Genomic DNA, 72,089 nt, shown 5'->3' with positions numbered 1-72,089 from the left:
AGCCTATGTTGCATCTCTGTGGCATGTGAATGTTCTTTTTGAGAGTGAGTGAATTTTGTCCATCTAAGTTTCTACTTGTTCTTAATATTATTAGTTGTGGAACTACTCTCTTGTGTGATGTGAGGGCATGAGATTCACGAAGGAATGGTAAGTCTTGACTTCTGTATAGAGTAATTTGAGTAAGTACGAATATTGCACGGCACGTGAGAATCGATTTTTGAGGTAAGGATTGTTCACTACTAGATATAATTTTGGTGATTTGTTCGTGGTATGATATGTTAGGGGAAGAGGTTAGTGAAGGAACCTTTATGGAGTATGTTGATACCCAATTTTTTTCTATATATTTTTAATATGCAAAATACTTTCGAAATAGCATATCTATGCATATATAAGTATGTCCAAATGTTTTATTATTTTTTCTAATTTTTAAAGATTTTTTAAATTAATTTATTGCCCTATTTTATCCATAAAAACCCAACAATTATTCCCCAAATTATCATTTTTGGTGATTCATTTATAGGACTCTCCTATTTATGCCAAAATATATCTAATGTGATTTTTGCATATTTTTACAAATTTATTTAGTATTTTTAAAGCTAAACTGCATATAATTGCAATATTAGCCTCTTTTAGATTTAATTGCGCTTATGTCTATAAAAACTAGGTCCAATATTTTTAATTTGATAATTATATGCTATTAATCATTTTAGTACCTTTAATTTATTTTCAAAAATTATTTTTACTATTTTTGTAAATCAAATAGGGAAAAATAGCTATTTAAATGTTAGCCCATTTTTCATTTCAGTTTTAGCCGGATTTGGCTCCCCAATTGGACCCAATTTTAAACCCAACTACCATGACCCAATCCCTGTCTGAACCAACCCACGACCCAATTAAATAACCCGCTCGGATTCCCTTTTAATCCCAACCGTTGATCGCCTAGATCAACAGCTCACATCTGCCCCTTCCTTTTTTAACCTGAACTAACCCTTAACCCTAATCATTTCTCACCTGTAGCCACCTTTTAATTCCCCCCTCTCCTAATTCTCTCTCAAACTCCCTCTCAAACTCTAGTCGCCGCCCTCAATTACCACCTGAAAATTTCCCAAATCTATGCCTCCGAAGCTATTGAAGGCCTGTATCTACCTCTCTTGGCTCCTACATGCCCGATTGTTATGTTTTCAAGGCCAGACCTCGAAGACATTTGGTCCAGACCTTGGTGATTTAAGTTCTATGGCTGTCTTCGGTCACCTTTGACCTTACTCTGGCCAGCCATGGCCATTGAAGCCTGACTCTCGACTTTTCTGCTTAAGATCGATGATTTTCCAAGCCTTTATCACCATCTGGGGTTCTTCCGAAACCCTAGACTTTGAGGTTCTTCCGATTTCTTTAGATCTGTTCTAGATCTGTGTTTACTCTAAACTTCTAAACGCCTTTCTCAAGGTTTCTTTCAAAACTCTGCCTCCAAAACCCCTTGTCTTTTTCGATTTAGGTTTTGTTAAAGTTGTTTTGAAGCTTTCTCTAATTTTTAACATGTTCTACTATGTTTCTTTATGTTGTTCTTCTACTAGAGTTTGCATGTTAAAAGTCTTAGTTTCTTTTGAGGTTTCTGAATCTACTTTTATTAGTATTTGTCTGATTTACTCGTTTTCATCTCTAGAACTCAATTGATGGTGAAAACCCTAAAATTTGGGGTTCAGTCGAGTTCTGAGGCTATTTGCTATGTGATTTACTTGGTCGTCATGCTCTGAATTTGATTGATTTCAAAACCCTAACTTCTTTAGACCTATTCGAGCTTCTGAAGCTGCCTCATCTGTTGCTCGACTAGATTCGAAATCTTTTTGTTTCATCCTCTGTTTCTTTATGTGATTTTGACTTCCTTGAAACTAGGCTACAGTTTTCAAAAAAGTCTCTTTACTTGACCCCTTTGCATGCTATTTGATACTCTCTCCTTTCTCTATTACTGAGTTACTAAGATTGACCTATGTGACTACCATGTTTCGATAGTCCACTACTTACTGACTTCGTGATTGCATGACGCTTCTCTTTGTCCTAAATTCAGCCTTGCATGCCTAATACTTATGCACTCTTTTATATGCTGAATTTCCCTCTGAATTGACCTTCAATTTTGGACTGATTTCAAACCTCCTTGTGTAATTTTTATTGCATTCATGTGTTAAGTGATTGCTCTTTCCTTGTTTCGCCTTACTGATTCCCCTGTTTCTTGGGTTGATTTGAAAACTTTCCTTAGAGTTTCAATTCTCCCATTTCTGACTTGGTTTATTTGTTTATTCATGGGAACCCATGTCACTCTCCTTAAATCAGTGATTTTGAAATCCTTGACTCCTTGATTTGCTATGTACTGATTTTCGATTGTGTCCATAGGCTGCAACTTTACTTTGTTTTCTTACCTTATTTGGCTAACCGAGTATTTCAAATATTCTTCCCTTAATTAAACCTCTATGCACTTACCCCTAATTATCTACTCTGCACATGATGCTTAAGTGATTTCCTTCCTTAAATATTTTCTGCCCATTACTGTTTGATTTCAACTCCTTAATTAAAGGAAGTCCATATACTGATTTGATATTAATTGGTATATAGTTCCATAATTACTACTAAGCTATGATTCTTGCCTTATGTTCTACTTGTTTCAAACTATAAATACCCTACTCTTTCATTAACACAGACACACACAAACACTCTGAGTTCTAAAATCACTTACACTCAAAAAACACTCTCTTCTGCTTTACTACTTGTACTGTGGCCTGTTTTCAAAGTTCTGCTACCTGCCTTTACTATATTTTGCTTCTCTGAACTGGTATGTTCTGATTAAGATTTCAGCGTCACAACAATATGTTTACTTAATCCTTTTACCTGTTTGTCTGCCTACTGCTTGTGTTTAATTCAGTACTTATTTTAGCAATTCTGCTTGTTCTGAATTTATGATGTATCCTAAACCCCTACCCCAATGTGTTTGGTACTGATGGCTTGTTTGAGGCATGACAGTATTGAGTATTGTTTTCTATGACTCAAACCTCTATGTTACCACTATATGTTGTGTATTTTGGTTGATTTTGTAAGCATAATAGTACACCATATTGCTGTGCATGCCCAGAATTAACTAGTGCCTAAGTACATAGGCTCTTTGCAAGCTCCCAATCCCTGAACCCCTTTTATGTGAAGTTATCAATTTTGTAACTGTTTCCCAGCACCTCTTTCCTCTCATTTACTTCCTTAGTTCTTAAAATTCTGTTTCTGCACTTCCACTCTCTCTTAGACTTAAGTTTTGCCCTCCTCTTGTGAGCCTTGCCTTGGGACCCATGAGCTCCCTCTGAACTTGAGCACTTGAGGGATGGCACTTCCACACTGCACTTGTGCCTATTCTGGTAATACAATTTGGGTGTGAGCACTGCCCGGAGTCCCATTGAGTCTCTTAGGGAACTCTGACACACTCAAATTGGAGAAAGGCTTTGGATCAATGGTCTTTGAGTTGGTTTATCTCGTAACTCAGAGAGGAAGTCAAGAATCAGCCCTCCTCTGGTTGTACTTTCTTTGTATTTTTCTGTTATGATGTAGTTTGTTATTCTGGTTTGTAATAAGTTGTAATAAACACTTGGGGCTAGCTAGTGAAAAGGGTGGTTAACTATGCATGCAAGGGTATAAAACATGCCTATATGGTGTTTTAACTCCTGCATATTCGAACTTCACCTAGAAATCATGCCTACAGGATACTTTTTCAACTTCACGTAGAAAACTTGCCTATATGGTACTTTTAATTCTGCATATTCAACTTCATGTAGAAAACCTACCTATCGGGTACTTTTAATTCTGCATATTCAAACTTCATTTAGATGCCATACCTATAAGGTTTAAAACGAGTAATGCATAGAAATTATACCTTTAGGGGTTTCTTAAATCAATCTGATTCCCTTTCATTTGCAGTCAATGTTAGATAACATGCTCCTAGGAATTAAAGTTGGTAACAGTAGATACTACCACCTACAGAACCTGTAGCCAGTTCAGTATTTTTTTTGTTCATTCTACTTCTCGTAATAACCTAATTCCCTCGCTTAACAAGGTTTAACAAGCATGCTTATAAGATTTCGAATAATTTTTTTCAAGCTTCTACTATCTTATCACCTTTTAAATTCGGCAGATATCATGCCTATAGGACCCCGTCTAAACACTTAGGAAACCCTTAGAATAATAACTGTAAAACTGAATCTGTTAATCACTACAACCAGCAGGCAGGCCTGATTCGGACTTCTTATCTGAGTTATGCAATAAACTAAAACTGCTTCAGCAATCTCATCTGCCTCGTCTTTAATGCTTTTCAATCATACCTAAGCAGTATGTGTAAGACATGCTACTTTATGTGTTTGTTCGAGGAGGTATACTTGAGCCTATATGCTTATGTGTCCCCTTTTATATGCAATATGTGTTTTTGTATGCCGCCATAGAATTTTTACCTTTGAAACTCCAAATAAGCCCAGCATCCCTCCCTTTTAGGATTAGTAGTCTTAAGTGCCTCCGGGATTGATAGGAATGGGACGAGTAATAGCATGCAATAAGTAATCGAGACCAATTCGCGCTTTAATACCTTAACGGGGTGGGAACGATAGATATGGATATGATGACCACGCGATAATGTCACGAGCAGCCCCTCATTGAGGAGTGATTACCGGACATTGTGTGGGGTGATCCATATTTTCAATAAACCTAGGATCCCCTTTCCTTTATTCTTTATTCTTTTAGCAATTTAACTCCTTATTCTAAAAAATCAGCTTTTCTAATTGTTCTTTCAAAACTTGTTTACTTTCAAACCATTATGTGTTGAAATTCCCTATTATTTGAGCCTTATTTGCTTATACGTTAATTGCACCTCAATTCACAATAATTTTCTGGCCGGGAACCACACTTGTGGATTCTTAGGGGTGCCTAACACCTTCCCCTTAGAATAATTTCAAGCCCTTACCCTATCTCTGGTTATTCAAATCGAACTCTTTTGGTGTCCTAATGCACCCTAATCATTAGGTGGCGACTCTCCAAATTCAAACCCAGTTCCCAAAAGGAATGAGTTGTCTCTCCAAATGTCATAAACCCGATTTCCGCTTAGGAAAAAAAGGGGCGCGACAGCATGGCGACTCTGCTGGGGATCTTTAGGCTCTTACCATTTCAGATTCTTATTGTGGATTTATACCTCTTTATGTGCAATTACTTGTTTAATTCTTTTAAGCATTCAATTCCCTTTTCAACTTCAAAACTGACTTGTCTTCTTTGTTTCTTTCCTTACTACTGCTTTAAATTATGAAACTGCTGTATTTACCTCTTTCTTAACGTAAAAATATGTGCCAACATGCTTTAATTATTGCATAATCATGATCAACATCATATTCCACTCATGCCAAACAAATACCATAGCAATGCTTATAATGAGTGGTTGCGCTCTTCCGATATTATCACCCCCTAAATATGGAAAAGGCATATTTGCGGTAAAACCAGTCGATCAACGGTGTAGTCGACGATTCTGTACCTTTCCCCCTTGAGTTGTCCGCGCAAGGGTACCTGTCTAAAACCCCATAGAAACCTTACTCTGTTTAAACTGTGCATGCATCATGGTAAAACCTAGCCGAGTCAGTTATGTTGTCCGCGTAATGACTCTTTAAGATAGCCTTGTCCAAGTACACTACCACGTTCTGTGCATTAATTTGGAGAACTAAATGTTTTTATGCTAATTGTTGATACTAAATAGTCGAGTCCAGTGGGGGTAAGGGCCTAATCCTTTTTTATCTTGCAGAAATATGAGGCACGAAGTCCCTAGATTCGGTATGGTCACCAACATCCACCCAAAATTGCTATGCTAGTGGGAGGATCTTCACTCTAGTGATCAAACCCTTGTCCGCAAATATCTGGGCAACTTACCTTCTCTCCTGGAAATCCAACCCAACAACAAGATCATAGAAGCTGCCACTTTGTACTGGGATTGTGAGAGATCTGTGTTACGCTTTGGGGACATTGAAATGACACCCTTGCTAGAAGAAATAGGAGGATTGGCCGGTATACCATGGGAAACTCCGGGTTTGTTAATGCCCGAGAACCGTAAGGGTAGGGGTTTCCTCAAAATGATGGGTTTGAAGAAGCATCCAGAACTGACATGTCTGAAAGAGTTTTATATCCCTTTTGATTATTTGTACGAGAGGTATGGTCACAGCAAGTCCTACCGTACATATCCTGACGAATTTGCCATTACATTACTAGGGCATATTCACCGAAGGGTCTTTGTATTCATGTTTTGTTTCCTGGGGTTGATAGTGTTTCCAATGAAGAAAGCAAGGATCCATACCGGGCTGGCTACGGTAACTAAAACTATGATGGAGGGCATTGGTGGGCGACCATTCAGTATTGTGCCTATGATCATTGCGGAAATATACCGGGCCTTGGAGAAGTGTCAACGAGGAGCCAAACATTTCGAGGGCTGCAATTTGCTACTCCATCTTTGGCTCATGGAGCATTTCCAAAAGGGTGAGTACCGACAGGAGATTCAGCGAAGAGACTGGGATGATCATATCATTTTCCATCGTCCGAAGCGAATGAATTACATGCCCAACATGTTCTCCCAGCCAGAATATGCCAGAGGATGGGTAGAGTTGTTTGATAATCTAACCGAGGGTCAGGTATAATGGATGTACAATTGGTTTCTGACCGAGGAATTCATTGCATGATCCAAGGATGCACCATTTCTGATATTGATCGGTCTGAGAGGAACATACCCTTACGTCCCTCTCCGGGTTATGAGGCAAGCTGGTAGGAAGCAGGTTATACCCAGGGTTGACAAGATGAGTCATTTCCGGGCTGACTTCCAGGCTGATGATAGCCCTTATAAGTGCCAAACTCAGCATATGTGGCACTGCAATATCATCATGGGGAGAGATACCATCGAGACAGACAAATACCATGCTGGTTGTGCTCACTACTATTCAGGATAGTTGGAAGATAATCACGATAGTCTGGGCCATCCAGGGTTTGCTAAGGGCCACATGATCATAGATGAAAGGACTGAGGCACAGTCAAATACAATCAACTGCGCAAGAGGATCCGGGAGTGCGAAAGCGAGCACCGTGAGATACAAGAAGCCAACCAAAGCTGATTGAAGAGTGGAAAGACATAGCTGTCAGTGCCAACAAGCGACTGGGATACTTGGAGCGGGGCATAGTAGAGATGGAAAGGAAATTCCTCAAAAGAATCGAGGATTGCCAAAATGCTGAAGGAAACGAGGGCGGACACCTAGCTAGAGCCTATCTATTGCTGGGACTTCGCGAGCTGGGAAAGCTGTTCAATAGAGCCAAGGATGCCGAATCTGGGGAAGGTCCTTCTAGGACCAAATAGATAGGAGTTTTCTTTTGCTTTATGAAATGTAATAAGGCCAATGGCCAGTAATGACATTTTATTTCTTGTTATTTAGTGTTGATTTGGGATCCGTCTACTTTTATCAATAAAATGAGGCATTTAGCATTTTAAGTTCTCCAAATCAATTTGTCGCTAGGCTTACCTCGGGCACAAAGAGGTCCCCCAAATTAGGACACGATTTACATTCTTGCGCTATGTGTTTAAATATCGCAACATTTTCTTATAATCCCCACTAACTTGGTTACCTTTTGTTTTTATTTTTTGTTTTTATTTTTATTATTCCCCTCCCCCCTCCCCCGAATGTTAGTTCATGCACTCTGGCAACATCACCCTATTCCACGAGATCCAGGGGCCCTCCACCCACTCCTCCTCTTAGTCCTGTCAAAAACAAGAACAAAGGCAAAATGGAAGATTTGAACAACGTCAGAAGGGAGAATGCAACTGAACGGGTAGAGGCCACCAATGGTCATGGTACTCAGGTTCCTAAGGAAAATGTATCCCAACTTGAACAGAAATTGTTGAAATTCCAAGAAGAGCTCGATCAGGTTCAGAATCTGGAAAGCTTGTCATTTTCCCTTAGCACCCCGGATATCACCTTTCCCAATACTCAAAACCCTACACCACCTCAAAACATCCCAAAGCAACGAAATAATCCCGCTCCCCACACTGTTCCACCAAAGACCCAATGCAATACTTGCCATACCCTAAATAACACTCCGCTACTCATCCTAGAACTCCAAAACTAAACAAATGACCACTTTCACACCCACCATAACACTCCCATCTACGTGGGGACCATACCACACTCCACCAAACCCATCTCAAGCACACTCGAGTCTGACGATAAAAACTTGCTCATCAGGAACCTGGCTAAGGAACTTAAGAAATTGACTATCCAAATTCAAGGCATTAAAGGAAGCAAGGGAATTGAGGGGCTGAACTATGAGGATCTTTGCATATAGCCCGATGTAGAATTGCCCGAGGGGTACAAACCTCTTAAGTTCGAGATGTTTGATGGTACAGGGGATCCAAGAGTACATTTGAGAACATATTGTGACAAGCTGGTTGGAGTAGGAAAAGACGAGAGAATCCACATGAAGCTTTTCATGGGGAATCTGAAAGGAGATGCTCTATCTTGGTACATTAGCCAAGATCCGAAGAAGTGGTCAAGTTGGGTAGGCATGGCGTCCGATTTTATGGATAGGTTTAGGTTCAACACGGAGAATGCGCCGGATGTGTTCGAGTCTTCCTTTGGTAGCATGTGGATGTTGCCTCATTAAAAACCTTGCCGGTAAAACCCTTTTTGGGATAAAAACTCGTTCGAAAGAAAAGAGTGCAATACATGCTTTAAAACCTTAAGGTCTTCGGGCTGGGTTAGCGCTTTGACTGCTTCGGTCGGGCGCCTGCATAAGGGTTAGTGTGAAACAAAAATGAAAAGGGAGATGGTTATTCCTCAGTGGTGATGGCGTTTTTAAACCTTAGTATTCGCTCGGAGGACGCGGTACGGTCCTCTATTCGTATATGGCCTAGAGCGTGTCTGGTGGTTGTTATCTCACCGTTGGTTTATTTCTCAGTCCCTCTGCTAGGGGAGCCATTGGTGTTTCGGCTAGTGGCAGCTATCTCAAAAGATCATGTGGATGACATGTTGCGGCTCGTCCGCTTTGTTCTTTTTGGTTGTCTCTCTTTCTCAAAGCTGATTTTTGGCTCGGTCGTTGAGGAATTCCAGAGGTGACCAATGTCGAGTAAACGGGCCACTTCCTCCTGGAGTTGCCGGCAATCTTCGGTCCTATGTCCGTGTGTGTTGTGAAATTCGCACACTATGTTATGGTTCCTTTGTGAAGGATCCGATTGTACAAGACTGGGCCATCTGGCATCTCTGATTTTACTGATGGCGAACATGATGTTTGACATATCGACGTTGAAGTTGTATTCTGATAAGCGAGGTGCCTCCGTTGGCCCCACGTTCCTATCGAACTCGGCTCTGTTGGTGAGTCCACGAGGATTCTGTCCTTAGTCTATCCTTCGATCATTGCGAGGTGGGTTACGACTCGGGATGTTCCTTCTATCTTCGGTGTATGGCTGATACCTTTCTTTGTTTGGATTTAGCTCCTTCGCCAGGAGCCTGCTTGGGTATACTAAGCCCGAGGGGGCTCCCAGCTGGTCGTCTTTGACCCTGATTTTTGACTAGTATCGGTTGTGGACGTCCGACCAGGTCATGGCGGGATATTCAACCAGATTTTTTTCAGCTGCTTTGAAGCCACCGAGCTCGTTCATTCAGACCTTGAGTGAAGTCCTGTACCGCCCAGTCATTAGAGACCGGTGGTAATTCCATTCATTCCATTTGAAAGCGAGATACAAATTCTTGCAGTATCTCGTTCTCCCTTTGCTTAATTTTGAAGACGTCGGATTTCCTTGTGGACACCTTGATGGCCCCGGCATGGGCCTTTATGAAGGAATCTGCCAGCATTGAAAATGAGTCTATAGAATTTGGGGCCAAGTTATGATACCACATCCTTGCCCCTTTAGAAAGGGTTTCTCCGAACATTTTCAGCAAAACGGACTCGATCTCGTTGTCCTTCAAGTCGTTGCCCTTTACAGCACAAGTGTAAGCGGTAACATGCTCATTAGGGTCCGAGGTACTGTTATATTTCGGAAGATCTGGCATTCTGAAATTCTTTGGAATGGATTTTAGGGCCGCTTCTTGTGGGAACGACTTTTTCACAAACTTCTTTGAGTCCACACCTTTCAAGATTGGGGGCGCTCCTGGAATTTGGTCGACCTTGGAGTTATAAGTCTCGGCCTTCTTATCGTTGGCTTCTATCATTTTCTCTCCCAATTTGATCCTTCTAGTGAGGTCCTTGAGCATTTTTACGATGATGGGGTCGGCTATCGACCCATTATCGTTCAATCTCTCTGGTATCTGCTCGGCAGGGGGGCTGTCCCCGGTGCTACCATGCTAGGACTTTTCTAGTGACTTTGTAGCTGAGCGATAGCCAGCTGTTGTTCTTGTAACATTTTAAAAATAACATGAAGGCTAACCTCTCGTTCTTCCCTAGTTGGGGTTTTCTGAGCTTCTTGTTGATCCCTTTGGTGCACGCTCATGTTGGTGTGTGAGCTTATATTGACTTGTTGGGCGTCGCGTGAGATTGTGTCCGCTGGAATTGGTCCTGGTGCGTTCTCAAGGTTTCGTATGTCACACCAACACCTGGAGCAGCCACACCATTCTCTACGCGGTTCTCAAGATTGTTGTTTTCATCTCCATTTACTGAGCTAGGCATTTCGACCTAAAATTTAAGATCTTGGACAAGAAAAGGTGTAAAAGATAACCTGCGTTGTGTCATGAAACCAGCAAGAAAATAATCACTATTATTTTTAGCCCCACTGTGGGCGCCAAACTATTTACCGTGAAAATGGTAATAACAATAAATTTGATTATGAGACTCTAAAAATAAGTGATCTATTTTTATGCTAGTTGTTAAGCAATTGATGCTATGTGTGAGACTTAGAAACGAGATAAGAGTTAGAAATAAGGTGATAACCAAACTGGTAGGTTAATAATAGGGGTCTCTAGCTTGTCAAATCGGGGGCCTCGAGGTCGATTTCGAAACTCAGTTGGGAGCTATCGAAGGCAGTTGAAGGGCGACTAATAGTTATAATAGAATCAACAAAGGCTCTTTATAGCCAATGACAAGTAACAAATGATGAAAAATAATGAAGATAATAAATGGAAGCAATAATATCAAGAGAATATGTTAGAGATCAAAGAGAATGTTCTTGTATATTTCGTGTGGAGCAACATAAGTAACAGGGTTTACAAAATGACAAGGATCCCCTTTATATATGAGGGAAATTCCAACATAGTACAAAATGCATTAATTACAAAGATATGGAGATGGGACAGCTGGATGACGCCCTGATTCAGGTTTAGAGTAGCCCTCTAGACTTTGTTAGCCCTAGCCATGTGCCTTGGGAACTCCCCATTTCTACCCTTACCGTGATCATTGCTACCCCGAGGTCGAGCTTCGATGACCCTCGAGGAAGGAGACTCAACCGTGGCCTCGAGCCTTTGAGGTGATCTTTCGAAGTGCCTTAATGACGAGAAATTGGACCCTTTGATTTCGCCATATACACTTTATATGGTAGAAAATATAGATCACCCATTGAGTGGTTCGAGATTGGGGAAGCGAAATTGATAGGACTAGACCTCGTACATCAGGCTATAGAGAAGGTTAAGATCATTAAGGATCAGTTGGAAACTGTTCAAAGTTTTCAAAAGTCCTATTCGGATGTTCGTCGCATGGATTTGGAGTTCAAAGAGGATGATTGGGTATTCTTTAAGGTTCCCCCCATGAAGGGCATAATGCGGTTTGGTAAGAAAGGGAAGTTGAGTCCGAGGTACATTGTACCATATAGAATCATTTAGAGGATTGGTCAGGTGACTTACAAGCTTGAACTACCTCCAGAGATGTCCTTAGTGCACCTGGTGTTTCACGTATCCATGTTGAAGAAGGTGGTTAGAGATCCATCGCTTATTGTGCCAGTTGAGACTATTGAAGTTAATGAAGAACTGAATTATGGAGAAATTCCAGTTGCCATTCTTGATAGGCAAGTTTGAAAGCTAAAAAAACAAATTACCTTCGTGAAAGTACTATGGCGAAACCAACAGGTTGAAGAGGCCACTTGGGAGGTCGAGGAAGAAATGAAGAAGAAGTACCCTTATTTGTTTGAATAGCTATGAAATTGTTGCCTATGAATTATGTATCACTTGTATAGTTGATGTTAAGGGTATTCTTTTCTAGTGATATGGTTCTTATGAAGCCACAGTTGGTGTAGTTTTTGTGTTATGTTATGTCATTGGATTATGTAAATGTTGTTAGAATTTGTTTCTGGGATCCTCTGAAAGGTGGATAGGCCTAGTTACAAGGGAAACTATGCCAAATTTTTTGGGAATTCGGGGAGCTAGTAAAAAAATTGGAACTACCAGTGTGTGAAGTAACAGTTGGGTCATATTGAATGCTAATGTCAGATTTAGACCCTCATCCAAGGACGAATGATCTTAAGCGGTGAAATATGTTAGGCCTCCTGAAATTTTACCTAGAATGCGAGGTTGTTTGGAGTTTCCCCAATGCGTTGAGGAGTTGAAGGAAAAAGTTTTCGGAACATGGTTGTTCTGTAGTCCACTATGAAACTTCAGAACTAGCTTGCGGGCTACGGATCAGCCGCGGAATGAAGCAGAAAGATTTGCCAATTTTGAGAACCATTATGCGGCCCATTATGCAGCCATAGAACCATTTTGTGGGCCGCAGATCCTATCACAGAACCACCATGAGAAATTTCGAAAGAAGGTTCTGCGGTCCATTATGCAATCGCAGAATTAGAATGCGGATCATAGACCTGTCGTAGAGTAAAGCAGAAATGCCCAGTTCTGGAGGGCCATTATGCGGTCCATTTTGCGGACCACATAAGTGTTATGCAGTCGCATATGCGATCGTATATCTGCATCGGGGCTTTGTTTTTCTAATTTTATAACCCGACACCCATTTCGTTTCTCTAGCCTGAGGGTTCATTTTTGGGGTATTACCTAACATTTTAGAGAGAACAACAACAATAACAACAACAACCTAGTGAAATCCCACAAGTGGGGTCTGGGGAGGGTAGTGTGTACGCAGACCTTACCCCTACCCCGAAGGGGTAGAGAGGCTGTTTCCGAAAGACCCTCAGCTCAAGATAATAAAAAGACAAAAGGAGAGAATATTAGATTCACCACGGAGATCATAGGAAACATAGGAACATAAAATACAAAAAAGTGCAAAGTAAAAACGATGGCTAGTAAATGGATCCTGCGTCGAAAATAGAAAATAGTAACACACGACATTGCCCCTAGTTATCTTAGAAAAAAACCTACCGTACTAGGCTCACAAAGGTACAAAGTAACGCAAGACTCAACTACCTCCTAGCCTACAACCGTAATACTTGACCTCCACAACTTCCTATCAAGTGTCATGTCCTCGGAAATCTGAAGCCTCGCCATATCCTTCCTGATCACCTCTCCCCAATACTTCTTATGCTTCCCTCTACCTCTTCTCGTGCCTTCCATAACCAGCCGCTCACACCTCCTTACTGGAGCATCTAGGTTTCTCCTTTGTACATGCCCGAACCATCTAAGTCTCGCTTCCCGCATTTTGTCATCAATGGGAGCCACTTACACCTTCTCTCGAATATCATCGTTCCTAATCTTCTCCATCATAGTGTGCCCCATATCCACCTCAACATCCTCATTTCTGCTACTTTCATCTTTTGGATATGTGAGTTCTTAACAGGCCAACACTCATCCCCATACATCATGGCCGGTCTAACCACTGCTTTATAGAACTTACCTTTAAGTATCGTTGGCACTCTCTTGTCACACAAGACTCCAGATGCTAACCTCCACTTCATCCATCCTACTCTAATACGGTGTGTAACATCCTCATCGATCTCCCCTCCCCCGTGGATAATCGAACCAAGGTACTTGAAGCTGCCTCTACTTGGGATAACTTGTGACTCAAGCCTCACATCCACGTCTACTTCCCCCGGCTCAGCGCTGAACTTACACTTGAGGTATTTCGTCTTTGTTATGCTTAGCTTGAAACCCTTAGACTCAAGAGTCTATCTCCAGACTTCCAATCTCTCGTTAACACCGGTTCGTGACTCATCAATCAAAACTATGTCATCGGCGAATAGCATGCACCATAGCACCTCCCCTTGAATATGGTTTGTTATCTCATCTATCACCAGGGCGAATAAGAACTGATTAAGCACAGAGCCTTGGTATAACCCCATTTCAACCGGAAAATGCTCAGAGTCGCCTCGTACTGTCCTAACCCGAGTCTTAGCCCCATCATACATGTCATTAATTTCCATAATATAAGGAACCGACACACCTTTTGCCTCCAAGCATCTCCAAAGAACTTCTCTAGGAACCTTGTCATACGCTTTCTCTAGGTCAATAAACACCATGTGAATATCCTTCTTTCTCTCTTTGTACAGTTCCACCAACCTCCTAACAAGGTGTATAGCTTCTGTGGTGGAGCGACCCGGCATGGACCCGAACTGGTTGTCAGATATAGACACTGTCATCCTCACTCTCGCTTCAACCACCCTCTCCCATACTTTCATGGTATGACTCAATAATTTGATACCCTTATAATTATTACAACTCTGGATATCAGCTTTGTTATTATACAATGGAACCACCGTACTCCACCTCCACTCATCCGGCATCCTCTTCGCCTTAAAAATAACATTAAATAACCCAGTCAACCACTTCACACCTGCTCTTCCTACACACTTCCAAAATTCCACTGGAATCTTGTCTGGCCCGGTCGCTCTGCCCCTACTCATCTTACGCATAACTCCCACGACCTCCTCGACCTCGATACGCCTACAGTGCCTGAAGTTATGATGACTCTCGGAATGCTCCAATAATATCACGATCCTCTTTTTCATTCAGAAGTTTATGAAAGTAAGTCTATCATCTCCTCTTAATCTGGGCATCTTCCACAGTACTCTACCATCTTCGTCCTTAATGCATCTCACTTGGTCCAAATCTCGAGCCTTCCTCTCTCTTAATTTGGCCAGTCGGAATAACTTCTTCTCCCCGCCTTTTCCCCCCAGTTCCTCGTACATACGACCATAAGCCGTAGTCTTAGCCTTCGTGACCGACAGTTTAGCTTCCTTCCTAGCTACCTTATATCTCTCCATGCACGCTCGCCTTTCCTCCTCACCTATGCTCCCCAGTAACTTCAGGTATGCTGCCTTCTTCGCTTCCACTTTACCTTGAACCACTTCATTCCACCACCAGTCCTTTTTGTGCCCACTAGAGACACCGGTCGAGACCCCTAACACCTCTCTCGCAGACTCCCTTATACAGTCTGCTGTCGCTGACCACATAGTGTTTGTGTCCCCACTGCTCCTCCAAGCTCCCATAGCTGACAACCGGCACTCCAACTCTTGGGCTTTATCCTTAGTCAAGGCTCCCCACCTGATTCTTGGTTTTCCCCGAGCTATCCTTTTCCTTCTCTTTAAACTAATACCAACGTCAAGCACCAAGAGTCTATGCTGCGTCATGAGTGTCTCACTCGGAATCACCTTGCAGTCCTTGCGCAACTCGCTGTCACACCTCCTTAGGAGGAGATAGTCTATCTGAGTCTTCGCTACCGCATTTTGAAAAGTAACCAAATGCTCTTTCCTCTTCGGAAAGCTAAAGTTCGCAATCACCAACCCAAAAGCTTTAGCAAAGTCCAATAGCGAGGTACCACCTCCGTTCCTCTCCCCAAAACCAAAGCCTCCATGCACCTCGCCATAGCCACCTGTGGACGCCCCAATATGACCATTGAAATCCTCTCCTATGAGTAACTTCTCATAAGGGAGAACCTGGCGCACAATCTCATCTAACCCCTTCCAGAAGCGTCGTTTAACCTCCTCATCTAGGCCCGCATGCGGTGCATAGGCGCTAACGACGTTTAGGGTGTACTCTCTAACCACCAACTTAATAACCATCAATCTATAATTCACTCGTATAACCTCAACCACAGACTCTCTAAGTTCCCTATCCACCAAGATACCTACTTCATTCTTACCTCTCTAGGCTCCTGAGTACCAAAGTTTATACCCGTCTGCATCCTTCGCCCTCGACCCTACCCACCTAGTCTCTTGGACACATGCTATATTGACCCTCCTCTTTTGGAGAATCTTTGTCAACTCTATAGACTTACTTGTCAATGTACCTACATTCCATGACCCGATTCTTAATCTATAGACACCCCTGTTTCTTTTACCTCCCTTGCCTCCTGACCCACCCCGTAACCCCTACCCTACCTCCCGCCCCACCCCCCGCTCCCGCCGATGACATGACCTCACTCGACCTTCCCAGACCACAGCCACTACACCTACGGTAAACTACGGGAAAACCACTAACATACACAAGGCAACAGACCACGCTAGACAAAGATAGGTTGCGACTATAAATGCACAACAGTGTATATAAACTAATAGGAACTAAGATTGCAACAATTTAACTAACACAATAAAGGAGAAAAGAAAAGTAGGAGGTACCAACCCCCGCAAGTGGAACCTGGGAATTGTCTTGGCATATACGATGATGTTGCGTCCACCTAGCACGTTCGCGTCCAACTTTCGTCGCCCCTCGTTGACCCTTGTTGGGGTTGTTCCTTATGTTTGCACACGCACGTCCCGCTCACCGCTAATAGCCACAGTCCCTAACCTGAAATACGCACAAAACACCACGAAGACAAACAAATGAGGGGTTGTCACTACTACCACTCGTGAGGCCCCACCTGTAGCAAAAAAGCGTAAGAAGGTTGTAATAAAACCTTAAATTGATTTTTTTTAAATAAATAAAATAATAAATAAATAAATAAATAAAACAGTCAAAAGAAGAACCCTAAACAAAACACAATAAAGTCAGAAAAATAAATCAACAACAATGTATATAACAAATACAACAGTCAAAAGAATAACCCTAAACAAAACACAATAAAGTCAGAAAAATAAATCAACAACAACGTATATAACAAATAAAAGAATGAGCATGAGATTCAACTAAGGGAAATGGAGATGACAGATGAGACTGTTGCAGTGCATGCGCCGGTGGTGGTGGTGGAGGGTTGTAGGATTGTAAAGGAGGATCTGGAAAGCAAGTGCGTTTGGGGGGAGAACAAGAAGAAGAAGAAAACAGGAGAGAGAAAGAGAGGAAAAGAAGACAAAGGTGGGGTAGGGGTGGGGGGAGGGGGGGGAGGGGAGAGCTTACCTGGTCTGGTGAGGGGAGGGTGCTTACCTGGTCTGGTGGTTGTCGCCGGTGAAATAGACGTTAGGGAGCAGAGAGACGTTAGGGAGCAGAGAGAGACGTTCGAGAAGACAAACAATCTTCTTCAAACATTTTAGAGAGAGGAGAGAGATATTCTAGAGAGAGAAAATGGGGGACTAAGGATTTTACTCTACTTTGATCAAACCTTGGAATTTCATCAAAAGGAACTTGCTAGGGCTTCAAAAAGGTAATAATCTCTTCCCCCCAATTATTCAATTTCGGGTTTGGGTTGATTATGGGTGATGAGGGTAGATTTATCACATGCATGATCTAATAGAGACTATGGGGAAGTTGTTAAACCTTCCCCCCAATTATTCAATTTCGGGTTTGGGTTGATTATGGGTGATGAGGGTAGATTTATCACATGCATGATCTAATAGAGACTATGGGGAAGTTGTTAAACCATCTTGGGTGGTTTTGTTCTTGAATTAGTTGAAGGATGGTTGGGTCATTAGTGTAGCAGCTCTTGCCATATGAATTCCTCTAATCATGCTTGTAATTCTCCCCTCTTCTATACATTAATATCGCTAGAAGTGTCGGGACGTTATTCTTACACCAATAAAAGCTCTTTCGAGGATAAAGGCTAAACTCTTCTTCTACTATCGGAATTCCTGAATCCTTGCAAAACTCCATCATGTGTAGTCGAACTTGAAACACTCTTGAGGTGGGATGTTCAAGCTAGTAAATTGATTCTCAAATTGCATAACGTGTCTGAACCCTCATGTGTTAAAGATTTTCTATTGTGACTTAATAATGTTATACCCCTTTTGGGAATAAAACCTTGTATGAAATCAATTTGATCAAACACTTATTTTTCATATGTTGAAACCTTATGAACTTACACTTGCTAAGGCCAAATGTGCCAAACAATTGATTGGAAAAGAACTCTTTTGTACAAACTATTATCGTTTTCGGAATCCGAAGTGTGGCATTGTGAATACACCTCTACCTGCACACATTCAGGTGAGGCGGTGGGACCACTTTGTGTGAAGATTGTGATTGGGATTAAACCTCCACCTGCACACCCTGGGGTGAGGCGACGGGGCCGCTTTGTGTGGAGATTGTGATCTGGATTATACCTCCACCTACACATATTATGGTGAGGCGGCGGGGCCACTTTGTGTAGAGTTGTGGTATTGTGACTACACCTCTGCCCCCATACATTGGGGTGAGGCGGCAGGGTCGCTTTGTGTAGAGTTTATGACATTGTGATTGCACCTCCACTCGCATGCATTGGGGGGAGGCGGCAGGGCCGCTTTGTGTAAAGGTGGTTATAGAGGATCCCCGACTTAAAATTTATAAATGTTATTGAAAACTCTTAATAAATTTGCTTTGACTTTAACGGCTATCTAAGACCTTTTATTGTTACCATGATTCATCATATTCTTGTTGTATTTCCAAGTCCTTGAATAGGTGTTTTGGTTTTCATACTAGTACTATTCGATATGGACTAACGTCTCTTTTGCCGGGGGCGTTGCATCTTTACTGGATACGGGCGGTTCCATAGTGGGGGCATTGACCGGTGAGCATTGACCGGTGATAGCGGTACACTCTTTTCCCAATTGACTTGATGAGCCCCACTTCATTAAGGGGTCGTGCATCTTTTGTTCCGTGTGTATTATATTTTGAGGTATTGCCGGAGTCTTGTTGTTGGCACTATTATTATACTCCTTGTATCTATTACAGGCTTCGTAGACATAGTGTATGTTGTGTATTGGTGTTGGGAAATTCAAGCTAGTAATGGCGTATGTGTATTACATGTTCCACTCCAAACTATGAAAGTGTATGTATTCTGAGACTTAAAAATAGAGTAACTAATGGTAATGGAATTGGGGTTGTTTATGAAATCTTCTCAGTGTCTAATTAATAGAATATATCTCCTATTTATTTACGGGTGAGTTTGGGTAGAAGAAAATCTAACAGGCTTGCTCGGTCGGATTATTTCGATTGAGCACTGGTCAAGTTTCCCGAGGTCGGGGCGTAACAGTCAAATACACAATACACTATGTTGTTTTAATATGAAAAGGTTGTCAAACAATAAATTTATTCTAGTAGATACGTAATTATATAAATGCACTAACTTGATAGCATTTGATCTCTCTATTTGGAATTGAAATCTTGTAGCAATTGCATATTACTCTATTACAGCCTATATTGTTGCCGTATCTTTGCATACATGTCCTTCCATTGCCTCTTTTTGATTACGGTTCAAAATAATCAAATCTTTTTCCGACTCGAAAATCTCAATTGGTTCATCGGATTTTAACGCCGCTAGTGAGAGTGTATCACCTTTATCTACTATATGTGTACCATCTGTGTATTCAATTTATACTAGGTGAGTGTTTGGATGGGTTATAAAAGTATTTTTAAGCTACATACTTTTAAGCTAAAATACCCAAAACAAGCCAAAAACAATAAGTTGGGCAACTCCAACTTATTACTTTTTGGCTTATAAGCTCCTTATGTTTGATCAAGTGATTTACCTTACTATCCCTTCTACGTTTTCTAAACCCCAAAACTACCCTTCCCTTACTAATTAAAGTGTCAGTTCTCATCACTATTTTCCAGTTTATTGTTGCTGCTACGATTCACCAAAATTAGTAACTTTTTTGAAGTGCTAAAAGGGAAGCCAACAGTAGCTTTTTAAATAAATATTTGATATACTCTGATATTTTGTAAATATTATTCTTTAACTTCTTTTTTGTTCCATAACAATTAATTTTTTTTGTGTGGTTGAATCCGTCCTCTGTTTAATTGCTGAAACTATATTCTAAATCAAATATTTCAATGAATTTACATGTTACCCCAGAATCTGAAGCTATGAACGAAAAAAAATATTTTTTTGGTCAAATAATTAATTATTGTATATTATTAAAGAAATAATATATAGTTAGATAATTAATTGAAATTGAAAGTGATTTAATTATAAATTATTTGTATGTGCGTTAATTTAGAATAAAAAATGTAGTAACATCTTCTTTATAGTGTTAACAGTTTTGAGGATATTTAAGTCGTTTTTAACAGAAAAAATGCTTACTTGCATTTGTTTACCAAGCACTCCAACAACTTTTTTTCAGCTTCAGCACTTTTATCCAAACATGTAACTGTTTATTTATAAAACAAGCTCCAGCACTTAAAAAGTGTTTCTTTTTTTAAGCCAATCCAAACGGGCTCTAGGTCACCTTGCATACACTTCCTTCTGCTGCAGTGTGTTCCATTTCTTTCTCTGTTGTAGTTATACACAATGATACTCCCGAATTTTCTGTTCTCCTTTTTCAACTATACATACACACTGAAACCCATATTGTTATGTATTTTCATAGGCGTACAATTACCTTCTACTTTATAATTGATTTTAATAGACTTCAGACTCAATTTTATATCAAGTTGCTTTGAAATTGCAGCAACTAAATCTCTGTATGAAGCATACTCTTTTATCACGATCCTCTCTATTGTATAATCGATATAACATTTTCATTGTTCCACTTCCCAAAATGTAGAATTGACATTGTTATGCTTGTATTATTGTATTTGAATTCAGAACTGAAACAGGAGATAATTCAATGCTATTTTCGTATTTATAACTGATCAAAATACAATGAATTCATACATTCAATTACTATTTCTATTGTTAATACCTGTAACACTTTCAACGCTCACTGCAAACTAAGTAACTTGATGTATCAATGGCAGATGGAAAATAATCAAATCAAATCAGTTGGAACACAACCTCAAACACTCAAAACATCTATATGATGTATCGATGAAGCTTCGTCTGTAAATTTGAATGCGTATTTGCGAACTTCGAATTCAACTTTCACAATGTATGTGCTCTATTTTTTGAAAATTTGACAAAACTCTTCTAATTATGGAAGAATAAAGAGTCGTGTTCTAATTTTGTAGGTTGAGATCTTTCAAACGGATACACGTTGATTTATTGCATTTTTCGTTTTTAAAAAAATCTCCTCTCACGATTTTCGCATTTTTACCAACACTGTATTCATTAATACCGGCACACGAATACATAAAATACGGGACATTAGCAATGTAAGTTTAGCTACGGACAGTAAATATTGAAATTGTAGTTGTGTCGTGTTAAAGCCACTAAACTATAGTGATTTCCAAAAATTTCTCTATCAAATACTTGGCCCCTCAGCAGGAAACCGAAAGGAATTTCTCTATTATATAGCCCTCATCTAAAAAATAGTCGTGTGTATATAGATAGATAGATAGATAGATAGATAGATAAATATAATTGGCTAGCGAATATAAATATAATTGCCGGAGTGGTCACCTGTGTGACATCCCGGCGAGAAATAGCTAAATGGGGTCCAAAATTTGTTCTTTTTTTTTTCAAATCGAAAAGAATTCAAGCTTCTTTTCTGATGAGATTTATAGGTGTGTTTCAAATGCAATGGAATTCAAACATGATATTTTAATGTGATTATTTTCTATAATTATTTGTACAGAAGGAATATACTAAATAAATTATCAAACTTGATATCTTTTTTAAATAGAATAAAAAGAATGGAGAATTCATTATGTATCAAACATAGATATTTCATTGGAATCTTTCATTAGAGTTTGGTTTCAATTTTTTTGACTTTGGTTTCGTAAGAGCAAGTCAAAGAGATTGTAAAATAGAACCATTTGATTCAATTCGTTCGCAATAGCCATGAGATGATTATCGTAGAATGATCCTTTGGCCGAATGCTTTATTACACTCGTAGTCTCTAAAGGAAAAAATCAAGTAATAGTATCTTTATCGAGAATTTAAGTATTATATACGTCATTAGTCCGATTTTTGGATAAAGAACTTGAAAATGGATATGTTTATCATAAAAAGATCAGTCGTTTACGAACCTGCTTCATCTTCATTGTTATCTGAACAAGTAAAAGTTCTATCTTGACCCGAGTAGAGATACCATTTCCCTTCTGCATGTCCTAATGGCATTTGGTGTTCTCCATTTTAAGAAATCTAAACTGACGAGGTAGGGATAAGGTCTGCGTACATACTACCCTCTTAAACTCCACTTGTGGGATTATACCGGGTACGTTATTGTTTTTGTTGTTGTTGTAAATTGACGAGGTACCGTTACATTTTATAGCATGTCTAGTAAATGTAATTTTATTTTCAATTAATAAAATATAGCATGTCAATATTTGTTGCCACGAACGATGATATTGGATTCAACTAGCACGAACTTTGATTTGAACTCGTACTCCTTGAATCTTGATTTGCTCTTCGTTCTTGAGCTTGAACTTGATTGTTTGAAGCTTGAAACTTGTAGAGAAATTTGCGGCGTTTGATCCACGAGCTCTCTCTTGCTTCTTGTTGTAACTTCTGGTCCCTTTTCTGGGTTATGAAGACCCCTATTTATAATTGCGGGAGGGAAGAGTTATGATAAGAACAAACTCTTTCCGACTAATCAAATTGAAGTGTGACAATGCTGCATTTGACTGGCCAGAACATGTCATTGCACATGTGCCGCGGTTTTATTGGCCATTTAATTTGACTTGGCATATCTCGTTATTTTGACATGTGGCACAATCCTATTGGCTTTTTTGTTTGACTTGGTGTGCCATGTCATTTAACACGTCCAAACTGGGCCTCTAGAAAGATGACATCTTGGGCTTAATGAAGTGGATTCATCACTTGCAACCCAATTAAATAGGCTAGCCCAATAGATTTGGTCCTATTTATTTAACCTATATGTATTGGACTTATAAAAGTAATCCAATTATGTTAGCCCATAATATTTATTTGGCCTAATATATCTTGCATTTAAATATAGCCCAAATTATTTAATAAATTTAATTCTAACAAATTTTATATGCCTACATCTATATCTAAGAATTTATTTTAGAAAAACGTAATACATTTTTGGGGTTAATTTCACAAATAGTCATATAACTATGACATTTTTTCACTAAAGTCATATAACTTTATTTTCTCACACAAAAGTTATATAATTATGACTTTTTTTCACAAAAGTCATATAACTTTGTTTTTCACTGAAAAATCATATAACTATGGCCTTTTTTCACTAAAGTCATATAACTATAATTTGTTTTACCAAAATTATATAATTATGTTTTCTCACACAAAAATCATAAAACTTTTACTAACTCACAAAAATTATAGTGATCGGAAAATATAATTTTTCGCTAGTATTTTCTTATTTTGTAGATTTTTATTTTCTTATTTCTAGCCTAATAAATAATAATCCAATTAAAATAAGAATGAGTCAACCCGACCTGGCCCACCCTGATCCAATACTCATATATATAAATTAAAAGTTGGGTCATTCCTATTTACTAAAAGTGAATTCTTTCCCCATAAAAAATTCAATTCCGAATACATGAGATTCTTCTAAAGAAAAATAAAGAAATAAAAGGTATAATTAGAGAGCACTTGAAATAAAAATGCTATAAATTTGAATAAAAATCTCGAAAATTAAAATAAACAATAGAAGTATCATGTTTTGAAGGATTTACTATTCACTTTAGTATTATTTTAATTTATATATATGAGTATTGGGTTGGGTGGTCCAGGTCGGGTTGAGTCATTCTTATTTTAATTTGATTATTATTTATTAAGCTGAAAATAAGAAAATAAAAATCAACAAAATAAGAAAATACTATTGAAAATTTATATTTTCTGATCACTGTGATTTTTGCGAGTTAGTAAAAATTTTATGATTTTTGTGTGAAAAATATAATTATATGATTTTGGTAAAAACAAAAAATCATAGTTATATGATTTTTGTGTGAAAAGAAGTTGTATGACTTTAGTGAAAAAAAGTCATAGTTATATGATTTTTGTGTGAAAAGACAAAGTTATATGACTTCAGAGAAAAAAGTCATAGTTATATGACCTAGAGAAAAAAAGTCATAGTTATATGACTTTTGTGTGAGAAAACAAAGTTATATGACTTTAGTGAAAAACGTCATAGTTATATGAACATTTTTAAAATTAACCCTACATTTTAGCCCAGCAAAACATAAATGCTTAGGTAAATAACTGGCCATAAGCAATTCATCTCAAACTCTCCAAATTTTAAATGCTCTGATTTTAAATCAGACAAAAGAGTAGAAAAGAAGTAAAATGTTACTTTTCTTCTATTTTAACCTGAATTTTGCTAAGGAATATAAACAACGGATTCCTTTTCTATTGTTTGGAAATGAGGAAAATATGAATAAAAAGAAATGGACGTAATTACTTGGATAAATTTTGATACGCATAGATAGTTTTCTCAAATATGTTTCGCATGATGAAATCATTATTTTAGTTACCTTAACCTAACATAAATTTATATATATATATATATATATATATTAGTTAGTAGCTACAAAGATTAGAAGGGAAAAAAATGGATGTATGATATACATATATTCGGCAGAGTGGAATTTTGAAAAGGAATAGTTATTGGCAAGCATGCTGCATGCAATTTGATGAACTAAAAGAATTATACTACTAATATAGAGTACTTCTTTTGAGGCGATAATTAATGGAGCTCAAATCATTGAAAGTCTACATATTTAAAGATAAAAAATGAAGGCACAGCCGGGCCATACGGGGAATTCAGTGAATAAATTTGAAATCGTAGAAATAAGAAATTAAAAAAAAGGGTACAACTGGCCCTCCATTGTCCTTTTGAAATTGTTAAATATTTAGATAGGAGATTCAGTGAACAAATTGGAAGCCTAAGAAATAGAAAATTGGAAAAGAAGGCACAATAGAACTGGCCCTTCCCTAGTCCCTTGTTTCCTATATTTGTTGAATATTCAGCTGGGGAATTTTGGAAACAAATTTGAAATTTTGGAAATTCTGATTTGCTAAATAATGGGTCCACATTCTTGAGTTTCAACGAATATCAACAACCATGATGTTGACACAAAACATTAGTTAGTGAGAGTCAGAGATGAAACGTTGGGCACTTGGGCCAATTAAGTAACCTATAAATAATATTTTAGTCACCTATTATTTTATTAATAAATTAAAAATATTTTTTAATTAAATTGCATAAAATTGTTTTTAACAGTTTTTTTTTAATTCAAAAAGGTGTCTATTGGTTTTAAAAGGTACCTGTTATGAAGAAATGAGTCTGTTAATTCTAACAGACTCCTAGATGTATTATAAGTATACCCATATCATCTCCAAAATGAAATCATCGGAAAATTTCCATCTCTTTCTCTTTTACTTATTTTCTACAACTCACAAATATTTTGTTCTTGTGGTAAATTCGAGTTAATTGTTGAAACTCAAATTTCAGAAGCTTTGTAAAATTTTGGAGGAATTCTGCTATTATCCCTGTAGCAACAAAATGGGAAACTTAAATTTCTTTAGGACAGTAATTACACTATCGAAGCCAGATTTTTTCATCCCATTATTTTTCTAACAAAATCTTACTACAAGTTTCAACATTTTTCGTTGACGAAGTATAAAGAAGAAAGAGAAGTGATTCGAATGACAAATTCGTATTTCTTGTTCCATTGTACAATCATACATATATGAAATTAGGTTGACAATTTAATTTATTAGTAATGAAATTTGATATAAATAATTTATATTAATCCAACTAGTATAGAATTTAAACAATATATATTGTTTCATATTTTTATCTCAAGTGACATTTGTTTAATTGTTAGTGCTGCTCAAATAAAAATACAAAAAGGAAAAAAGGAAAACAATTGTTGATTCAAAAGGCCAATTAATCCCTTATTATTAGTTACTCCGGTACACAATAATGACCAATTTGCTTTTGGCACATCTATTAAGAAAATACTAAATTCTATACAAAAATACCTAGTATGACTAAACTACCCTTAATTAAATATTTAATGTGGGGAGTAAGAAAACTTTTTAGGGACACGTACATAAGGTTAATTTTGTTAAAAAAAATTGAATTCTTTCTTGATTATATAAATGGACACTTATTTTGGACCAAAATAAAAAGCAAATTGGTCACTTATTGTGGACCGGAGAGTAGTTCGTAAGCCAGTGCTCGTGGCAAAAGTTCCTTTTAAAGATTTATTTGTTTGAGTCTCCATTGGGGGATTTGCATCTATACCCACTTTTTGGGTCACGTTTTTACTTGTGCCCGCTTTGGAAAAAAATTGCAAGCGCACCCGCTTTTTCGCGTAACTTCAGCATACGAAGCTGAAGTAGCAAAGGCAATCACTCAAAACTTCAGCATTCTAGTAGACGGGCCTGAAGTAGCAAATGTGCTGAACCAAGTGTGTTGAAATTTTTGTTTGTAATTGCTGAACTTAAGCATAGTAGCTGAAGTTTTGTTCTCTATTTGTTGAAGTTTTTATTTATAATTGTTGAACTTAAGCATAGTAGCTGAAGTTTTGTTCTCTATTTGCTGAAGTTTTTGTTTGTAATTGCACTAAATAAGCTAAAGTTTTTTGTCCTTGATTCATTAGTTTTGTCATTAAGCTTTTTCAAAAACTTCAGCAGAAGATGCTGAAGTTATTTAGTTCATTAATAAAAACTTCAATACTAAATAAGCTGAAGTTTTTTTGTCCTGGATAAGCTTTTTCAAAAACTTCAGCAGAAATGCAGAAGTTATTTAGTTCATTTGTAAAATCTTCAGCTTATTTAGTGCTGAAGTTTTTATAAAAAGTGAAAGTTTTAAGACAACGCCGTCAAATTCGCCACGAGGACTATGTTCTATGTCGCATTACAAAGACTGTTAATTTGTGTGCAAGTTCTCATAATGTCCCTTTGGCCATTAGTGGGCTCCTTCCCCAGTTGATAAGTTTCAGTTTCAAGAAAACCAAGAATGTGAGTTGAGCAATTTTAGAATGGGAACGAGTGCATAAGCGTAGATAGTTTACCCACAGAAGAATCAAAAACTGCTCCATTGATCCAATTGTCTCTAATCTCTATTGAAGAAGCAGAATGTTCTGCAGCTGTGGCACAATACAGAAAGCAAAAAGAAGAAGAAAGAGAGAGCGAGAAGCTTCATAAAACCCTCATGAACTTGATATACGAGTCATCAGGATTCAACATATATATGTATTACTGTATATTCATAGCAGCACCAACAGCAGCAGAAGAAAGAAGAAGAAGAAGAAGAAGAAGAAGAAGAAGAAGAAGAAGGGGAAGAAAGGGGCTGAAATTGTTTAAAAAGTGGGTAGAAGTTAAATTTTTTTTAAAAATGGGTATAAGTTAAATGAGAGCGACCAAATAGAACACCCCGTGCAATTTTTACGTCTCCATTATTGAAACATTAATTTGTATATGTATGTCTCGTAATCATAAAAAGTTAAAAGGAAAGTCATTCAGCTTTGTTTTGGTATCTTTGAAGATTATAAATCGTTTCAACCGTCAGTCAATTAGGCAATCATTCAATTAATTGGGCAACAACAGAAGTAGAGCTTAGCTTATGATAGTAATAGGTTACTCCAGTTACTATTTTTACCAGATTACTCTATGAATGTAAATAGTGGTGAAGCCACATAGTCGTAAAGGTCAACTGACCATCCTTCGTCGAAATATTGTAATGTGTATATAGGTAAAGTATTACGTTTTAGAGATATATAACACATATTGAACACCTTTTATCGGAATTTTTTTTCACTTCTTTTAAATTTGAACACCCTTGAAAAAATTCCTAATTTCGCCACGGAAAGTAAATATTTAATTATATCATCATTAGTAAATAGGGATTGCATATGTATGTCAACAAGAAACAGTGATAGCTGTGCCAATAGTGACGAGTGGCCTTTGAACGGCCGGATAATAAGTCTTGATAAGAGGAGATATACAGATTGAAAAGTTGGCAAAGTGTGAAATTTCATTGTTTTCGAGGAATCAGGAATTTGTTGGGAATAAATTCCGAAAGTTGCATCACAAAATAGAGCAACTTTGGTTATAATTGTCATAAACAGGTTGACATACTGGATAATACTGTACACATGGGGGGTTAATTGGTGGGCAACATTGTAATTTGCACTTCTCTTCTTGTTCCTTCCTCTTCTTTTCTTCTTCTTCCTTCTTCTTTGCTTCTTCTTCCTTCTTCTTCTTTTCTTCGGCCTCTTTATTCGGAGGTTTCACTTCTTCCACGCTGACAATGCTAGCGCACCTGAATTTCCTCTTTAGGCACTTCATTAGTGCAAAAGAATCAACCCCTTCTCCTATCACAACCAAATGATTTTTTTCCTTATCTATATTTACCGATGTAACCCCTGCAATTAGTCAATCCACTCAGCTCTCATGCTTTTTTCTATACAAAATTAATTGATTCATTTAATTAGAATTTAGAGACTTATTGAATCTTCAACCTTTAAGATTTTAAGTATCGAATACCGAACACATTATTCTTTTAAAACTATGAGTATAAAAGTTACTTATATTTGTTGAATTTGGTGGTTCATAACATATAATTCAGAATTTGGTGGCTCATAACACATTATTCAGAATTTCAATGTTCATATATAGGGGGTGAAAAGCAAAAAATTTCAGACATACCTCGAATATTTACAGCAATCTGCATTGCCTTTGATCTGCTCTTATCAGTGCTCAGTGGAAGATCAATCACGATCTTTTTCTGTATGACAAATTGACATTAGATTAGCCAAGGACAGAACAAACGACAAAGAAAGCAATTCGAGATCAGTCTTGTTTCAACTTACCTTCATGCTCAAAGCTATATCTGGAACAATTTCTAGGAGTCAAATGTTACATGATAATGAAAGGAAATTGGGAGGGGCAGAGGTACGCCTATATAAAAGATGCTTATGATACAGAAAATTTAAGACATGGCTGTTTGTCTTATTTTGACCTACTCAACTCTAACTCGATTCAATACGAATACAATATACACAAATAAACTAATGTACTAATCATTAACCGAGAAGCCTATACGCTAAAACAACTACTCTCTTCGTTCCGATTTACGGTGGTCAACTGATTAATTTTCTTTATGAATTCAGATATAGGATTTCTAAATATTTAAAACAAAATTTACATATTTAGAAATTATGTAATTGTATTATAAGTCGTAATAGTTAATAATTCAAAATATTGAATAAATATTGGCAGAAAACGTGGTCAAAGAGAATCTTTTTTGACTCTCCAAACACTTCTAAAAAATAAAAATTAACGATGGATAAATTCTGTAGCTAACCAGAAAAATTTGTCACTAATTTTATTTAGCAACAGATTAGCGACATATTATCAAAAAAATCTACTAGCTACGAGCAATTTAACGACAGATTAGCAATGGAGTTCATAGTTAATTCCAAACTTTTTTGAGTGAAATAATAAATATGTCACATTCAGTGAAATGGAGAGAGTATCTCATACAACTTTTTATTAAGAGATATTTACAAGAAAGTACCAAATGAGTGTGCAGATGCAAATTTATATACTCAACATATTAATTTGTTCGCACATAAAGAAAGAGAAAAAAATTGATATGAAGCTTATCCATCTCAAATATGTACCTTATAAGATATAGTAATATATAATATCAGGGAATGATTCTTTACCAACTAACAATAAAGAGAAACCTCAACCTTCTGTTTATTTAATTAAAGACCTAGAAGTGAACTCCAAAGTCTTCTCAATTAATATTAATTTGTCGACAATGAAGTAGTTCATGTCACATACTTTACAAAGATATGACAACGCAAGTAGCATCCGGTAAGTAGGGGTGTACAAGAAAATTGACAAACCGCATCAAACTAATAATAATACAAATTAAATCGAAAAAAAAATCAAACTAGTGAATCAATTTGATTTAGTTTAGTATTAAAAATAATTTGATCATAACTAATTTGGATTGGTTTTAGTTAAATAATTAAACCGAAACTAAACTAACCCAATATAATATGTATATAATTTTAAAAATATTTTGTACATAAAAATATTTGTAATAATACAATTTATAAATATTTCTTAAACTTTTCATAATTTTTATCTTTTACGTATTATTTTAAGCTTGGAATTAGAATTTTTGAATGATCCAATAAGTTTTATAAAATGTTAGTAACTTATATAAGCCCAAATCATAACAAAATCAATACGAATGCTAAAAAAATTCAATCTAATACTAGGGATAGCAATAGTGTTGGATATCTATTTTTTTTGTGCATTGGTTTAAACAGTAAAAATACATAGCTTAATTTTATATTTTCTTTAGTGTTTAGTCATGTAATTAATATATATAGTACTTATTAGTTGTACTTATTTTAGCACGACTGATCACGCCCAACTATGCCTTATAAAAAGGACACGCGGACGTTGCAAATATAATCTGAGTATTTAGCCTAGAGTCGAACCCACAAGGAATTAACCTATCAATTACTCTTGTTAGATTCACTAAATTCTACGGAATCAACTTTCCAAACGTTTTGAATAACAATTGAGAATATTTCTATTAACTATAACTGACTGTAATTAAGTAACTAAAGACTAACTATGATTAAGTTGTAAACAATTAAGAGAAGGATCTAAGGTTGTGATTTCCCCTATTGATGGAATCTCTTCCGGTTATGTTTCATATAGATTTTCCTAACCGTCTCTATCGATCATGAGCACTCTTATTACCGTAAATCTCTCCCGAGTAATCATGACAATTTACTAGATGCACTCTCCTGAGTTACGCTAGTTGGCTTTTAATACATCTCACTTTAGATCGCACTCAAGGCTTCGTTATCCCTAATCCCACCTTTAAACCCTCGGTTATTGATCCCTCATATACTCTAGGAGTGGTGTTGTTCACCAATTACCTAAATATGCACTCTCTCCCGAGTAATACATACTAAATAGGCACAGCTAATTGAGGATCCTATCAATTAACTATAACAAAAACGTAGTTGAACAAATAGAGATTAAACTGGGCAAACTATATTAATATAACAAGAAGTTCATCCTTCAATAGGTTCCATCAAAACCTTAGACTAAATATTTAGCTACTCATACTAGTGTTCATCATAACAAAAGCCAAATTCATCACAAATGGTAAAATACAAAAGGAAGAAAGGAAGAACTCGATGTTGAATTATCCTTCTTGCCTCTCTTGCTTCTTCTTGCGTTCAACTAAGCTATAAAAACCTTGATAATGTTCCTTTGGGCAAGCTGGACCTTTTATAGGTTAAGTGGAATTACCCCCGAACTTCCAAATTTACCCCTAAATTTTATTTTTCGGAACTGGACTAGCGCGGTCGCGCTAACGGGCGCGATATTGACCGCGCATATGGCATAACATTCTGCCTCGAACTCCTGGGCTAGCCGGTCGCGCTAGTGGACGGACACGCTAGTGGGCGTGCTAGTTTGGGTCATCATTTCAGCCTTTCTTTCTCTCTTCTTCCAACGTACTCAGCTCCGAGGGGCTTCCCTTGCTTCAATTTAGATGCAATTACAGTTCTAAGTCCTCATACACGCAACTCGCTCCTGCAAAACATGAAATTCACAATTAGAGCCAATTTATCATCATTTATCTATCCTATAACAGTGAAACATAGTCAAGCTGGGGCATAAACAGTCGCCAAATTACATGAATCTAGCCTATTATCAATACCTCACACTTAAATCATTGCTAGTCCTTGAGCAATCCACCACACTCTGTCGCGCCCTTTTTTTTCCTAAGCAGAAATCAGGTTTATGATATTTGGAGAGACAACTCATTCCTTTTGGGAACTGGGTTTGAATTTGAAGAGTCACCACCTAATGATTAGGGTGCATTAGGACACCAAAAGAGTTTGATTTGAATAACCAGAAATAGGGTAAGGGCTTGAAATTATTCTAAGGGGAAAGTGTTAGGCACCCCTCAGAATTCACTAGTGTGGTTCCCAACCAGACAATTATTATGAATTAATGTGCAATTAACGTATAAGCAAATAAGGCTCAAATAATAGGGGATTTCAACACATAATGGTTTGAAAGTAAACAAGTTTTGAAAGAACAATTAGAAAAGCTGATTTTTTAGAATAAAGAGTTAAATTGCTAAAAGAATAAAGAATAAAGGAAAGGGGGTCCTAGGTTTATTGAAAATATGGATCACCCCACACAATGTCTGGTAATCACTCCTCAATGAGGGGCTACACGTGACATTATCGCGTGGTCATCATATCCATATCTATCATTCCCACCCCGTCAAGGTATTAAAACGCAGATTGGTCTCGATTACTTATTGCATGCTATTACTCGTCCCATTCCTATCAATCCCGAAGGCACTTAGGACTACTAATCCTAAAAGGGAGGTATGCATGGCTTATTTGGAGTTTCAAAGGTAAAAATTCTAAGGCGGCATGCAAAAACACATATTGCATATAAAAGGGGAAACACATAAGCATATAGACTCAAGTATACCTCCTCGAACAAACACATAAAGTAGCATGTCTTACACATACTGCTTAGGTCTAATTGAAAAGCATTAAATACAAGGGAAATGAGATTGTTGAGATAGTTTTAGTTTATTGCATAACTCAAATAAGAAGTCCGAATCAGGCCTGCCTGCTGGTTGTAGTGATTAACAGATTCAGTTTTATAGTTATTATTCTAAGGCTTGCCTCAATGTTTAGACGGGGTCCTATAGGCATGATATCTACCAAATTTAAAAGGTGATGAGATAGTAGAAGCTTGAAATAAATTATTCGAAATCCTATAAGCATGCTTGTTAAACCTTGTTAAGTGAGGGAATTAGGTTATTAAGAGAAGCAAAATGAACAAAAAAAACTAAACTGGCTACAGGTTCTGCAGGTGGTAGTATCTACTGTTATGACTTTAATTCCTAGGAGCATGTTATCTAACATTGACTATGAATGAAAGTGAATTATATTGGTTTAAGAAACCCCTATAGGCATGATTTCTATGCATTACTCGTTTTAAACCTTATAGGCATGACATCCAAATGAAGTTTGAATATGCAGAATTAAAAGTACCCTATAGGCAGGTTTTCTACATGAAGTTGAATATGCAGAATTAAAAGTACCCTATAGGCAAGTTTTTTACATGAAGTTGAAAAAGTATCCTATAGGCATGGTCTCTAGGTGAAGTTCGAATATGCAGGAGTTAAAACATCCTATAGGCGTTTTTTCTACCCTTGCATGCATAGTTACCCACCCTTTTCACTAGCTAGATCCAAGTATTTATTACAACTTATTACAAACCAGAATAACAAACTACATTAGAATAGAAAAAACAAAGAAAGTACAACCAGAGGAGGCCTGATTCTTGACTACCTCTCTGAGTTACGAGATAAACCAACTCAAAGACTATTGATCCAAAGCTTTTCTCCAATTTGAGTATGTCAGAGTTCTCTAAGAGACTCAATGGGACTCTAGGCAGTGCTCACGCCCAAATTATATTACCAGAATAGGGACAAGTGCAGTGTGGAAGTGCCAGCCCTCAAGTGTCCAAGTTTAGAGTGAGCTCATAGGTCCCAAGGCAAGGCTCACAAGAGGGGGGCAGAACTTAAGTCTAAGAGAGAGTGGAAGTGCAGAAACAGAATTTTAAGAACTAAGGAAGTAAAGGAGAGGAAAGAGGTGTTGGGAAACAGTTACAAAATTGATAACTTCACATAAAAGGGGTTCAGGGATTGGGAGCTTGCAAAGAGCCTATGTACTTATGCACTAGTTAATTCTGGGCATGCACATAAATAGGGAGTGCTGTTATGCTTAAAAAATCAACAAGAATACACAACATATAGTGGTAACATAGAGGTTTGAGTCATAGACATCAATACTCAATATTGTCATGCCTCAAACAAGCCATCAGTACCAAACACATTGGGTAGGGGTTTAGGATACATCATAAATTTAGAACAGGCAGAATTGCTAAAATAAGTACTGAATTAAACACAAACAGTAGGCAGACAAACATGTAAAAGGATTAAATAAACATATTGTTGTGACGCTGAAATCTTAATCAGAACATACCAGTTCAGAGAAGAAAAATATAGTCAAGGCAGGTAGCAGAACTTTGAAAACAGGCCACAGTACAAGTAGTAAAGCAGAAGAGAGTGTTTTTTGAGTGTAAGTGATTTTAGAACTCAGAGTGTTCGTGTTTGTCTATGTTAATGAAAGAGTAGGGTATTTATAGTTTGAAAACAAGTAGAAAATAAGGCAAGAATCATAGCTTAGTAGTAATTATGGAACTATGTACCAATTAAAATCAAATCAGTATAAGGACTTCCTTTAATTAAGGAGTTGAAATCAAACGGTAATGGGCAGAAAACATTTGAGGAAGGAAATCAAGTAAGCATCATGTGCAGAGTAGACAATTAGGGGTCAGTACATAGAGGTTTAATTAAGGGAAGAATCTTTGAAATACTCGGTTAGCCAAATAAGGTAAGAAAACAAAGTAAAGTTGCAGCATATGGACACAATCGAAAATCAGTACATAGCAAATCAAGGAGTCAAGGATTTCAAAATCACTAATTTAAGGAGAGTGACATGGGTTCCCATGAATAAACAAATAAACCAAGTCAGAAATGGGAGAATTGAAAGTCTAAGGAAAGTTTTCAAATCAACCCAAGAAACAGGGGAATCAGTAAGGTGAAACAAGGAAAGAGCCAATCACTTAACACATGAATGCAATCAAAATTACACAAGGAGGTTTGAAATCAGTTCAAAATTTCAGAGGGAAATTCAGCATATAAAAGAGTGCATAAGTATTAGGCATGCAAGGCTGAATTTAGGACAAAGAGAAGCGTCATGCAATCACGAAGTCAGTAAGTAGTAGACTATCGAAACATGGTAGTCACATAGGTCAATCTTAGTAACTCAGTATTAGAGAAAAGAGGGAGTATCAAATAGCATGCAAAGGGGTCAAGTAAAAAAACTTTTCTAAAAACTGTAGCCTAGTTTCAAGGAAGTCAAAATCACATAAAGAAACAGAGGATGAAACAAAAAGATTTCGAATCTAGTCGAGCAACAAATGAAGCAGCTTCAGAAGCTCGAATAGGTCCAAAGAAGTTAGGGTTTTGAAATCAATCGAATTCAAAGCATGACAGCCAAGCAAATCACATAGCAAGTAGCCTCAGAACTCGATTGAACCCCAAATTTTAGGGTTTTCACCATCAATCGAGTTCTAGAGATGAAAACGAGTAAATCAGACAAATACTAACAAATGTAGATTCAGAAACCTCAAAAGAAACTAAGACTTTTAACATGCAAACTCCAGTAGAAGAACAACATAAAGAAACACAGTAGAACATGTTAAAAATCAGAGAAAGCTTCAAAACAACTTTAACAAAACCTAAATCGGAAAAGACAAGGGGTTTTGGAGGCAGAGTTTTGAAAGAAACCTTGAGAAAAGCGTTTAGAAGTTTAGAGTAAACACAGATCTAGAACAGATCTAAAGAAATCGGAAGAACCTCAAAGTCTAGGGTTTTGGAAGAACCCCGGATGGTGAGAAAGGCTTGGAAAATCATCGATCTTAAGCAGAGAAGTCGAGAGTCAAGCTTCAATGGCCATGGCTAGCCGGAGTATGGTCGAAAGTGACCAGAGACAGCCATAGAACTAAAATCACCAAGGTCTGGACCAAACTTCTTCGAGGTCTGGCCTTGAAACCATAGCAATCGGGCATGTATGAGCCAAGGGAGGTAGATATAGGCCTTCAATGGCTTCGGAGGCCATAGATTTGGGAGATTTTCAGGTGGTAATTGAGGGCGGCGGCTAGGGTTTGAGAGGGAGTTTGAGAGAGAATTGGGAGAGGGGGGAATTCAAAGGCGGCTACAGGTGAGAAATGATTACGGTTAGGGGTTAGTTCAGGTTAAAAAAGGAAGGGGCAGATGTGAGCAGTTGATCTAGGCGATCAACAATTGGGATTAAAAGGGAATCCGGGCGGGTTATTTAATTGGGTTGTGGGTCGGTTCAGATAGGGATTGGGTCATGGTAATTGTGTTTTAAATTGGGTCCAATTGGGGTGTCAAATCCGGCTAAAACTGAAATGGAAAATGGGCTAACATTTAAATAGCCATTTTTCCCTATTTGATTTACAAAAATAGTAAAATAATTTCTGAAAATAAATTAAAGGTACTAAAATGATTAATAGCATATAATTATCAAATTAAAAATATTGGATCTAGGTTTTATAGACATAAACGTAATTAAATCTAAAAAGAGGCTAATATTGCAATTATATGCAAATTAGCTTTAAAAATACTAAATAAATTTGTAAAAATATGAAAAAATCACATTAGCTATATTTTGGCATAAATAGGAGAGTCATATAAATTATTCACCAAAAATGACAATTTGAGAAATAATTATTGGGTTTTTATGGATAAAATATGGCAATAAATTAATTTAAAAAATCTTTAAAAAATAGAAAAAATAATAAAATATTTGGACATACTTATATATGCATACATATGCTATTTTAAAAGTATTTTGCATATTAAAAATATATAGGGAAAAGTTGGGTATCAACAACTGCCCCTCTTTACCCGGGAAGGATGAAAGAGTTGTCGGGTAAAGACATGATGACCAATTTTGACCGAACGAAATGGTTCGAGGAGACTTAGGCCATGCTCTGGCTTCTGAGCTGCCTACATATCCCTGGTCTTACAGGAATCAGGCCATATGTAGTTCAGGATCCGTCGGCGGAGTATGCCGATGGAGACTTTTCAAGAACGAACGCAATATTAATGACGGGGTGAATGGTTGAAGTCTGATAGGGTTGTGGGAACCGGAGCGAGATCTCTCCTACCAAGACGGTTGTTGCTCGCTGGATTTCCTGCAAATAAGCAATACAAACATATATGGTGCGTAATTTAAACATGATGCAAATTCCCGTCGAACCATGAAGGTTGTCTTTGGGCGGTTAGGATGACGTCCTTAGACCATGATGTCCTGGGCCATGAGGCGTATAATAAAGGATTAGTAGGCCATGAATGACGCTCTCGGGCTATGAGAATGATGCATTTGGACCATGATGCCTTTGAATAATGATATGCAAAAGATAAAAAGGGGTCCTCATGCCACGACATGGTGTTCTCGGGCTATGAAAATGGTGCCTCCGAACAATGATGCCTTCGGATAATTTGGCAATCTTTCAGCCCATGAGATGCAGTATTTGGCGATCTTTCAGCCTATGCAATGCAGGAGGTGGTGATCTTTCAGCCATGCAAAATGTAGATTTGGAGATCTTTCAACCATGCAAATGTAGAGGCGGCGATCTTTCAGCCATGCAAATGTAGAGGTGGCGATCTTTCATCCATGCAAATGCAGATAAAGTGGCGGTCTTTTAGCCATGCAAACGTAAATAAGGCGGCGATCTTTTAGCCATGCAAATGTAAATAAAGTGGCAATCTTTCAGCCATGCAAATGCAGATGGAGGTAGAGCTTAACCTCGGAAGGCAGAATGGTATCCTTATGCAATGTAGAAATGCAGATAGAGACAACGCTTAGTCTCGGAAGGAAGAATGGTAGCCTTATGCAATGCAAGAATGCAGATGGAGGTAGAGCTTAATCTCGGAAGGCAGAATGGTAGCCTTATGCAATGCAAAAATGCAGATGGAGACAACGCTTAGTCTCGGAAGGCAGAATGGTAGCCTTATGCAATGCAAGAATGTAGATGGAGACAGAGCTTAGTCTCGGAAGGCAGAATGGTAGCCTTACGCAATGCAGAAATGCAGATGGGGATAGAGCTTAGTCTCGGAAGGCAGAATGGCAGCCTTATGCAATGCAAGAATGTAGATGGAGGTAGAGCTTAACCTCGGAAGGCAGAATAGTAGCCTTATGCAAAAATAAGATAGCAAATGGTAATAGAACTTTCTTAGCTGATAGCAGATTGCGATATTGGAAATGCTGGGGATATTGTGCCTTCTGGGGACACTGTTGTGTGCGGATAACAATTGTAAGTAAGTGCAATGGTTCTGAGAGTTGTATTCCTGAATAGTGTTTGTCTCGTGAGTGTATAGTATATACAATGATTTTGCAATTCAAGTGCATGCATCCAAAAAATTGTGAGTTTTGTAAAAAAAGGAGCGGTTAGTTCGTATCCCCTGCTGGCTCTGCTTGACCTGCTCGGCTTTGAACTGGTGATACTGTATGTATCATTGGGGTAGCATTGCTAAACAAGGAAATTTCAGTAATAGACATGCATGATTTAGTAAAAATATGACATAATAATAATAATTTTTAGATGAACCAATAAATATTACATGGTTCGGGACATTGCAACCTCTCTTGCTACAGAATTTTGAGGGACCTCCTCAATACTCTACCCCAGTTTAATGGGTTGATGTTTTTGACTGTTGCTTGCGATGATTGGCTAAAATCAATTTCGGAATTTTGAGGGTCCTCCTCAAAATTCTGCCCCAGTTTCCAATTGCGGGGGAAAATGGAAATTTTATTGAATTGTGACCGAACCCATAGGGCTGCCTACATATCCCCTCTTAAACGTGAATTAGGTCAGGCGTAGTTCAATTTACTCATATAGGAAAGTATAAGATTACACATAGCAAAGCTTGACTGCATCTGAGTTGATTGGCTTCGGCCAGACATCTCCGTCCATTTCTGCAAGTATGAGGGCTCCTCTTGTCAAAACCCAGTGAACCATGTACAGACCCTGCCAGTTGGGAGAGAACTTCTATTTTGCTTCATCTTGATGCGAGAAAATCTTATTTAACACCAGTTGCCCCGGTGTGAACTTTCTCGGCTTTACTCTTTTGTTGAAGGCTCTGGACATTCTGTTCTGATAAAGTTGACCATGACAAACTGCATTTATTCTTTTCCCATCTATAAGGGCTAGTTGCTCATAACAACTTTTCACCCACTCTGCGTCGTCGAGCTCAGCTTCGTGTATGATCCTTAAGGAAGGAATTTCTACTTCTGCGGGAATGACGACTTCTGTACCATAAACCAACATATAGGAGGTTGCCCCAGTTGATGTGCGGACTGTGGTGTGATACCCCCAATAGAGCAAATGACAACTTCTCGTGCCACTGTTTATGCTTATCTATCATTTTCCTCAATATCTTCTTGATATTCTTGTTGACGGCCTCTACGGCTCCGTTCATCTGAGGTCTGTAGGCTGTAGAATTCTTATGTCTGATCTTGAAAGTTTCACACATGGCTTTAATCAAGTCACTATTGAGGTTTGAGCCATTATCGGTAATGATTGATTCTGGAATCCCGAATTGACAAACGATGCGGTCGTGGACAAAGTCTGCCACGACTTTCTTAGTCACTGCTCTGTAAGATGCTGCTTCGACCCATTTAGTGAAATAGTCTATTGCTACTAGGATAAACCTGTGCCCATTGAAGGCGGAGGGCTCGATTGGTCCAATAACATCCATTCCCCAAGCGGAGAACGACCATAGTGAGCTTGTTGCATTAAGCTCATTTGGAGGTACCTTTATCATGTCTGCATGTATCTGGCAGTGGTGGCATTTTCGGACATACTGGATATAGTCCGTTTCCATAGTCATCCAAAAGTAACCAGCTCGGAGTATCTTCTTTACTAAGACAAAGCCATTCATATGTGGACCACAGGTCCCAGCGTGAATTTCCTCTAGTATCCTGGATGCTTCCCTTGCGTCCACACACCTTAGCAATCCCAAATCAGGAGTCCTCCTATACAGGATTCCTCCGTTGTGGAAGAAATTGTTGGACAACCTCAAGGTGCATTTCTGAGTAGGATTCGCAAGTTCTGGGTATTCTCCCCTCGCCAAATATTTCTTGATGTCATGAAACCAAGGCTTTCGGTCTGCTTCTTCTTCAACATGGGCACAATAAGCTGGCTGATCATGGATCTTTACTAGAATGGGATCAATGAAGTTCTTGTCTGGATGTTGTATCATGGATGACAAGGTAACCAATGCATCGGCGAACTCATTCTGGATTCTATGAACGTGCTGGAATTCTGTCTTTATAAACCTCTTTCTCAATTCCTGTACATGATGCAGATACGGGAGTATCTTAGAGTTCTTGGTTGCCCATTCTTTTCGTACCTGATGTATAAGAAAGTCTGAATCTCCAATCACTAGCAATTCTTGAATGTTCATGTCGATGGACATATTGAGCCCTAAGATGCAAGCTTCGTATTCAGCCATGTTGTTGGTGCACGGGAATCTGAGTTTGGTAGACACCGGGTAATGTTAACCGGTTTCCGATACTAGGACTGCTCCTATGCCAAATCCTTTGAAATTTGCTGCTCCATCGAAAAACATTCTCCAACCATCATAGGATTCTGCAATGTCTTCTCCTATGAACGATACATCTTCGTCTGGAAAATACATTTTCAGGGGTTCGTATTTTCCGTCCACGGGATTTTAAGAAAGGTGATCTGCTAGTGCCTGTCCCTTGATTGCCTTCTGAGTCACGTAGACAATGTCAAATTCACTCAATAGGATTTGCCACTTGTCTAGCTTGCCAGTGGGCATGGGCTTCTGAAAGATGTACTTCAAAGGATCCATCCTTGATATAAGATATGTAGTGTAAGCACAGAAGTAGTGCCTCAGCTTCTGAGCTACCCAAGTCAAAGCACAGCAGGTGCATTCTAATAGAGAATACCGGGCCTCGTACAAGGTGAACTTCTTACTGAGATAATAGATGGCCTGCTCCTTCCTCCCCATCTCATCATGCTGCCCCAGAACGCAACCGAAAGCTCTATCCAATACTGCAAGGTAGAGTAATAGAGGTCTACCTGGATCGGGCGGGACCAAAACTAGTGGTGTCGACAGGTATTCCTTGATTCTGTCGAAAGCTTTTTGGCACTTATCAGTCCATTTGGTAGCGGCTTTTTTCTTTAACATTTTAAAGATTAGATCACAGATAACTGTAGACTGTGCTATGAACCGGCTGATGTAATTGAGTCTCCCCAAGAAACTCATCACGTCCTTCTTGTTTTTTGGCGATGGCAATTCTTGAATAGCTTTGACCTTTGATGGATCTAGTTCTATTCCTTGGCGACTCACAATAAACCCAAGTAGCTTTCCGGCAGGAACCCCAAATGCACATCTTGCGGGATTCAGTTTCAGGTTGTACATTCGCAATCTATTGAAACACTTCCTCAAATATTCCATGTGATCAGTGGCTTTCTTGAACTTGATAGTAACATCATCTACGTACACCTCTATCTCCTTGTGTTTCATATCATAGAAAATGGTAGTCATGGCCCTCATGTAGGTGGCCTCTACATTCTTTAACCCAAACGTCATCATCCTTTAACAACACATTCCCCACGACGTAATGAAAGCCATTTTCTCAGCATCTTCTTCATCCATTCAGATTTGATGATACCTAGTGAAATAATCTACAAATGATTGCAACTCATGCTTGGCGCAATTGTCAATCAAGATATGTATGTTTGGCAAGGGGAAGTTATCTTTCGGACTGGCCCGGTTGAGATCCCGGTAGCTGACACAGACTCTGACCTTCCCATCCTTCTTTGGTACTGGCACGATGTTGGCTAACTATGTCGGGTATTCTACTACCTTGAGAACCTTAGCTTTAACCTGCTTAGTGACCTTTTCCTTGATTTTCAGACTCATATCAGGCTTGAATTTCCTGAGCTTTTGCTTTATCGGCGGACATGTCGGATCAGTTGGTAGTTTGTGAGCCATACTAGACGTACTTAACAACTTCTGTTTCGTTCAAGTTGGACTTAAGGTTTGTTCTCAAAATTCTCTACTTCTTTAACAATCTCTTCTGGTATGTCATTTTCCTCTGAATCTATGTCCGTTTGTTGCATTGTCTCGTTGCATGTCACAGTCATCGGTTCATCAAGATAAGTAATAGTAATGTTGTATAAGTAAAGTAATGAAAGAAAACGATAGTAATAAGTTTTGGTTCATAAGAAAAGTCAAAATTCTTTGATAAATTGCATAATAATTGTTTTCAACATTGGAGATCTTATTGCAGGAATTGAAAACATGCGAAAAAAAAAAATCTTTTAGTAAATCAAAACAGTGCTTGTTTTAGCCTTGCTACCCCGAGGCTCATCGAGCCTTGGTTGTTCTGATGGTCCAGTTATTGAGGCGTGCTCCTCTGCTTACAACCTATACGGAAGGGCCTTCCTCCCCCTCCTCCTCGAGAACAACACAACAATCCATGTCATTATCCCTTAAGAACAAGTTTTTCATAACTACCAGTGCTTTCTCTTCTTCTGACCCATAGATAACATCGGTCGGTTGGAAAGTCTGCTCCAAATGTGGTATTGGCTGCTCCAGTGAATAGTAAGGACCACGCCATGGTGGCGACCAGTTGTTGAATTCCTCCCAGGTGTACTCATATCCCATATCGAAAGTAGTGACATGCTTCTTGAGCTTTATGGGCTTAGCGATTCCTTGGAGGTTCTTGCCGAGCCCTTTTCCAGGTTCGTACCTACTCCAATTCAGTATACTCTCGATCTTGTTATCCCACCATTTGTCTTTGTCAACAACATTTACCCGTTCGATGTGATGGTAAGTCTCTCCTCCCAGCTTCTTTCTCCCCTCGATTGATGGAATGGTCTAGCGACTGTATATAGGATTTCTACCATCGCCATGAATGATCACTTCCTGGTGATTCCATTCAAACTTTATTGCCTGATGCAGTGTTGATGCTACGACTCTGGCAGCGTGAATCCATGGTTGTCCCAACAGTAGATTGTAAGATGCCATCACGTCTATCACCTGGAAATCAACATCGAACCAAGTTGGCCCCATGTGCAAACATAAACTAATCTCCCCAATGGTGGACCTTCGGGAACCGTCGAAAGCTTTCATGTTGATGGCTTCATCCTTGATCTCGTGTAGTCCCTTACCCAAATTCTTGAGTGTTACCAGTGGACAAATGTTGAGACTGGAACCCCCGTTGATCAGGATCCTAGTGATGAAGTAGTCCTCACATTGCACAGTGATGCGTAGTGCTTTGTTGTGTCCCAACCCTTCAGGCGGTAGCTCATCTTCATGAAAAGTAATTTTGCGACTTTTCAATACCTGTCCAACCATGTTGGCCATTTTCCCACCAGTGATGTTGCTTGGAATGTATGCTTCACTCAGCACCTTCAACAGAGCATTCTTGTGTGCCTCAGAATTTTGTAGCAAAGCAAGTATGGAGATCTGCGCCGGTGTTTTGTTCAACTGGTCGATGACTGAGTATACCTTGGCCTGTATATTTCTCTAAAGATCGTCTGGACTCGTCTCAATGATGGACGATTGATTGAAGTCCTGCTTGCTTGACTCAGCTAGGTGTTTCGGGGTATAGATCCTACCAGTTCTCGTCATACCCTGTGCGGCAACAGTTTCCTCAAACCTAACCTTGCCTTTCCTCTTTGCCTCAGCTGTATAGTCCCATGGTATAGCCTTTGTGTGGAATGGTTTCATGGTCGACATCGCCACTGGGATCGGTGTGGCTATCTTTACTCCGAATGGAGCATGGGCCTTGGGTGGAAAAACTACTACTTCGAATGGCGTAGGTGCATTTGCTGGTGACACGAATTCGACCTCAATTGGCACTGGTGTCTTTGCAGATGGCGTTATTTCAAACTCAAGTGGCACAGAAATATTTACCTCGGTGTTCCCCGAGGGTTGAATCTGGACCTCGATCGGATTAAGAGTAACTATTGGCTTCTTTGGGTCATCACCTTCTGCGATCAACCCGATAGACCCCTCGGGATCCCAATCATCCTTTATTTCAATCATGTAAACGTCTCCACCCTTATGGTCTGGCAGAGGGTTGTTGCAGACATTCAGAGCAGGTTCCTTTGCCACAATAATTTTGTTGTCAATTAGAGCCTGGATCTTGTCTTTCAGAGAACGATATTCGTCGATGGTGTGTCCTTTCATGCCGGAATGGTATGCACATGATTTGTTTGGATTAACCCACTGAGAAGGGTTCTTAGGAGTTATAGAAGAGATAGGGGTGACATAACCAGCAGCTTTGAGTCTCTCGTATAACTGGTCAATGGGTTCGGCAATGGCTGTATACTGTTTAGGAGGTCTGCGGTCAAATCTGGTCGAGATCTAGGGAAGTTTTGGCGTGTAGGAGGTGATTGATAGTGGGATGGTTGAACATTGTAGGCTTGGTAAACATGTGCGGGTTGGGAATATCTGGGTGAAGTAGGCTGATATATGGGTGGTGGAGATGATTGATAAGTGGGTGGTGGAGTTTGGTGAGGGTGAGGGTGCTTGGTAGTTTGGAGTAGGCTGATATGTGAGTGGAGGCATTGGATAGGTTTGGTATTTGATGGGAGATTTGTTTCTCTGTGCCACCGTTACGGCTCCTACGTCCCTTTTCTTGGACATACCACCAGACTGTAAGACCTTATTTGTAGCTTGCAAGGCCTCAAAGTTTGTAACCATACCGCTTTTGATGCCCTCTTCGATCCTTTTGCCCAACTTGATAATGTTGGAAAATTTGTGGCTCTCAATCATCATCTGCCTTTCATAATACTGCGGGTCCTGAGCCCGGACAATGAATTTGTTCATCTATTCCTCTTCTAAGGCAGGTCTGACCTTAGCAGTTTCAGACCTCCAGCGAGTAGCATACTCGCGAAACGTTTCTGTAGGTTTCTTCTTTAGATTCTGAATGCAACAAGTATTCAAGGCTTCTTTTGGAATCAACCTCGAACACTGGGGGGCATCCCTCCGGAAGGCCATCCACTCGGAAAAGCCAAGAAAAGCCAAATAGGGTCCCAATAGGAAAATGATGTATCAGGCCAAACGGTCGAACGAACCGTGTCCGTATAGCCGGGCCCCTGACGGCAAAAACATGTATACTTGTACCAAGTAATCGAAGAACATCTTTTATTAAAGCATCTTAAGCTCCAAAAGAAACTCGGCATCTTTGCAAAAATGACTCCTCTGTCAAAAACGTCCCGAGCACTCGGGGACTGACGTCAACAATTCAACACCTGAGCGATCCCCGGATCGGAACTCCAAACTCACTAGCCCTCAACAAGGCAAAATCACAAAACATCCCTAGAGTCAAAAGTGTCCCGAACACTCAGGCACTAGCGTCAAAACCTCAAAAAATCCATGACCTCAGAGTTAGAACCTCTGAAATCGTAAGCCCTCAATGAGGCAATACCAGGTTTACGAGTAACGACTCCCGAGCAAGAATACCCTCGATGACTCGCGGACTATTGCCAATCACCATTTATTAAAATAAACCCGAGGCCATAATACCTCAAGCGGGCAGACTCGGTCTTGTAAGACCTACATAAGGCAGCAACAGTATCTGTAAGACCTCAAGCAAGGCATGAAACATACTTGTACCAAGTATCTAGAAACTGGAAGACCTCAAAGGCATGAAAATTTTGTAAGACCTTACTAAAGGCATAAACCCGATCTAAAAGTTAAGGCTATATATCAAACTTGTAACACCCCTAAAAGGCATACCCTCGATATAGACGCTGAAACTTCTTCACTTGGGATCAAAAATGGCTCCGGCCAAGCACAAATGACTACGGTCATAAGGCTGTACCAGCCAAACTAATGCGACTCTGGGATGCCTGACCATTGCTACAAAATCACAGGCCTCCAATTACTTCGAATCTACTTTGAAAAGAACCGGTTAAACAGGCTACCCTCGACATAGGCAAAAAAGCTTCAACCATGTCAGCTCCAAATCAAAGGCTTCGAGATACTCAGCCTCCAAGCCAAACCTCCCGAGGTGCTCGATCATCGCCACATAACGACTCGTAATCGAGGTTTTTATTGAACCATCGAAGATTCAGGCAAAACTTACATAAAAAATTCCTTAACGAGGGAAAATCAAAGCCTATAAAAGGTCGCTTTGACCCAAGGCGTAAGAGCCATTATCGCCAGCCCACATAAAAGGTCGCTTCGACCCAAAGCGTAAGAGCCATTGTCGCCAGCCCACACAAATTCAAAAACTTGAGGGTCGAATGAGCTCGAGTCGAAACCCGACTCGGAGACTGAACCCAAAATATTTAACTAAATATGCCTAAGATCAAGGCGTAAGAGCCATTGTCGCCAGCCCACATAAGAGGTCGCTTCGACCCAAGGCGTAAGAGCCATTATCGCCAGCCTAATGAGCCTCAGGACCACACCTAAAAGATTGCATCGACCAAGTGCGTAAGAGCTTATGGGCCAGCCTAATGAGCCCCAGGGCCATATCACGAATCTAAGGATTCCTACCAACTCAAAGGCCAATTGATTTGGCTAAAATCTAGGGAAACAGAAACCTAGAAGATACAAAATCATGAGGTTTCCCCCTTATACACATATGTAATAAAATACAAGCTCCATTTACATCATACTATGAAAGTACTTTACACAGAGAAAAAGAAGGAAATAAACGTCCCCCTTGGGGACTATGTCCTGACGGCCCCATCCTCGCCATCTTCGGCATTAGACAGAAGGAACTTGGCATCATATTCCTCCGCCTTGGCTTGCTTGATCTCTTCCGAAAGATCGAATCCCCTGGCGTGAATTTTCTCGAGAGTTTCCCTCTGAGATTTGCAGTTCACGTACTCTTTACTACTGCTCGCATGACCAAGAGTTATCCTCAGCTCAGCTCTAGCAGTGGCAAAGCTCTTCAAATAGGCCGCCACTTTCTGGTCTTCCCTAGTGCTGCTCATTACAGCCTCGACCCGGGCATTCACCACCTCGGTCTTTGCCTTTGAAATCTCAGACTCGAGCCTAGCGATCATATTCGATCGTGCAGAATCATTCGCATGAGTGGTCTGGAATTGCATCTAAAGGGTAGAAACCTTAGCCAAAGCACTCTCTTTGGCTGTAACTTGGGAATCTACATGAGCCTGCAGCTCGTTAAACTCACGTTTGGCCCGCCCAACTTCGCCCCAAAGTCATTCCAGATCCTCCATTTTGCTCTCCAACTGAAATATCGAAACATTAATCTTCGAAAATGAAAGGAAGAGCATACATCAACATGAAATATAGGATACCTGTCTTTCGAGGCGGCTCTCGCAGCTCCGGCTTCGATCCTCCTCACACCGCAGGGATACCAGCTCGCTTTCCTTTCTCTCACAAAGAAGCTTAAGGGATTTCTCCCTATCTGAAGCTTTTTGCAACCTGGCCTCATAGAGAAGTAGCTCGGACTTGAGCCTGTCAAAAGCCTGCAAAAGAAAATTCAATAAGAAAGGAAAAGTGTGAAACCAAAATAAGCCTATGCCGGCTACCAAAGCTAACCATAAATCCGAGTTGCTGAGCATCACCAAAGACCGAGCCAATGTCCGATGGTTTAGTATCCCTCAAAGCGCCTTTGGTAGGAAAAAAAGAAGGCACCACGTGCTCCTCGCTCTTCGAAGTACCCTCAGCAGGAACGGGGAATGTTCTTTCGAAAATGGAGGCCTCCGAAGCTGGAAGATTGGCCGACTCGCCTCTTTTGAACCTCTGAGAAGGACTCGCCCCGCTGTGAGCCTCCTCACACCCGAAAACCTTTTTCATTTATTATCGACCCTCGACCCCATGGTCCTTAATCTCTCCTCCTCCCTCAGGGGGCACGGCCTCACCTCGAAAAAATCTCTAATACCTGCGGTGGCTAAGTTAGTGCGCTAAAATGAAAAGTACATTTCCAGGGAAATAAGCCACCAAGCGCCTACTGTGATGCTTTGCCTCCCATCTCCCCTTGGACAGGTCTCGCCACCTGCACTTATCATAGGTCGAATAAGCTGGCTGCTTACGAGACCATTCAGACAAATAAGGGACCTCGTTCGGTAACCAAGGAGTCGCTACAAAGAATGAAACAGAAAAATGTCATTATGGAGCCCGCCTCCGCTGCAGACAAAGTGATAAAAATACAGGTACCCCACTTACGTGTGAAATTCCATTTCTCAGGAAAGGGTAGAAACTCTCTAGGGATGACATCGACCGTCCGTGCTCGAACGAACTGGCTTATCCATCCTCGGTCCTCATCCTCTTCACTGTTAATGGTAGGAGACCGCGTGGATCGACGCTACAAAGTAGTCAAACTCCGGTAACACAGTGGCTAATATAACCTCACAAGATGACTGAGGATGAATTCGAGCCCGGCCTTATCTGCAAAATACCTTATCGTCTGCACTATCTTCTAAAGAGATGGATGAGCCTACACCAAGGTAACCTGATATCTCTGACACAACTCCAGCACAACCCGGCCAGGGGGACCCGATGTAAAAGAATGCGTATAGACGCTCAAAAACCCCTCAACGTGGGTCATGATGCTCTCCTTAGAGGTAGGTACTTGCAGTATCGCTCCTTCTCCCCATCCGCAGTCTTTTCTGATCATTTCGAGGTGTTCCTCCCCTACTGATGAGATGAACCTCAACGCATGCTCCCGATGTCCTTGAACGTTGGGAGGTCTCTCCAACGCAAAGTATCTCCCCGAGACAAAGCACCTCGAGGCCCGCTCACCGGGCTCCGACAGTGTACCACCGACCGGACGCAGAAAAGAGGCAGAACTCCCATGTCCTTGATGGGTAGATATCGGCATAGTAGTCATGGCTATGATAAAATAGGAAAAGGAGGGTATTGATTTAGGCAAAGATTTTGAGTTGAAACGACGAGAGAACTAGCACAAAGAACCAAAGTTCTATGGAAGAAATAGTTACTCAGAGTAGCAGAATCTCCACTTGAGAAGCAAGCAAATGAATATATAGGGGCAAAGCAGCGCCTGACCGCCTGACCAGAGGGCCAATTAATTCTGGCCATGTTAATGTCACCTTTTTTTGGGAAATGTACTGACAAGACCACCCTGGGGCCCCTTTATCAAATCGCACGAATGCTGTTATCCCGTAAAATTCGATAGGTATCGAGACGCCGAGGGTTTCTTGCTATCACAAGCACTGGCCCCAAAGACGCTATCGACCTAATTTCAAGATAGGACTCGATTTTAGGGGTACCGATTGCTCCAAGTATGGGCTCCAAAGAGTTAATGTTAAAATTCGAAGACTAACTCCGCAAGAGCGACGAGTTATAAAGAATGGAAAGACATGGAGCAGAAAATCTCTCTTGCATTGCCAAAAAATATATTTATAAGGGCCATATTTACAAGACTCGTTTCCCTGGGAGTACATATAGAGAAAGAAAAAAGAAAAGAAAAAGCAACACAAGACCTACTCTTCGCCGCCACTATCCTCTTAACCATCTCCAGGATCCTCATCTAGAGCGACCAAGAGCGCCAATTTTCTCTCCAACTCTCGGGCCTCCTCAATCACGGCTGAAAGGTCGACACCTCTGGCTCTGACCCCCTCTAAGGCTTCCCTACTCGCCTTCGCACTAGCATGAGCGATAGCCCGAGCCAGTTTTAGCTCGGCTTCAATTGATATATTGTGAGCTATTTGATTCGCTGCGGCTGTGTCCTACAGGTAAGTAGCAACATTTCCTTCGATCTCGGACTTGGCCGCAGTCAGCACAGCAATCTCCTTTCGAGCACTTTGGAGAAGACTATGGGTCGATGCCAACTCCGAGGTCGCTACCTCATTTTGTTCCCTCAGCCCGAGGATCTCTACATTCTTTTGCCGGATCTGCGAAGGGAAAGGTAAGCCAGTCATTATCATATTATGGGAACGAAGGGCAGATTCATGCGTGGCAAAATACCTGCTCAGCAAGATCAGCTTTTTCCCGGAGCGCTCCCTCCAAAGAAGCCCGAAGCTCGCTTGACTCTTTCTCTTTTCAGGCAGAGTAAGCCTTCGACTCTCGCAATCTCGAGGTAAGCCTCTCAAGGTCCTTTTCACGGCATGAAAGCTCCTCATGGAGCCGGGAGAGGGCATGATCATACATCTCCTTACACTACGGCAAAACAGAAGAGTTACAAGAATGAAGAATAATGCTAGAGACTAAAAGAAATATACATAAAACAACTATCACCTGCTGTTGGAACCTCTCCACTGCCTTGACAGCATCGGGAGCATCGAGATCGATGTTCTCACTGACATAGTCAAGAATGTTGCCAAGCGCACCTCCCCCTTTGAGAGGACCCCCCACTTTGGCGGTATTCATATCCTGAGCGTCCCTTAGCTCCCCTGAAGAGAACTGAGGGCCCGGACTGAAATCATTCAGGGCGTCGATATACCCGATGCGCAACTCCTGGCCCTGAAAAGCTCTGGGTTTAGACCCTTCAGGACCAGCAATAATGGTCCCCCTAGCCGAAACTACACCATATCCGGTCACGGGATCCGGGGCCACATTAACACCTTCCTCTAGGGTCTTCGACGTATGGGCCGGCCTGAATCGGCCATTCCCGATTTAGTGGCCTCCGGTCGAGGCGCATGCGAGGCTTCTGCACCCGACCTCATTCTCCATACCAAATGGCACTCGCCATCATCATCGTCTTCATCCTCAATGCCGGGGCTTGCTCTAAAAGCTGAAGCCGAGGTTCTAGTGGCAGCTCAAGGCCCGCGTGACTTGGGTTTCTTTGCCACGGGAGGATCAGCAGCCGTCTTACCCTTCCTTAGTGGGCTCCGAAGTCTCCATCTCGCCACCAGGAGGCGGTTTCATCTGCATACCCTCGCCAAGGCCTACACGAGCGTAGTAGCCATAACTTATCAGCGCAAAGGAAAACTTTACCTTTGCGCTGATAGGGAGCAAGGAAAACTTTACCTTGATTCTTGGCCACCCACCGCGTCTTAGACAGGTCGAGCCAAGACCAGACGAGATATGGGAACGAGATATCCAACCGCTTGATCCATCTCGACAGATCCAGGACCGCTTCGGGATACCAAGCGGTAGCTACAGAAACCAAAAAGAGATCATTTTTTCAGAAGGAAGGAAAGAAAATCATAAAACATGTTCGAGGGAAAAAATACTTACGCTGTGTGTTCCACTTATCCGGGAATGGCATCCTCCCGGCTAGAATGATGTCCGAGGTCCTCACTCGGACAAACCTACTCATCCACCCTCGATCCTTATCCTCGTCGGTGCTCGAGAAAAAAGATTTTTTGGACCGGTGGTGAAGCCTAATGAAACCTCGATAAAATCGAGGGTTGTACAACCTAATCAAATGGTTGAGGGTAAAGGTCTCACCCTCGACCCCATCGGAGAAATGGCGGAGCATCAAGACTAAGTGAACGAGTATTTAAGAATAACTGGATCAAGAATAATCAGATCTGTCTTCGAGGGAGGGGATTTAAGAGAATCGACCGGACCCAAAGTGAACTGGTAAGTATATACATGAAGGAACCAGCTTTGTAATCCGTTATGGTCTTATCAAGGCGGGGAATCTCAACTTCTGTTGCCTCCTCCCATCGGCAGTCTTTCCTCACCTCCCTTATGTTATTTACAACACTAATGTACCAGGACACGTGTTCGCATTGGCCCAGTGTAGATGATGGTTTGTCGACGGTAAAATCTTTCGTCATATCGAGCCCAGAGGAGTACATTGTTCCACGGTGGGTATCACTTTGGGTTTCCCTTTAGACGTTCAAGATGAAGAGGCAACCTTGTCTTTCGAGGAACCGTCTTGGAGGTTCTAGCCATGATAATGATGAAATATCTCTAAGAAAGTAAGAAGAAAGGGTGCGAAAGGGGATGGGTCTGGCTTTGCAAATTTAAAGATGTTGGGAAAGTAAGAATTATCAAACGATTGGTACATTTATAGGATCCGTGTAGGTAGCGGAAGGGACGAACCAATAGCGGTTCGTGGGCTTCTCGATAGTCGTGTTTGACGGCGACCCTTGCGCGGTTTTTTTGGCATGGCATTTAATGGTTTGATGGGATGACGTCATGACTATGATGCCCTCATAATAGAAGATCAAAATCGTTTCCTATCACTTTGTTCTAGGAAATCCAGGGACTATATGTATACGGCGAAATCGGAGGGTCCAATTTCTAGTCATTAAGGCACTTCGAAAGATCACCTCGAAGGCTCGAGGCCACGGCCGAGTCTCCTTCCTCGAGGGCCGTCTACGCTCGACCTTGTGGCAGCAATGATCATGGTAAGGATAGAAATAAGGAGTTCCCAAGGCACACGGCTAGGGCTGACAAAGTCTAGAGGGCTACTCTAAACCCGAATCAGGGCGTCATCTAGCTATCCCATCTCCATATCTTTGTAATTAATGCATTTTGTACTATGTTGGGATTCCCCTCATATATAAAGGGGATCCTTGTGATTTTGTACCTGTTACTTCTGTTGCTCCACACAAAATGTGATCCCATATGAAGTTGATGACTTCTTTTTCTCTTATTTTTTTGAAGGCCTGCGTTTCCACCCATTTTGAGAAATAGTCAGTCATAAATAAAATGAATTTAGCTTTACCTGGTGTCGTTGGAAGGGGGCCGATGACGTCCATTCCCCATTTCATGAATGACCATGGCGATAAGGACGAATGTAGTTGCTCGCCAGGCTGGTGAATCATGGGAGTGAATCTTTGGCATTTGTCGCACTTTCGGACGAATTCTTTGGTGTCTTTTTCCATGTTGTCCCAGTATTAGCCTGCCCTGATCACCTTCAGGACTAAGGAGTTAGCGTCGGAATGGTTTTCTCAAGTACCCTCGTGAATTTCTCTGAGTACATAGTCTGTGTCACCGGGCCCTAGACATACCGCCAGGGGGCCATCGAAAGTTCTTCTGTACAGAGTCTCGTTTTCATCAAGCGAGAACCAGGCTTCTTTGGTTCGCAGGGCCCTCTACTCTTTTGGATCTGCGGGCAACTTCCCTTCTCTTAAATAATCAATATAGTTATTTCTCCAATCCCATGTTAGGCTGGTAGAATTAATCTCAGCGTGACCTTCCTCGACCACTAATCTAGATAACTGAACAACAACCCCGGGGAGTAGGTCCTCTTCTTCAACAGATAATCCCAGGTTTGCGAGGGCATCGACCTTGCTGTTCTGCTCTCGAGGTACATGGACTAAGGTCCACTCTTTGAAGCAACGTAGTGCGACTTGGATTTTGTCCAAATATCTCTACATCCTGTCTACTCGAGCTTCGTAGCTCCCATTCACCTGGCTTACTACCAGGAGTGAATCGCATCGTGCCTCGATGGTCTCGGCTTCCAAGCTTTTGGCCAGTTCTAAACCTGCAATCATAGCCTCGTACTCGGCTTCATTGTTAGTCAATTTTGCAGTTTTTATAGATTGTCTGATTACGACGCCAACGGGTGGCTTCAGGACTATACCGATCTCGGATCCTCTTATGTTCATGGCGCTGTCTGTGAACAGGGTCCATACCCAGAAAGACGTGCCTGATTTTAATAAAAGTTCCTTCTCTATCTCGGGTACGAGGGAAGACGAGAAATCGGCCACGAAGTCTGCCAGAATTTGGGACTTGATGGCCGTTCGAGGTTGATACTCGATATCATACCCCCCGAGTTCGATCACCCATTTGGCCAATCGGCCCGATAGCTCGGGTTTGTGCTGTAGACATGTGATTTTTGACCATCCCCAAGATTTTTATATTTTAGCATGTAAATATTTAATTTAGGCATAATATAGCTATTTCAACTAATTTTTACGTTTTTACTTTATTTTATTACAAGAAAAATGAAAATTACAAAAAAAAAAAAAAAATTAGTTTATGTATTTTTCATAAATTTAAAAATACAAAAATAGTACCTTATTTTTTTCTTTATATAATTTTGAAAACACAAAAATAGTTTCATGTTTAGTTTAATTAATTAGGATTAACTTTGGTATTGTGTAGTATTTCTATCTTATTTTAAAAGGAGTCAATTAAGGTGTTAGACCACAATTTTAAGAGTTTTAGGGCCCAATTCTTGGCCCAGTACCCAATACCCATTAAGCCTAGGGACCTTTCTAGCCTTTTCTTTGGAACAAAATAAATAAAAAGGCCCTAAGGACTTAACACAAAAAGACCTACAGACTAATTGGCAAAATACACAAAATAATAACCTACACCTAGACTCACATATAAGAATGCCTAGAACACAAAAATAGGCCAGCCGCAACATAGGAAAAAGAAACCCCACCCTCTCTTCGCTCTCTTCTTCTTCTTCACGAAAGAGCAAAAAACCGGGAGATTTTTAATTCATCTTCTTGAGCAAAAAACTAACGCCTGAAAAAGGGGAGAGGATCCATCACTGACATCCCAAATGACCCCCGAACATTCTCCTCCTTCCAAAACAAAATGCTGAAGAACCCTAGCTGCTAACCAAAAGCATACCCCTTAGATCTTTCTTCTCCATCGTCCAAAAATCAGAAAAACAAAAGAACCCTAGGAGAGATCCAACCCATCTTCCTCACCATAACTCCGGTGAAGCTTCACCTCACACGCAACCCATCTCCTCCCTACAAAATAGCTGCAACATTCCCTCTTTAGTCCAGATCGAGCACATCACCCTCACCCGTCGTCCTCACTGCAAGAGACGAGGAACACATACACACCTAACACAGAAAAATAAACAACAGATTGATTAACGGAAAAACAGTGTAGGTAAAGGAAACTGAGGTCCGAGGTTCAGTCCAGTCGCCGGTTCGAGTTCGGCTCCGACGAGATCGTCCGTTCGTTAGTTCCGCTCGCTGTTCCAAAATCGGGCTTTTCAATGGAGTTTCTTTGATGTTGAAAATAAAGAAGTTGCTATTAAAAGGTCATATTCTAACTTTGCTCATCTTTCGATTTCCAGATCTTGCGTTGTGGGTGTTTGAGTTGTTTTGTTCGATTTCCTTCGTTCCATTTTTATGACTCACATGATACGAATATCTTGGCCCTTTCATTTGTGATGTTTGTTTGTTTAATTGCTGAATCACATCTTAAGTTTTACGTAGTTGTATGTCTCCATTATTTATCATATTATCTTGTTTCCTTTGAGATGTGATTTATGTATTCATATTGTTGCAATTTGCCCGTTTGTATTAGTTGAATTAGCAGGTTTACAAATTCGTTTGGTTGATTAGGTTTCGTGTGTTACAGATTTGTTATTTTGTTGTTTTAATCAACTGTTGCCTTGATTTAAAAAGTGCATATATACTAAATATATACATAGTAGAAAAAGAATAGCAGTGGAGTGGACTGGTGGTCTCTCTACCGTGAATGTGTTGGTTGGTTCTCTTATTTAATGATGGAGAATTATGTGTTAGTTCTACACTGTCCCTTCTTTGGTCTCTTGCATTTGATATCCAAGAAACCAAATCTACTCTTGTCATTTATCATATGCACAACCATAGGGAGGCAAACAAATTTTCTATTTTTCACTTGCCTTTAAGTTGTAGTTCGCAACAGTCCAATTTGCGCGCAGCCTTGGGGTTGGAAGAGTGTCATAGTTGAGGTCAAAGATATATCTTGAATTAATTTATATTTACTGACATCAGTCATTATTATACAACCATGACAGAGAAGTTCAAAAGACTAAGATTAATAGGCTGCTTAATTAATTTTAGTTCATATAGTCCGAGGTGTGCCATCCAAAATTTAATCATTCATGGCCCTCGTACTAATATCATAACCTAGATATAAAAATGACAAATGCTCGTAGTTTGCTCTAGGCCCGTTTAATATATTATCGTGGTTGTGGACACGTTCGCGTGACATGATTATGATTTCTATAAAAACAAAACTGGAGTATGCGTTCGCGCAACTTCAGCCGAATTTTCTTAATAATAATAAAGTGTTATTAATTGTGGACACGTTCGCGTGACATGATTTTTGACGTGCCAAACAAATGGATATATGTACGCGTGACCCGTTTCAAGATAATTTTCTTAATTGAAGGCGGTAAAAGGCAAATGCACATAGGTTTTAAAATGAGTAATTAAACAATTTGTTTAAGCTAAATATGATCAAAGCGACCGTGCTAGAACCACGGAACTCGGGAATGCCTAACACCTTCTCCTGGGTTAACAGAATTCCTTACCCGAATTTCTGTGTTCGTAGACCGATAATAGAGTCAAACTTCCTCGATTCGGGATTTCAAACCGGTGACTTGGGACACCATAAATTATCCCAAGTGGCGACTCTGATTTTTAATGTAAATAATCCCGTTTCGATTGTCAGTTTATGTTGGAAAAAACTCCCTTATACCCTTTCCGGGGGTGTCGGTAAAAAGGAGGTGTGATAGCTCTGGCGACTCTGCTGGGGATCGAACCCAGAATCTCTGGTTCAGGGTTCAAGAATTCGAGTTTTTTAATGATTTTTTTACTTGGCTTCATTCATCGCTAATATTACTGTATTCTGTGAATCTTTTGTGCTAAATGTTATTTATTTACCACTTTATTATTGTTTGAATTGTATATGAATATTTTCTTATGCCACCTCTCTAAGTCTTCTGAAAATGGTGCACACGTTCGCGTGGCCCGCTTTTTCTGTATAAATTATACCAAATAGAACGAGGCTGGGCAAACAACAAGGCCGGGTAGACTTCAGTGCTCCCGGTACGTCGCCCCCTCTTCGGCCCCAGTTGTACGCTCGGGTACCCTAAGTCTAGAACAAAACCCTAGGATTTAAACCTAGAAAAACACAATCTCATGTCGGATCCCTAGTAGGAACGATTGCTTGCATCACGTGCATTTGACTTTGGGGACTCAACATAGGGGTTGGGTCCGTCTAGGACAGGTGTACCCAAAATAACAGACCATCTTGATGCATCCTATGTGCTACATGTTGCTTTTCTTCAAGGGTAAAAGGGTGATTTGGCGAACCAATGATAATTGAGGGCAAATGAAAAAAAACGAGAAAAAAAAAGAAAAAAGAGAGGTTGAAGTGTGAGGATGAAGCGAGTAGGGCCCAATTTTTTTTGTGTTACATTTTATTAAGAAAACAAAGAGCATGGAAACTTCAAAAAGATTTTGCACTCTTTATCATTTTTCAAAAATAAAAAAAAATCAAAAAAAGAAAAGAAAATCCAAAAAGACTTTATATGTTTCATCATTTTTCGAAAAAAAAAGACAAAAAAAATGTGTTTTCTATGTCAGTTGTTTTTTTATTCTCGCCAGTATCCAATCTGCCCGAACTACGTATACATGATTCTCGTCTTTCGGGGCGTGATACGTAGGCAACCCACATAGGGTCCGATCTTCCTAGTAAATCTTAAGTTCTTGGCTTTGCGGGGTCTTAACCAAATTTTGCAGTTCTAGCCATCTTTTGGCCAAAAAAGCCATTTTGCAAAAAATAGCCACAACCATATCTTGCATGTGTCTAGTAGGAAATGTTATTGTCTCACATAGTGATGGTTTCAGTTTTCTCATACAGATGCGGATTTATTTACCAGAGTTTGAGCATGACAGATTTTCCGTGACCATCCAGTCAGAATCACTCGTCAGGAGTTGCTTAAGGAGATTTATTTTATTTTTATGTTTTGAGTCTGTTCTTCATTTTATGTCGTCTTTTACTTTCTAGTTTTGTACAGTAATGTCAAGTCTTTTGTTATTGTATTTTCTGCTTTATATTTGAAAAAATGTGTTGTAACTCAAAAATCCAAAAAAGAGATGTTGCATTTTATATTTCCGTTATAAGTTTTCTTTAGAATACTAATTCTAGAAATGAAAAAAAAAAGTTGAGGTTGTTTTTCCTTTAGGCAATTAATATCTAAGACTTAAAATGAATTATTTTTATGTTTCCTTTAGTATATTAGGACCAAAATTCAAAAAAAGAGAATTTTATTTTAGTACTTCTTTAAAAGCTTTCTTTAAGGTGTTAATTCCAAAATCCAAAAAGATTTTCTTTTGAGATGTTTCTTTGGGAAATTAGTGAAAAATGAAAAAAAAAAAGTATTTTCATTAGAACTTTAGGATATTGTACATAGAAAAATACTTTATCTTTTGTTTATCATTAGAATTTCCCCTTTAGGTAATCAAAAACTGAAATCCAAAAATATCTTTTATCTTGTTCATTTCTCGCTTCGAAATCCATCTTCAGGGATATCAAATGCAAGTTCAATAAAAAGATTCTCTTCTAGGATTTCTTCCTTAATAATTTCCGTAAAGTATTTGTTTCAAAAAGAAGAAAAATTCAAAAAAAAGGGGGTTGCTTCTTTTATTTCTCTTTTCTCATCAGATTGTCAAAAAAAGGGGAAAAAGAGAACGTTTGTTTATTTACTTTATTCCCGATCTTCCAGAACTACGCAAAGATCTGATTCGTGCGGCATCATGATACGTAGGCAACCTACACAGGGTTCGATCGAATCATTTTTTTATTATTATTAAAAGAAAAAGAGAAAAAAAAAAGAAAAAAAAAGAAAAGGAAAAAAAGGAAACAAAAAAAAGAGGTGAAATTGTGGGATGTGAGATATGAGAGAAAGAAAGAGTGATGATTAAAAAAAAGAAATGAAGGAAATGGGCAAGCCAGCAAGTGCTAGAAAAGCAAAGAAAAGAGAGGTTGAAATGAACAAATTAGGATGATGCCAGCTGACCTTTGTACCCTCGAAGTCATTTTAGAACCGATAACTGTGGCTAGGTGCATTGCACATAAAGTGAAATTATCTTATGTTAAATGCCCTAACGCTAACGTGATGGCTTCATTTTGTTATATCCATAGCAGAAGGGTGAATGGTTTGTGGTTTTAAAGTGGTAACTCTTCTCTGTAACATAAAGTCAAAAGGCAATGGCAGACAACAACAGAACTGAGTTGGTTGATACCGACACTCGAAAGCAGTTGGTTGAATAGGATAATGGGTTGGTTGAAGAGGTAAAGATGTTAAAACAACACATGGCTGACATGTATCAACTTGGATGACTAGGAAGGCGCCACCTCCGCCACCACCTAGCTTCCTAGATGTTGCCCTTACCCAAACTCCGGACACAATGCCAGATGATCCTCCATACTCTCCAGATCCACCCGCTTATATCCAAGCTCATGATGCCCAATATTACCCCTCAGAGGTTGCCCACATGGTTCCCTACTCATAAAAACAAAGCCCAAGGGATGAGCCTCATGTTGAAAATGAAAGGTTCACAGGAAGAAAAGGGAAAGATGGGGCACCCAGGAGGCTAAAAGGCATAGAACAGTCCTTAAAGAACAAGCAAGAAATGGGAGACAGGGAAGCATGGCTTACAAAGAACTGTCTGTGTCCCCTGATGTTCGTCTGCCCGCGGGGTTTAAGGTGCCAAAATTTAACTTGTATGATGGGTATGGGGATGCGGTATCCCACCTGAAGGTTTATTGCAGTGAAATGAGAGGTGTTGGAGAGAAAGATGACTTGATGATGGCGTATTTTAGTGAGAGCCTGACTGGGGTAGCTTTGGACTGGCATGCTCGTCAAGATATTGGTAAGTGGCCTACATTGGGTAACATGGCTCAAGATTTTGTTCAATACTTTCAATACAAATCAAGCGTTACCCCAGACCGTTCCTCCATATCTAGAATGGGAAAGAGGTCGGAGGAAAGCTTTAGAGATTTTGGGCTCAGATGGAGGGAGCAGGCTGCTCGAGTCAATACCCCGATTGGCGAAGAACAAATGGTTGAGCTTTTCCTACAAGCCCAGGGGCCCACCTACTTCAGTCATTTGATCTCGGCCCTGGGGAAGCCCTTCAATGATGTGTCAAAAATGGGGGAGCTAGTAGAAGACGGAATCAAGTCGGGAAAAATCATGAGTTGTTTGAAAAACATTCAGAACATCCCAGTAAGCTTGGGTGGAAGAAAGAGAAACAGAGAAGATGATCCAATGGGCTTTCCCGATCAACACTTCCATCCTCGACATCGTCCCCGTGGATATCCTTATGCACCAGATGATCTTCCCCAATGCCACTTCTCTCCACAGAACTCCCAAATTCGTACATCACTCTCCAAGTACCCAGCTTCACAAAATGCCTATCTACCCCCACGAGCCTACCGAAAGCCCCCTGGATCAGGTTTCCGGCCCAATCAAGCCTTTAAGAATGAGAGGTTACGGAAGAAGAAGACCTTAACTCCATTGGGAGAGTCATATGTCAGTCTGTTCCAGAGGCTACGGAAATTGGACATGTTGAAGCCGACCCAGATAAAAATGCCAGACCCTCTTCCAAAGAAGTTTGATTTTTCTCAAAGGTGCGCATATTGCTCAGATGCCCTGGGGCATGACATAGAGAAGTGTTGGAACCTGAAGAATGCGATTCAGAAGCTTATTAATGCAGGCGACATTATCGTGCAAAATCCAGATGCAGCAAACACTAGCCAAAGTCTATCGCCTGTGCATAATGAAACGCATATGGTGGGTATGGTTTATTTTGAAAAGGAATGTGAGAATTCATCTGGGAGCCTCGGAGGTCCACATGCTACTAAGCTTTCAGCGCTATCAGGGGTTGATCTTAAGAACGAGCCGACAAAAGGAACCCAAAAGCAATTTGTTATAAACAATGTGATGAAGACTTGTGGAGGTCCTAGTATTTCTGATGCAGAATTCAGTGGCTAAGATACCGCGCTTGGTAATTGGAAAGACGCTCCATTTCTTGGTCAGTTGGAGAGGAGCTTTTGGTGGTTTAGTTTGTTGTTATTTCTATTGTCCGGGTTATTGCAGGGTTGTAATTGGGATATCGTCTTGTGACTCAAATCATTCTATCCTTTATTTCGTCTAGTTCCTTTAGTCGTATTATCTCACTTAGTGTTTTCTAGGTTTGTTCTACGTTTGTAACCCTAGTTTAGTTTGTCCGTTTTGTTGTCCAAACCCTTTCACCATCTGTTTAATGCAATTTTCTGTTTTCTGTTATTTCTAGTCATTTTGTTTAGTTCTCTTTTCCTTTTATAGTCCTTTTCCTGTTGATTCTAGTGACATGACATGCACGCGTAATTCTCAGCCTGATTTTAAAAGTCAGTTTAGTCACGAAGCAATGAAACAATGTTGAAGATGTAGGGACATTGGAGGGAAATAAGTGAAGGCATTTTGAGATCACTTCAATCCCAAATTGTGTGAAACTAGGGCAGGTAGAACATAAAAATACACTATTGGAATGCATCATGCTGCATCGGGTGAAGATAATGGCAAGTTTGCCCCAAATTTGTAGGGGGGTCATTCGTGGTAATGAGAGTGAGGGTGTTGTCCAATGGGGCTTGGTAATTAACAGATGTAGAAGACGAATGTGTGGATAAGGTTATCAAGTCTAGTGCAATCAAAAGATGTTACAAATGTTTTCCTATTGTGTAGTTTGCACTTGACATGTTTTGGAGATTAGAATGACGAATGCATTTTATTCTGCTATCTAAACACTTTATCCTTCGTTACCCCTTTGAGCCTTATTTATTTTCTTTCATACCCCTCTTTCGGAATCAGTAGCAAAGATCAGAAACGCAAGCGTGAAAGATGAGTAAAGGAAAAAGAGAAAAGAAAAAGAATGAAAAGAGAGAGAAGAAAAAGAAGAAGAAAGAGAAAAGAAAAAAGAAAAAAAAAGGAAAAAAAGAAGAAAAACAACAACAAAAATAAAAAGAATTGAAGAAGAGAAAAGAAAAAGAAAAGAAAAATCATAACAAACAAAGTAATTCCTATAACATGAACTACGTTCGACCTGATTCCTTTTAAGGATATGTAGGCAGCCTCATGGTTCGGTCCCACCAAAATAAAAATCCAAAAAGTCCCCAAGCAAAGAAACTGGAGCAGAAGTTGTGGTTGTTGTAGGAAATCTGATTCCAAAAGTTGTTTCGAGCCTTTGATACCCTTTCTTTCTAACCCTATCCAAAAGCCCACATTACGGTCCAAAGAAAGACCTTCCGATCAGTCTTCGAGAGATGCCAAGTCAAGCAAGTAGAGGTGAATCATATCAGGGGCAGCACTTCGGTCCAAGCAAGGAAAAATGAAAAAATGAGAGAGTCTTATTGGTGAAAACCATCAGGGGCACCGTAAGGCGATGGAAAACTGAGAGAAATAAAAAATGAGAGAGTCTTATTAGTGAAAACCCTCACGGGCATCGTAAGTCGATGAAAGCTGAGAGAAATAAAATATGAGAGAGTCTTATTGGTGAAAACCTTCACGGGCACCTTGAGGTGACGGTAAATTGAGAGAAAGAATAAATGAGAGAGGCTTGATGGTGAAAACTCTCCGGGCACTACAAGTCGAATAAGGATTGTGAATCAGATTGGATAATTGGAGAATTGAAGCCCAGTTTCACGGTTTATGGGAATAACATGAGTTGAACATCAGACTTGCTCAATAGAATAGGCCACATGTGCATGTCATGGTCATTAGAGTTGGTATCCACATCTGATAGGTTTCTACTTTGTAGTTTTCTTGTTAGGGATCATCTCTTTCCTTTGTACTTAACTCTGTTCCTTTTGTCTTGTTTACTTCCTCTTCTTGAGTCTATTCGGTCAAAAGAAGTGAGAATTGACTTCAAAATTTGCCACCAGCTTTCCAATTTCACAAAATGGGATCTGGCCAGCACATCAAAGTGGCATAAGTTAGGAAAGAATGACGTGCGCACTGAATTGGTAACACTCAACATGATTTGGGATTCATGTGAAATACAAAGGTTTGGTATATATCAATTCATGAACAATGCAACATATGGAGGGTGTAGGGTGAACGGATCAAAGGTATTTTCTGTGATAAGATTGACAAAGAAAGTGGTTAACCAGGGACAAGCAAGGTCTTCCAAGAAGAAATCAAAGTTATCATGGCAAGTGAAGGAGCAATAGACCTCAAGGCCAAGGCCAGTGGTTTAAGTCAAGAAAGAACAACATACACACTAAATGGGTGGCAATTGACGTGCTTTGGGATTCATGTGAGACACAAAGGTTTGGTAAATGTCAGTTCATGAGCAATGCAACAGATAACGGATATTGGGTCTAAACGGGGAAGAGGTATTTTGTGTGATAAGGGTGCAGAGAAAGTGGTCAGTCAATAAACAAGAAATGTCTTTGAGTGGAAATCAAAGTTATCATGGGAAGTGAAGGAGAAATCGCCCTCAAAGTCGAGGCCACAAACCAACCACTATATTTTTAAACTGACAAGATTTTTCTTTGATTTGAAACAGGGGCAGAAAATTCGATTGTTTCGGAGGAACCCTCCGTAAGGAAAGGCAAGCACCAAATAGGTTTGGCAGTAAATTTTTAGGACCCTCTTGGAAAATGGGATCTAGTTTAAAATTCAAAACAATCATGAGTAGCAAGATCTAGAATAAGTGCACCCCAAAGAAACATAAGTAGGCTTCAAAGTTTGCATGTTTGAGATAGGATTCAATTAGGAGTTTTCAGGACCCTCCTGAATAACGGGACCTAGCTTTAGGATTTCCATTGGATAACAAGGTTTAGAGTAAGTTCTGTTGTAGGGTAATATAATTTAGCCGTAAAATTGTCACTTTTAAGATAATACTTGATTTTTAATTTTCAGGACCCTCCTGAATAATGGGACTTAGTTTTAAGATTTCAATTAGATAATAACATTTAGAGTAAGTTCTGTTGTAGGGTAGTATAATTCAGTCGCAAAAGTTGTCACTCTTAAGAGAGGACTTGATGTTTGATTTTTAGGACCCTCCCGGATAATGGGATGTAGTTTTAAAACCTTCTTAGACAACAAGATTCAGTGGGAGTCACACCTTCAGAAGATATAATTTAGATTTTTAAGCCACCATTTAACTAGAAGTTTTTAGGACCCTCCTGGATAATGGGATTTAGCTTTCAAATTCATAGAGATATTTGGTAACATGATTTAATTAACACTCACAGATGCGCCCAGCACCAAACTGGGGCAGAAGTTTTCTTTGTTTTTGTCTATTTTGTGGAAATCAGGCGCCCACCTGGAAAACAAGGGAATACATTTCAAGTTCAGCAATCAGGCACCCACTTGGAGAACAAGGAAATACATTTCAAGTTCAGCAATCAGGCGCCCACCTGGAGAACAAGGGAATACATTTCAAGTTCAGCAATCAGGTGCCCACTTGGAGAACAAGGGAATACATTTCATGTTCAGCAATCAGGCGCCCACCTGGAGAACAAGGGAATACATTTCATGTTCAGCAATCAGGCGCCCACCTGGAGAACAAGGGAATACATTTCAAGTTCAGCAATCAGGCGCCCACCTGGAGAACAAGGGAATACATTTCAAGTTCAGCAATCAAACGCCCACTTGGAGAATAAGGGAATACATTCAAGTTTCAACAATCAGGCGCCCACCTGGAGAACAAGGGAATACATTTCAAGTTTCAGCAATCAGGCGCCCACCTGGAAAACAAGGGAATACATTTCAGATTCAGCAATCATGCATCACCTGGAGAACAAGGGAATACATTTCAAGTTCAACAATCAGGAGCCCACCTGGAGAACAAGGGAACACAAAAATTTTCAGTAGTCAGGCGCCCACCTGGAGAATAAGGGAAGACAGTTCAAGTTTCAAGGGAAAGTAGTTTCGAAGGAAGACAGTTCAAGATTTGGCAATCAGGCACCCACTTGGAAGACAAGGGAATTCACCTCAGAATGCAATTCAAGTCAGCAACAAAAGAAACTCGCGGTAGGAATGCGAGTCAACAGTCCGAGATGATCAACAGAAGTTGGTCACAATCCAGAATAATAAAAAAAAGAGGCAAGAAGTGAATCCAAATGTAGAAGTTGATGAAAGTTGTGAGCTGCTCAAGTCATGGCCGAGGTCACAAGCACTGCATGCCCGGTTTTGATCCAAAAAGCTGAAGAAGAATGAGCTAGCACCTGCAACTAGCAAGCGTCAAGGTTCAAATCCAAAGTGTGCATGAAGAACCATTCAAGACTCAAGTGGATAGACTTAGCTAGTCTTGTAGATAGGAATCTTGTAACTCGTAGTGGATAGGCTTAGCTAGTCTTTTTCATGTTTTGATTTTTTATGTAACATCAGGACCGCGGACCGGAACCTCAGCAAAACGGCACCTCGACCGCCTCTCCACCTTGGCATACTCTGTCATCTCACTCATCTCTGAATTGAACGTGGCCTGATTCCTTTATAGCCAAGGATATGTAGGCAGCCCGGATACCAGGGCTCGGTCATATCCCCCTTTTCTCTTAGTTTTGGTTTCTTTAAATAAGGGTCGGGTCAAAAAACCTATCTAGTCGTTCTTTATTTGAAAATACTTCGTGTTTCCAGTCAAAGAGGGGCAGCTGTAGACATGTAATTTTTTACCCTCCCCAAATTTTTTATATTTTAGCAAGTAAATATTTAATTTAGGCAAAATATAGCTATTTCAACTAATTTTTACTCTTTTACTTTATTTTATTACAAGAAAAATGAAAATTACAAAAAAAATATATTTTAGTTTATGTATTTTTTGTAAATTTTAAAATACTTATTTTTATCTTTATATAATTTCGAAAACACAAAAATAGTTTCATGTTTAGTTTAATTAATTAGGATTAGCTTTGGCATTGTGTAGTATTTCTATCTTATTTTAAAAGGAGTCAATTAAGGTGTTAGACCACAATTTTAAGAGTTTTAGAGCCCAATTCTTGGCCCAATACCCAATACCCATTAAGCCTAGGGACCTTTCTAAACTTTTCTTTGGAACAAAACAAATAAAAAGACCCTAAGGACTTAACACAAAAAGACCTAGGGACTAATTGACAAAATACACAAAATAATAACCTAAACCTAGACTCAGATATAAGAACGCCTAGAACACAAAAATAGGCCAGCCACAACATAGGAAAAAGAAACCCCACCCTCCCTACGCTCTCCTCTTCTTCTTCTTCACGAAAGAGCAAAAAATCGGGAGCTTTTTAATTCATCTTCTTGAGCAAAAAACTAACGCCTGAAAAAGGAGAGAGGATCCATCGATGACATCCCAAATGACCCCCGAACATTCTCTTCCTTCCAAAACAAAACGTTAAAGAACCCTAGCTGCTAACCAAAAGCAGACCCCTTAGATCTTTCTTCTCCATCGTCCAAAAATCAGAAACCAAAAGAACCCTGGGAGAGATCCAACCCGTCTTCCTTACCATAACTCCGGCGAAGCTTCACCTCACACGCGACCCATCTCCTCCATACAAAACAGCCGCGACATTCCCTTTTTAGTCCAGATCGAGCACATCACCCTCACCCATCGTCCTCACTACAAGAGACGAGGAACACACACACACACACCTATCACAGAAAAATAAACAACAGATTGAGTAACGGAAAAACAGTGTAGTAACGGAAACTGAGGTCCGAGGTTCAATCCAGTCGCCGGTTCGAGTTCGGGTCTGACAAGATCATCTGTTCGTTAGTTCTACTCGCGGTTCAAAAATCAGGCTTTTCAATGGAGTTTCTTTGATGTTGAAAATAAAGAAGTTGCTATTAAAAGGTCATATTCTAACTTTGCTCATTTTTTGATTTCCAGATCTTGCGCCGTGGGTGTTTGAGTTTTTTTGTTCGATTTCCTTCGTTCCAGTTTTATGACTCACGTGATACTAATATCTTGAACCTTTCATTTGTGATGTTTGTTTGTTTAATTGCTAAATCACATCTGAAGCTTTACGTAGTTGTTTGTCTCCATTATTTATCATATTATCTTGTTTCCTTTGAGATGTGATTTATGTATTCGTATTGTTGCAATTTGCCCTTTTGTATGAGTTGAATTAGCAGGTTTACAAATTCGTTTGGTTGATTAGGTTTCGTGTGTTACAGATTTGTTATTGTGTTGTTTTAATCAACTGTTGCCCTGATTTAAAAAGTGCATATATACTAAATATATACATAGTAGAAAAAGATTAGCAGTGGAGTGGAGTGGTGGTCTCTCTACCATGAATGTGTTGGTTGGTTCTCTTATTTAATGTTGGAGAATTATGTGTTAGTTCTACACTGTCCCTTCTTTGGTCTCTTGCATTTGATATCCAAGAAACCAAATCTACTCTTGTCATTTATCATATGCACAACCATAGGGAGGCAAACAAATTTTCTATTTGTCACTTGCCTTTAAGTTGTAGTTCGCAACAGTCCAATTTGCACGCAGCCTTGGGGTTGGAAGAGTGTCATGGTTAAGGTCAAAGATATATTTTGAATTAATTTATATTTACTGACAGCAGTCATTATTATACAACCATGACAAAGAAGTTCAAAAGACTAAGATTAATAGGCTGCTTAATTAATTTTAGTTCATATAGTCCGAGGTGCGCCATCCACAATTTAATCATTCATGGCCCTCGTACTAATATCATAACCTAGATATAAAAATGACAAATGCTCGTAGTTTGCTCTAGGCCCGTTTAATATATTATCATGGTTGTGGACACGTTCGCGTGACATGATTATGATTTCTAAAAAAATAAAACTGGAGTATGCGTTCGCGCAACTTCAGCCGAATTTTCTTAATAACAATAAAGCGTTATTAATTGTGGACACGTTCGCGTGACATGATTTTTGACGTGCCAAACAAATGGGTATACGTACGCGTGACCCGTTTCAAAATAATTTTCTCAATTGAAGGCGGTAAAAGGCAAATGCACATAGGTTTTAAAATGAGTAATTAAACAATTTGTTTAAGCCATGTATGATCAAAGCGACCGTGCTAGAACCACGGAAATCGGGAATGCCTGACACCTTCTCCCGGGTTAACAGAATTCCTTACCTGGATTTCTATGTTCGCAGACCGATAATAGAGTCAAACTTCCTCGATTCGGGATTTCAAACCAGTGACTTGGGACACCATAAATTATCCCAAGTGGCGACTCTGATTTTTAATGTAAATAATCCCGTTTTGATTGTCACTTTAAGTTGGAAAATACTCCCTTATACCCTTTCCGGGGGTGTAGGTAAAAAGGAGGTGTGACATGTGCAGTATGATCCGGAGGGGGTACATCGATAGAACGTAGATATTGTTGCATTGAAAATAGGGATTCAATTTTCACGAGGCACTTATTAGCACGAAAGCCAATTTTTCTAGATGAGGATACCTAGTTTCGTCGTCCCCTAGGGTTCGACTTACATAATAAATAGGAAATTGCATACCTTGCTCCTCTCGAACCAGTACGCCGCTTACCGCTATTTCTGACATGAAATGGTGTAGATATAGTATTTATCTCCTCTAAGGCATGGAGCAAAGGTGGGTTAGTCAGATATCATTTTATCTCCTCTAAGGCATGTTGGCATTCTGGAGTCCATTCGAAGTTGTTCTTTCTTTTAAGTAAAGAGAAGAAATGATGGCTCTGTCTGATGACCTTGATATGAATCTGCATAGAGCCACTATTCGCTCTGTTGGCCGTTGCACGACCTTTACATTGTTCACCACCGTGATTTCTTCGATGGCCTTAATTTTGTCGGGGTTAATCTCGATCCCCCTATTTGATACCATAAAACCCAGGAATTTGCCCGAACCCACTCTGAAGGCACACTTCTCGTGGTTGAGCTTCATGTTGTAACTTTTGAGGATGTCGAAAGATTCCTACAAATGAGTTAAATGGTCCTCTGCATGCTGGGACTTAACTAGCATATCATCAATATATACTTCCATTGATTTACCTACTTGATGCTCAAACATTTTATTAACTAGGCGCTGGTACGTAGCCCCTGCATTTTTTAGCCCGAAGGGCATTACGTTGTAGCAGTAGGTACCATACTTCATGATGAACGAGGTCTTCTCCGTGTCCTCGGGGTTCATCTGGATTTGATTATACCCCGAGTAGGCATCAAGGAAGGTGAGGGTCTCGTGGCCGACCGTAGCATCGATCAGGCGATCGATGTTAGGCAATAGGAAGGAATCCTTGGGACACGCCTTATTCAAGTCTTTATAATCTACACACATTCTTAGCTTATTTCCCTTTTTAGGTACCACTACTACATTGGCCAGCCATTCGGGTTACTTTACCTCTCTAATGGATTCGATTTTAAGAAGTTTCGTTACCTCTTCTTTGATGAAGGCGTGTTGTACCTCGGACTGTGGTCTTCTCTTCTGCTTTACTGGTTTAAACTTTGGATCGGCGCTCAGTCTATGAGAGGTTATTTCTGGAAGAATTCCTTTCATATCTAAGTGGGACCAAGCGAAATAGTCGATATTGTTACAAAGAAATTGAATGAACCCTTTCCTGAGTTCGGAGGTTAGTCCCATTCCTAGGTATACCTTACGGTCCGGGTGACGTTCGATCAAAATGGTCTGCTCCAGCTCTTCGACTGTTGACTTAGTTGCATCCAATTCTTTGGGAGCAACGAAGGTTCTAGGAGCGAAGAAATCTTCTTCGTCATCCTCAGGGGTCTATATGTTCCTAGGCTTGTCCGAGATCGGGTGCGTGGGGGTCGGCACCTCATGGTAAATAGCGAACATTTCTTTCGCCACCCGTTGTTCTCCATATATGGTTGTTATGCCGTCCTTTGTGGGAAATTTTATCACCTGGTGTAGGGTTTATGGTACTGCCCTCATGTTGTGTATTCAAGGCCTACCAAGCAATACATTGTACCTCATGTTGCCATCAATGACTTGGAACTTGGTGTTCTGAACTATACCAGATGTGTCGATTGGGAGGGTGATCTCTCCTTTTGTTACTTTGCCGGTCATGTTGAATCCATGGAGGACTCGGGAGATGGAAGTGACTCGATCGAGCAGCCCCAGTTGTTCTACTACCTCTAATCTGATTATGTTGGCCGAGCTGCCTGGATCCAAGAGCACACGTTTTATCCTAGTATTGTTTAAAGGAAACGAGATCACCAGCGCGTCATTGTGTGGTTCTGTCATGGCCTCGAGATCCTCCTCGCTGAACGCGAGGGTGTCTTCGGCCATGCGGTTTCGGGTCGGCCCTTCTTCTGCGACAGACGTTCTTGTCCGTTTGAACATGGGTCCTTGGGGGATGTTGGTCCCTCTAATAATCATATGAACATCGTGTTGAAGAATCTCTTCTTCCGCCCAGGTTGAGTTTTGCAGTGGTGTACTGACATCTGGAATAGCCATGTCCTTCTCTTTGTGGTTTTCGAGGTTGTCATTTTCAACTTTATTTACTGAGCCAGACATTTTGACCCGAAATCTAAGATCTTGGACAAGAAAAAGTGTGAAAGATAGCTTGCGTTGTGTAATGAAACCAGCAAGAAAATAATCACTATTATTTTTAGCCCCACGGTGGGCGCCAAACTGTTTGCCGTGAAAATGGTAATAACAATTAAATTTGTTGATGGGACTCTAAAAATACGTGATCTATTTTTATGCTAGTTGTTTAGGCAGATGGTTCTATATGTATGAAGTTTAGAGATGAAATGCGAGCTAAAATAGAGTTATAATCAAACCGATAAGTTAGCTATTCGGGGCTTCGAACTGACCGATACGGGGCCTCGAGGCCGATTCCTGGGCTCGGGCTCGAGCTATTAAGGGTATTCGGGGAAGGGATAACAGTTATAAAACAGTCAGCAAAGGATCTTAATGGCCAATGATAAGCAATAAATGAAGAATAAGTATGAAGATAATAAATAAGAGCAATGATATCGAGAGAGTATGTTAGAGAGAAAAGAGAGAGTTCTTGTATATTTCGTGTGAAGTAGTTGGAACAAAATTCCCTTACAAAGTGTCAAAGACCCCCTTTATATAGGTGAGGAATTCACTCATAGTACAAAATACATTAATGACAAAGAGGTTGGGATGGGATAGCTAGCTAACATCATGATGTAGGTTCAGACTAACTGCTTCAGAACAACCTAACAGATTTATCGGCCCGATTGCACTCCTTGGGAACTCCCCTCTTTCCTAATATAGCCATTGGTATTCACTGCTCCGAGGTCGAAAGTCGACAGCCCTGGAAGGTGAGTCTCGCCCTTGGTCTCGAACCTCGAGGAGCACGTTCGTGTGGCACCCTAATGACGGGAAAATCGGACCCTCCCGGTTTTGTCGTACACACTGAGCATTGAGCTGATAATGCTCATTCAAGTTTGCTCTCTCCTTTGGAGTCGGTGCCCACCCACCAGTCAGCAATTGTAGGTCTAGCATCCCATAGAAGTGGGACATAAAACTATCATCACGAGCCTGACACTCGACACCGGTCAAATTCTGGCTCCTCATTTACCTCTTCCTTCCTCGGGTATTATGTCAACAAATTTTCAAAATAATAATCAATCTGCCTTCTTGATGTTCCTCACCTGTGCCATATGGTGGCATATCAAATGAAACACGTTTACCTTTTAGCCGTCATCAATAAGTACCACAAACATACCCTCTCCCACCTAATATGGGTGTCGTGCTCGCAGGGCAACAATCAAGCATTAATCAACTACAACCATACTTTACTCGTCAGTTTCAGCTTCTTCTTTAGGAATTTTATATTGCGGCGAGTCCTCTTATCACAAACCCAGGCAACAAAAGAACTCACATAGCCCAAGGTGTATTGAATCTCTTGATAAGTTGGTCGGGTGATGAATTTTCCCAATGGATCATGCGTGACATCAGATGTCCCCAAGTGAGAACAAATTGCATAAGAAGTGATATCAATCATTCTCCCTTGAATTGGCACTAATTGTTCCTCATCTTCTACATCCCATCTAGCATAGAACTCACGAACTAAGCTTGCATTGTTGTAAGCCGAATTTTTTAATACATATCTCAGACCCAAATTATGGATAGTTCACCAAATAGCCTGATGCTTAGATTTCAACTTGTGCTCCACCACCGCTAAGTTCGGATGCATGTGTTTTTACCGATAAATATTATACTACTTTTTGGTTGATAGGGGTATGCTCTGATCTTATATTCGAGTTCATCCCTAGGCCTTTGTCGTGATGCTGCCATAGCCACAAATTCATGTATTCCTTTGCTTGACTACTAGATGTAGCCTCTTCTCGATTCTACTTCTTAGGTGGTGGTGCAGAAGATATCTTTCCCGTGGTGGGGGATGTGGCCTTGCCCTTACCTTTTTCCATAGGTTGTGCACTTGGTTGGACGTAACATTTTATATCTGCACATGTTCATGTTAGTCAACTCGGAGAGCCATGAATCAAAGAAAACGTTGTCCTAACAACCCCACACTCAAGAATTTAGCACATGACTTGCAAGTTAATCAACGCTACTCAGACTTCACCTCATGGAATCAAGCATGAGTGTATTCTCAAGAAAACTAGCTCATATGGGAAGATAATATATGTAATCTACCTGAAAAACTTACCTCGCCTCCGGTAAGCAACCTCACACTTAAACTTCATGCTATGTAAGCTTACAAACCGCTAGTGTATCAATCCCAAAGACTCGTGTTCGAAT

The 72,089-nt window shown here is 39.9% G+C and overlaps 2 protein-coding genes across 2 annotated transcripts; both read right to left on the bottom strand.

The window, feature by feature from the left end:
* Positions 1-14,898: 14,898 nt before the first annotated feature.
* LOC138870637 (uncharacterized) lies at positions 14,899-15,951 on the bottom strand. The gene has a single exon (XM_070148461.1). The coding sequence runs from the start codon at positions 15,949-15,951 to the stop codon at positions 14,899-14,901; it is 1,053 nt and encodes a 350-aa protein (XP_070004562.1).
* A 12,052-nt stretch (positions 15,952-28,003) lies between these two features.
* On the bottom strand, positions 28,004-29,082 carry LOC104230550 (heavy metal-associated isoprenylated plant protein 16-like). Its single transcript, XM_009783381.2, has 3 exons — positions 28,925-29,082; positions 28,761-28,839; positions 28,004-28,477 (listed from the first exon to the last, which is right to left on the bottom strand). The coding sequence occupies exons 1-3, from the start codon at positions 28,928-28,930 to the stop codon at positions 28,140-28,142; spliced, it is 423 nt and encodes a 140-aa protein (XP_009781683.1). The 5' UTR covers positions 28,931-29,082; the 3' UTR covers positions 28,004-28,139.
* Between the last annotated feature and the right edge of the window lie 43,007 nt (positions 29,083-72,089).

The sequence above is a fragment of the Nicotiana sylvestris genome, chromosome 6 (genome assembly GCF_000393655.2).
Source record: "Nicotiana sylvestris chromosome 6, ASM39365v2, whole genome shotgun sequence".
Taxonomy (NCBI): Eukaryota; Viridiplantae; Streptophyta; class Magnoliopsida; order Solanales; family Solanaceae; genus Nicotiana; species Nicotiana sylvestris.
Note: the sequence above shows the minus strand (reverse complement) of the source record. Positions and strands in the feature narration are given on the sequence as shown.

Excerpts from the sequence above, each read along its gene's own strand:
- LOC138870637 (XM_070148461.1), bottom strand. The coding sequence starts at position 15,951 with ATGGTTATTAAGTTGGTGGTTAGAGAGTACACCCTAAACGTCGTTAGC.
- LOC104230550 (XM_009783381.2), bottom strand. Across the intron at positions 28,478-28,760 it reads GATTGCTGTAAATATTCGAG|GGGTTACATCGGTAAATATA; the intron begins GTATGTCTGAAA and ends GACTAATTGCAG.